This window comes from Sipha flava, unplaced genomic scaffold (assembly GCF_003268045.1).
Source record: "Sipha flava isolate LNK unplaced genomic scaffold, YSA_version1 233_pilon_pilon, whole genome shotgun sequence".
Classification (NCBI taxonomy): Eukaryota; Metazoa; Arthropoda; class Insecta; order Hemiptera; family Aphididae; genus Sipha; species Sipha flava.
In genome coordinates, this window is record NW_020272873.1 from 375 (window position 1) to 72,463 (window position 72,089).

The 72,089-nt window shown below is 27.4% G+C and overlaps 5 protein-coding genes and 1 pseudogene across 6 annotated transcripts in view; 2 read left to right on the forward strand and 4 right to left on the reverse strand.

Moving 5' to 3' along the window:
- Nucleotides 1–2,449: 2,449 nt before the first annotated feature.
- Nucleotides 2,450–17,505, reverse strand: LOC112683739 (peroxidase-like). The gene is made up of 14 exons (XM_025554896.1): nucleotides 17,421–17,505; nucleotides 14,823–14,891; nucleotides 13,201–13,351; nucleotides 12,666–12,861; nucleotides 12,289–12,477; nucleotides 12,008–12,186; nucleotides 6,424–6,622; nucleotides 5,684–5,884; nucleotides 5,461–5,593; nucleotides 5,227–5,383; nucleotides 4,209–4,388; nucleotides 3,922–4,120; nucleotides 3,734–3,836; nucleotides 2,450–2,568 (listed from the first exon to the last, which is right to left on the reverse strand). The coding sequence occupies exons 2-14, from the start codon at nucleotides 14,852–14,854 to the stop codon at nucleotides 2,478–2,480; spliced, it is 2,010 nt and encodes a 669-aa protein (XP_025410681.1). The 5' UTR covers nucleotides 14,855–14,891; nucleotides 17,421–17,505; the 3' UTR covers nucleotides 2,450–2,477.
- A 4,282-nt stretch (nucleotides 17,506–21,787) lies between these two features.
- LOC112683715 (beta-galactosidase-like) lies at nucleotides 21,788–31,012 on the forward strand (the record flags this gene model as incomplete). The annotated part of the gene is made up of 11 exons (XM_025554863.1): nucleotides 21,788–21,934; nucleotides 24,717–24,883; nucleotides 26,392–26,542; nucleotides 27,131–27,191; nucleotides 27,251–27,345; nucleotides 27,786–27,981; nucleotides 28,165–28,523; nucleotides 29,714–29,977; nucleotides 30,106–30,243; nucleotides 30,295–30,507; nucleotides 30,786–31,012. Coding segments are annotated over 11 exons (1,977 nt in total), but the record flags the coding sequence as incomplete, so codon positions are not given.
- A 2,372-nt stretch (nucleotides 31,013–33,384) lies between these two features.
- Nucleotides 33,385–41,212, reverse strand: LOC112683717 (annotated as a pseudogene).
- A 1,101-nt stretch (nucleotides 41,213–42,313) lies between these two features.
- Nucleotides 42,314–51,812, reverse strand: LOC112683716 (peroxidase-like). Of its 2 annotated transcripts, none has more exons than XM_025554865.1 (14): nucleotides 51,622–51,812; nucleotides 49,857–49,924; nucleotides 48,868–49,027; nucleotides 48,377–48,584; nucleotides 48,079–48,267; nucleotides 47,775–47,953; nucleotides 47,304–47,502; nucleotides 45,253–45,453; nucleotides 45,000–45,132; nucleotides 44,760–44,916; nucleotides 43,291–43,470; nucleotides 42,871–43,069; nucleotides 42,683–42,785; nucleotides 42,314–42,615 (listed from the first exon to the last, which is right to left on the reverse strand). In XM_025554865.1, exons 2-14 carry the CDS (start codon nucleotides 49,886–49,888, stop codon nucleotides 42,525–42,527), a joined length of 2,031 nt encoding a protein of 676 aa, XP_025410650.1. In that variant the 5' UTR covers nucleotides 49,889–49,924; nucleotides 51,622–51,812; the 3' UTR covers nucleotides 42,314–42,524. The 2 variants fall into 2 exon arrangements, with proteins under 2 accessions (XP_025410650.1, XP_025410649.1); XM_025554864.1 differs by having other exon boundaries at nucleotides 49,857–49,929.
- Nucleotides 51,813–59,871: 8,059 nt separating this feature from the next.
- LOC112683730 (peroxidase-like) lies at nucleotides 59,872–66,431 on the reverse strand. The gene is made up of 12 exons (XM_025554887.1): nucleotides 66,150–66,431; nucleotides 65,365–65,780; nucleotides 64,356–64,550; nucleotides 63,126–63,301; nucleotides 62,000–62,195; nucleotides 61,748–61,945; nucleotides 61,207–61,339; nucleotides 60,963–61,113; nucleotides 60,715–60,894; nucleotides 60,289–60,487; nucleotides 60,107–60,209; nucleotides 59,872–60,048 (listed from the first exon to the last, which is right to left on the reverse strand). The coding sequence occupies exons 1-12, from the start codon at nucleotides 66,197–66,199 to the stop codon at nucleotides 59,979–59,981; spliced, it is 2,067 nt and encodes a 688-aa protein (XP_025410672.1). The 5' UTR covers nucleotides 66,200–66,431; the 3' UTR covers nucleotides 59,872–59,978.
- Nucleotides 66,432–67,459: 1,028 nt separating this feature from the next.
- The window catches only part of LOC112683728 (beta-galactosidase-like), a gene marked incomplete in the record, with an annotated part of 44,229 nt that continues 39,599 nt past the window's right edge, over nucleotides 67,460–72,089 (forward strand). The window contains 2 exon segments of the mRNA XM_025554884.1: nucleotides 67,460–67,601; nucleotides 67,687–67,853. Of these exon segments, the coding sequence (XP_025410669.1) occupies nucleotides 67,530–67,601; nucleotides 67,687–67,853 (239 nt within the window).

Consider the following 72,089-nt stretch of genomic DNA (forward strand, 5'->3'; position numbering starts at 1 on the left):
ACTTAGAACTAGATCTCCAATCAAAGATACATTATATTTGAACAATCATATAACCAATTATGCAGAATTCTTCGCTGCGATTATTGATTAGCCATTGTCATAAAATGATTGAAGTATTATATGTCTATACTTAACCCCTTGTAGGTGCTAATTATTAAGTGTATAAAAACTGCACTCAACTATTCGTAAAAGTTCATCTGAGCTATTTATTTGTCTGAAAACATTAGACATTTATTTCAAAAGATTAATATTGTGTTTATGTTCTTCAACTAATATTTTTTCGTGTGGTATGTGGAATAGGTTTATTAGTTTTAAGTTTTAATTATTCTCGGCTCACGCACATCGCACGCGTTTTCATGATTTGTAAACCGCACAGCCTATCAATATAGTATTTTTTTATGTAATATTTTTTGGTGGTTCACGTGTTCCTGTGCACCATAGCACGATTCGACCCGCGTTTTACAATAGGTATCAGATTCGACATGTTACATTTACTTGAATTCTTCACGTCGAGAAAATATTCCTATTTTTAAATTTTTTTATTTACAGCTTCTATGTGTACGAATTTAAATATTAATACAACTATAAGAGTTGTAAGTAAATATTAAATTAATTAAAAAAGAAGAATGTTTATCATTATACCAAATCTTATTTCATCGAAACATTTAAATATGTTTATATAATATACAAAACAATTTTTTACCTTCAAAATTTTTGAATAATTAAATACTACAAATTAACAAACGTAACGCTACGCGATGAACAACACACATTCGATAAAGGCATGTAGGTAGTTGATTTCCTAATCTAAAAATTATATGCCTTAAACTAACACAACAACCGGCGATGGATATATGTCTTTACGTGCATTAAGGTATTTTATATAAAAACTTAGTCATTATAGAAATAAAATAAAATTTCAGAAGAGCGGTTGATTTTTTTTTAAAATCTTAAATCTCTAAGACTCGTTTGGAAAAACTAGTTACTGAGTGTTTCGGATCGACCAAGGCCAACTGGTAATATAGTCATGATATTTGTTACGTAATTTTACGCGGTTTATGCTTGAACCTATTTCCGTATCTGGTGATATAATTATGTAACAAATAATAAGTTTAAATCTTTTTGAGGAAACTTATTTTACTTTTACATACATAATACAAAATAAAAATGATGAAAATAACATATGAATTGGGTGTCTAATATCTATATTATATGAAAGACACAAGGAAGATACATTTTTATTTGAATTCAAATTAAGTTAACGGAATAACATAGTTCTATCAAATAGTCAAATAATAAAATAATATTAATGGTTAAGATTTGTTAATCATATTGCATAACAATATATTTATTTAAAATTAAATTTGAATGAACTTACTCGTTCAATATATAATGTAACTACAACTTAGTTATTAAATTATATCAATCGTTTAGATTTATTATTACAATCATTAAAACTTATTATATGGCGCTTTAAAGACTGAAAAAGCTCGATATCTTCGTAAATTGTATACTTATTAGTAATGAATATTAATAATAATAAGTTATTACTTATTACAACAAAATAAATCTAAATTAGCTTTTAATTTTTGTTATTTTTTTGAACATCGTGTAGTAATATGTGTACAATAAAATAATAATTAGCTTGTATTCAACTTAAAATGTTCCTCTGAATCAATTGAATAAAAATTAAATCAAAAATACCAATATACGATATTGGTACCATATCAAAACTCACTTGCTGATTTCTTCTACTATATAAAAAAATAAATAATTATTTTTATAAAATCCTATGTAGCTTATGATGAGCATTATTATAAAAATGATTCTTTAATATTATGATGATATAATTACATGTTATTGAATTATGATCATTAATTAAAAATTGTTGGCAACCTAGTTATGGTTTAAGTATTAAAAGTAAAATCCCGATAACTACCTATTATAAAGTTTATCATAATTTACATGTTTTTGTTATTATAACGTACGATTAACTACCTTATAAAAATAATGTAATTTATATTTCTATAAGGTATATACTCGTACTTTCTTATTTTTGATAAACTTGAAGAAATATACTTTTAAAATAATTAATTATTAAAAATTTTATATTAATATAAAACTATTGATAAGTATTTAGTAAGGTATAAGCTTTTTTGAATATAATTAATCCAGGTATCTGTGAATTAAATAGAAAATCATTAAAACTTGTCCGTCACGATTACCATAAACATATTTATTGACCAATACATTTTTATACATATCATTTTGATATATACAAGTAAGGTACAATATGAATATATATTAAACAAAATTATCCATATAAATAAAACAAATGAAAGTTAATGATAAAACGTTTCATATAAGTCTAATCAATATTTAAATTATTTCAATCGACTTAAATGAAATTATTATATTTGAATAATAAATATGTTATAGTTATGCTCAGTAAAATAATTGTAATGTTAATGAATAATTTAAAACTCTTGTCGATTATTTGATTCCGTCCATTCTTCGAAATCCAAAGTGAATTCATTATCACATTTCAATTTAATAGTCGAAAATAATCTGAAAATCCAATAACATTAAATGATATAGCGGTAACAAGGCAAATAATAGAAAGGGCGGGAATTCTTGGTTGGGTGAAATACTTAGATTGGTTGAGGTACAGAGAGAGGAATTGGCCATTACTTTGTTAGTATTTTAAATTTGAAACCAATGTACAATTGCTATTAAAAAAAAAAACTAAAAAATACCGGGTGTATCAGTTTATATTTCTTAAGATTATTGGTGTAATAAAAGATCCAAATACTTAAAACTCATAGGTTAAATTTCCACGAAAGTTTTTAAAAAAACTAATCTAAAATATGGAAAAATTGAAAATTTCAACTTTAAAAAGTTCAAACTTCATTGCCATTTTTCGAAATTATGAAATATCTTTAACTTAAAAACTATCGTATCATTTAATGGAAATTCGTCGAAATATCTGATTTCGTCAAAATTTCATTCTGAAACATTTATAAATCAATTTTGCAACTTTCCTGTGAATTATTTTTCTTAGATTACAAAGGATATGATATGAAAACTTTTATATTTAATTTTCTAATCTTAAGTATAAAATTGAAAATTGTATTGACTTGACTGACTTTAAAAATATAACAGATTTCCGTTATTTTTATTTCTAGTTATGTCAAAATGTAAATTAAAACGTTCATAGACTTTTTTTTATGAAGATCAATTTTTTTCTTCTACAATCGATTAAATATATATTTATGATGAATTATATATTTAATGTTTCAGAATTTTTATCAAACTAAAATTATTTTAATGATAGTTTCGAAAAATCTATGAAATCGTCAAAATTAAAATTATATTCTATCTTTATAGTAAACAGTGATATAAATATTCAGTCAATAGTTCATGTTTTAAAATACAATGAATATAAATGTAATTATTTCGAAAAATGGTGTGCTGTTTTTATAAGTTTTCGTCAATTTTTTGCAATCATCGAGAAAACTGTTGGGAAATTCGTAAATAAATCATCTCAAAATTAAATAAATAGACAAGATTTTTTATCAGAAATATCTTATGATTGTGATGATCGGAACTATCTTTCAAGTCAAAATCTTGTAGACAGACAAAAAAAACACCTATTATAACCAATATATTCCTGGATTCACTTAGAATCTAAAATTTGTTTATTTATAATTTTATAATAGTTAATTATAATTACTTATGATCAATTGACTTAAAAATAGCTTCTTGTACATGATCCACATTTGATATAGCACATATTACATGACCAAGGGTAATTTTTTTAATTACTTTTAGTTGCTCTAAAAAATGTAAACGTCATGAGTAAGTATATACATATGTAAATCAAATTTTGAAATTTATTAGTCTCATGCAAGTTCACCTTACCAGGAGTGAAACTTCCTGGCTGTCCCTGGACGTCGTAGAAAAATCGATCACCGGCTTTGTACCGATAGAAACCATCGGAAATTAAACATCGAGTAGTTGGACCAACAATGGCACCGTCGCTAATTTTTTCTAACAAAAGTCCTACTATTAAGTCAATATCATTGACCGAATGATACAGTTCTTTTAGTTTATTTATATCCTAAAATTAATGTCACATTAGTTACATTCATTAAAATTTTGTTAAAATTAGTCAATTTGACGTTTCTTTATAAATGTGTGTATTTTACTTTTATGTGAATCAAGTCGATCAAGTCTTCAAATTTTTTAGCCAATGGTAATCCGCATAAATGTTTAACTTTGGTGTAAGGTTGTAAGCCTACATCACGACCTCTTGCGATATCGAGTGATAACAAATCACGTCCAGTGTAAGGAGGCTGTTTAGGAAAACTAAATAAATAGTTGGATATCTATAAAAATAAAAAATAAATATTATTATTGTATTTTATGTTTTAGATTAGTTTGTGTTGTTATCGAATAAAATATATAAAATAAAACATCTTTAATACTTAAATTATATCACTTTAAATTCGATTTTGTTTTCACCTGTATATACGTATTATTACAAGACTAATGGAAATGTAATATTTATTTTTATATTGATCCTCTATTTATCAGATTAAAATTATGCCACGCTTTTATGTAGTTTTAGTCTCACAAATGAACAACATACAATTCTGTATTCATTAGAACTCATTTTGTGTTGTTAACTTTAATATTAGATCAAACTGTTCTATTTTTATACTTAAAGGGAAGAAATGAAGACGCGATGGACCGGAAAGGATGGAGAGACTTGGTGGAAGTATGCAAATGGCCTCAACGGTCTGTATAGTATTAATAAAAAAAGATTAAAAAAAAGGGAAGTAAATTATTTATAAAACGCATTCTGTGTTTACGGTGTTTTAATTTTCAAGCACGTTATAATTTTTTTTTTTTTAAACTATGGTATCTTACACGTTCTCGATTCGTTCACATCACATGCGGCTTGCTTCATTATAAGTGGTAGGCATGTGTAATTTACGCCAAAAATCACAAAACAATAATAATAAATGTAAAATGCACCACGACCGACAGTAAAAAAGTTTCCGAAACTGGTTCTTTTAGTCAATCAGTTATCTCGATTGATAATTAATTATAAAATTGTGTTACGTATGGTGAATACAAGGAGTAAAATATATATGTAACGTTTACTAAATGTAGATGGTGCAAATTATCATCGACCTAATTAGATATATCGGATAGAATTACATAGAAATTGTATGAGGGTTGAACCATACGACCGGGTGTCTCCAGAAAACCTTTTAACAGTTTATCGAAATTATCTTTAACGGGTAATAGTACTGGTCGTAACATCCAATCTGTAATGTTTTCTGACGATTCGATTTTGTAATCATTGTTCATAAAACTATAACGAGAAACGCAAAATTAATTATTCACACAATAATTGTAAACAATACACATCGATGATCGTAGTACACGTACTTCAGTTGAACCGGTATGATTGTATGTAAAACTCGTAAAGCAGCGCTTGTCAACTCCATGGCCATCGATGGATCCATCATGGGATCGTAAATATTTTTCCCATTTATCCCATATATTTCTTGATAATCTTCTCCTAATATGAAAAATGTATAATTATAATCATACTACATGTTATATTATCAAATTTAAAAAACTCTCCTACCATCATATTCTATATACATACCAATGATAATGGGTAAAAAATCTTGGTATGCTATTCGTTGAATAGTTCCAATGACAATTCTTCGTGATTCTTGATAGATCGTTTCGTCTGACCAATGAGAATTTATTGTTGATAGTTCAAAAGCGATATAATTGTGAAATCTTAAAAATGCAGTTTGCATCACTAATATTCCTAGGTTTTGATTCCCATTGTTGGGATCCCCTATAGACCGTATATTAAAAATAATGATTTCAAATAAATTATATTATAAATCAATTTACTTTTTATGTCATAAATGTTGGTAAAGGCATTGTGATTTTTAACTAAATAATGTTATAAGAGATTTCATTACATGTTAATTTACTTTTGTACATAGGTAAATAATACATATTTAAGTATTGATTTATTTTGATTTATCTTCTATATCTTAAGTAATCAAAGACATAAAATAAACTTAATTACATGTCGACATGCCGTTTCTAACACATCATAAAAAGTAATTTCTCCTTTTCTTTTTTATAAGTAAACCAAATCTTTTGAAATTGAAATATAATGTTCGTTTTAGAATTTCAAATGTGATATAGTTGACTGTGAATTAAAGTTTCTGTTAATAAAAAAAAAAACTTATAAAAACTCTAAATAGTATGTAATTACTAAAAAAAATTAATACAATTCAATAGAGCAAATATTCGTGGCAGAAAAGAATTGAAACTTTTTATTCCACAAATGTACAAAAATACTATGTACAATATAAATCTGACCTGTGTCGTATTGTAAAGAGGAATTTTGCCGCTCAATCTCTATAAATTTCTTTTTTTCTTGAAACGGACAGAACATCTGACCGTCATCGCTTAACGAAAAATTAAGTCTTCCGCCCTCCATAAGTCTGAGACGTCGGGCAACACTTTCACTCGAACCATACACGTTAGACGCGTCGATGAAATGGGTGTTCTCATTAAACTGAAAACTCAAGCACATAAAGATATTATTATACCGTCAACCTCGAATTGATTTTGACTTTCTTTTCTTTGTTCTAAGCTCAAAAAATACCAAACAGGTATATAAATAAACCTAAGTTGTCGCATGGATCTTATGTGGTATTTATGAAACATTAAAAAAAGGTTTTTTGATCTAAATGGTTGGGAAGAGAAAAATATTACTGTTTCAAAACAGCTATTTAAAACCATCTCGTTTTTAAATTCACATACTTTATTATGGACGGGTTTGAAACAAAATATTTTCTTTTAAGATAATCCGTTTATATTTTCCCTGTATGATACACGTACTACATAGAACATTTTCATCCAGTAGTTCCCAGGGTAAGTATTTTATACTACGGGTATAGCGAACCCGGGGCCCCGAGCTCCTACTGGCGGAAAGTCCCAGGCGGACGATTTCAGTAGGCAGGAGAATCTCAACTCCAACACGAAATCCCTTTAGATATAAAGGATAGGTATGAATAGCCAATAAATACCCGTGGACCAAATAGAGAGTGTGGTTGGGCAGCGACAACTTCACTAGAATGTCACGGCGTAAATCAAATATTGATAGTTTGGCGTGACGAGTCACTTTACTTCATATAAGTAATATCGCGATGTAAAAGGCAACGGGAAACCATTACATTATCATAATTTCCCTAGTTTAGATCATGTTAGCAAATAATCATATAATTAAAAATGTTACTAATCACGGACCTCGGAACTCCAGATTCGGTAGTGGAAGTAGAAGTAGGGCTTCCTCGGTCGTCATTTAGCGAAATCCCTACAAGACCAGCAACATTACAATAGTAGGCACATGGAATGTCAGAAGTATGCTCGAAGCAGGAAAAATTCACAATACAATTAACGAGATGATCAGACTTAACATTTATATTCTCACTATAAGTGAAATGAGATGGCCAAAGTCAGGTAAATATCAAATTAATGAACACACAGTATATTATAGTGGAGAAGAGGATGATAACAGACATAGAAACGGAGTAGGAATAATACTTAATAAAGATGTGAACCAATCAGTAAACGGATTTATACCAATATCGGAAAGAGTCTTATTAATCCAACTGGAAGCAATTACAAACAAGATGAATATCATAGCAACTTACGCTCCGACTGCTGATTGTGACGAAGACCTAATAAACAATTTTTACATAGACCTTAACAAAGCACTTAATTATACTAAAAGTAGAGACACTAATTTAATCATGGGAGACTTCAATGCTAAAATTGGAGAAGGTGAAATATCAAGAGTGGTCGGAAAGTTTGGATTAGGAACAAGAAATGACCGTGGAGAAAAATTAATTCAGTTTTGTATGGAGAATAAATTAACAGTAATGAATACATGTTTTAAACTCCCAAAAAGACGGTTATATACTTGGAAATCTCCTGCTGATACAAAAGAACACGTAATACGAAATCAAATAGACTACATTTTAATTAACAACAGATATAGAAACGCAATTCAATCAGTTAAAACATATCCAGGAGCCAACGTTCCTTCAGATTAGAACAACCTACTATTAGCAAAATTCAAAGTTAGACTTAAGAGAATAAAACAACCAACTCGGAAAAATAAATTAAATTTAGAAATCCTGACAGATGGGAAAGTACATGATGAACTAATAGCAGATATTGAAAGTAGAATAGAATTGACCCAAGATAAGATATTAAACGAAAAACCGGAAGTCAGCATCGAAAAAACATGGAAATCATTTAAAGAATCCATTACAGAAGTAGCCAAAAATAAACTAGGACAGATTACTAAAACCAAAAAAAAACCATGGATGACTGACAAGATTTTTAACTTAATGAATGAAAGAAGAACGCATAAAAATGTAAATGACCAACAATATAAACAAATCCACAGACAAATAAAAAGAGAAATAAGAACTGCAAAAGAACAACACTTCGCAAATGAATGTAAAGAAATTGAAAATTATATGAGGGTTGGTGATAGTTTCAATTTACATAAAAAAATTAAAGAAGCAGCTAGAATAGTATCAAAATCCGTAGAAAGCACTTTAACAGATAAAGATGGGAATTTAATAACAAATCTAGAGAATAAATTTGAGATATGGCAACAATATTTGGAAAAAGAATTTTTCCACGATATACGGCCAGAAGAACACAAAATAACGTTCGATGGTAGTGGTCTACCGATAATGGTAACCGAAGTGCAGAATGCCATAAATAAATCAAAAAACAGAAAAGCAGAAGGTCCTGATGAACTACCAACAGAATTACATAAGACTTTGACCAATTCCACTTGCATCACACGTTTAACAGAACTATTTAACACTATATACGACACTGGTCATATACCAAATGACTGGCTACAATCCACATTTGTAGCAATACCTAAAAAGCCAAACGCAAAGGAATGCAATAAATATAGAACAATCAGCCTTATGAGCCACACACTAAAAATATTCTTGAAAGTTATTCATGCCAGAATTTACAAAAAAGCGGAGAAACATATGAGTCAAGAACAATTTGGGTTCCGTAACGGACTTGGAACTAGAGAAGCTTTATTTAGCATACAAATATTTGTTCAACGATGCCGTGATATCAACCAAAAAGTATATTTGTGCTTTATCGATTTCGAGAAAGCATTTGACAAAGTGAGGCATGAAAAACTGATCGAAGTTCTACGAAAAATTGGTATAGATGGAAAAGACCTACAATTCATAACAAACTTGTATTGGCATCAACAAGCTAAAATCAGAATTAACAATACACTCTCTAATGACTTCAGAATTAGGAGAGGAGTTCGACATGGATGTATCACTTCGCCAATACTTTTCAATATATATTCAGAAGAAATTATGTCAGAAGCATTGGAAGATACGGAAGAAGGTATTAACATAAATGGGAAGGTTATTAACAACCTGAGATATGCAGATGACACTGTACTGATAGCTGGCAGCATAGAAGACCTACAAAAAATATTAAATAAAGTTACTACAGCTAGTGAAAACTTAGGCCTAAATTTAAATGCCCGAAAAACCAAATATATGGTAATTGATAAAGAACAAAATCCGACAAATGTCCTCAGACTCAAAAATGTCCCCTTAGAAAAAGTACAAAAACTAACTTATCTTGGACAGTCATTAATAGATAACTGGGATCATTCTCACGAAATAAGATGTCGTATAGAAAAGGCCAGAGCAGTCTTTGTGAAAATGAAAAATATTTTCTGTAGTCATCAACTAAGCATGAATCTCCGAATTAGAATGATTCGTTGCTATGTATTCACCGTACTTCTTTATGGAGTAGAGACTTGGACTCAATCAAAAGTTTCGATTAATCGAATTCCAGCATTTGAGATGTGGATATACCGCCGAATATTAAAAATTATTTGGTGCGATCACATAACAAATATCAATGTACTAGAAAGAATGAATAAAGAACTTGAAATAGTGAAAACAATAAAATCACGAAAACTTCAGTATCTAGGACATGTTATGCGACATCCAGAAAAATATAATTTACTACAATTAATAATTCAGGGTAAAATAGTAGGAAAAAGGAGCCGTGGAAGACCTCAAATTTCTTGGTTGGACAACCTCCGAAAATGGTTCAATACATCAACAATATCTTTATTCAGAACAGCCATTAATAAAGACAAAATTACTAACATGATTGCCAACGTTCGTTAACGAATATGGCACTCGAATAAGAAGAAGAAGTTCTAATGTAGTAGTGATGTTAATTATAATATTAGAGTAAGACGATCTATAATCAAACTTTGAGGGATGAATATAACCTGTGTTTTGTTGGTCGGTTTTTTCCAATATTTTAATTTTTAAGCATTTAACTAAAGTTCGATTATAGGTCAGTTTACACTAATATTGAAGTTAATATTACCATCCAATATCCCCGAACAGAACCGATAAGAGCAGTGCAGTTTTTTGCGTCTCACTATTTAGTAGGTATATATTTTGAATTCTTATAAGTGGCACCTACTATATCATGTTTGATCTATCTATATCCATTTTCACTATGGTTTATTTTGCATACATCTTAAATGCATATTGTACTAGGTGTTATAAATTTGAACAATTTAACAATACCAATGTAAGGACCTATTCATATTAATGGAAACGATTATGGTGGTAATAGATTTACTTGTTATATGTAATATATTAAAATATAATTATTTATATTTTCTAGATATTATCTTATGTACGTTTAGTTATTCTAATTAAACTAGTTGCTAGTTACTAGCATATCAAACATGTTTGGGCAAGAAATTTTTTTTTAGGCATATTGCTTTTCTTATTTACTCCTTGATTATTTTTAAAATCACCAGAAAAATTGATCGTTTTACTTAGGACATTTTATTTTAATAAAGCATTTAAATATTGAAAAATTGTCTGTTTTAACCAATTTATATAACAATTCATGACACTGACTGGAACGTCCATTATTCTATTATTCTATGAACTCTATTTTATTTTGAATATAAAGACTGAAGTACCTAATTAAAACAAAATTTTAGCTAAAATTGTGTGATTATGTCATGCAGTTGCACACTTATATGTCGACAAGGGACGACCACTTAATAATTAAAACGCGATACCCAAAAAAATAAATTAGATTTTAACGGAAATAGTATCACCGCATCTAGACAATACTAGTTTACAGATAACAAAACATCTATACGTCATTAGATATTTTGTGTACTATAAATTAAAATGATCTTCGATTTCCCATAGATCCATTTATAACAAATTCAATTTTAATTTGTAAATTATCGAATTTTTATTTGTTGAATAATTTATTTAATTCTATGTTTATATCGGATATTTATTTATTTTTTTAATATAAAAATAAGTAAATATTTATAATGATTTGTTTTACGAATCGAAAAGCACGGTGACTAGATATTTTGAGGTCTCATAGACGGTAACTGGATTACTATTATTAAATAAGGAATAACTTTAGGGTAATTTATAACGTAAACTTATCAATATTTTTTTAACCAACTACCAATATTTTGACCATCCAATACAAAACTAAATACACAATTATAATTATAACTAAGAGGTGTTTTATTATAAGTATGAATAAAAATTTAACCCAAATTAAGTCAACAAGAATATTTCCATGTAAATACATAATTTATACAATTTCAATACACATAATATGTTATATGAGGAATAATGTGCTATATGCAGAATAATGTAAATTTGGAGTTAGAGTAGGGTTCGTAAAAATCTTGGGACTAGGCATACAAATTTAAACAAATTGCATACTAAATGTATAGCAAAAAATACGAATTTCGTATAGAGGTTCTGGGGACATGTACTTTGAAATAACCAACAGTTTAGTAAATAAATTTGCTTACGAACGTCGTGGGATACAACGGACAGCTGTAATTCCTCGAAGTCAGCGAGCGTACTAATCCCATGCAAAATATATTGTGTTTACTGTAAACCGGATCATCGAGTGGATTTTCGACGACCAGCTGACACTGAGAGAACGTCTTTCTCGCGTTTTCGTCAGTACAACAATCCGTTACTATGCCTAAAAATTATATGACCGACTGAAGTATTTTAAACCTTAACTTTTATGTACAAACATCGAAACGAACCCTATGATTGGTGTTCGTCAAACACATGGACTTACTGAATTCATTCTCCGGAACGTCATTCGATAGACCCGATAGATCGTGGGCTAACAGTTGACCAAATGGAAGTAAAAGTACGTTGTTTTCATCCGTACGGTACTTTTCTCGGGTCAGAAACACGTTGATATTTACTACTCTGGGACTGGGTAATGCACTTCCATTTGTTTGTTTTCTTAATTCATAATAACCTTTTAAAATATTATTTTCATTACTTTAATTTTGTTATTTACCGGATTTAGGGTTATTTAATTATTAAAATATTTTAATACATAGAAATTGTTTTATAACCACCCATATGCGATTTATTATGAAGTAATAATTGAAATACTACATGTAGGTAGGTAGTTTATAACAAAATAAATATATTATTATTTACCGTCGCTGAAATTAGCATTAAGCATACGAAGAAAGGGTGTATTTGCTGCACCCCATGTGGGTGTTTTCAGATTATTACAAGATCCATTTACACTTCTATATTTCGCATATGGATCGCATTTCACTTGAGGAGCACACTGCTTTAAGTAATCATTATTTGTTGTTACAGCACTTGAAATGTGTAATGCATGTCTCGCCTGTAATTAAATAACACGTCAAATGTATTGATTAAAAATCGATGTGATCTAAAAATAAGTTTTATATGCATTATCTAAACACGTGTTGTATTTAGATTATTTGATATTTATTTCGCAAATGATTATTTTATGTACTAAAATACAATGAATGAAGTTAAAAACATTTTACAAATAAATACATATCAATTTTCTACGTTTATATATACGTATATATACATGATTATTCTGTATATTGAGTGTTACTGTGAATACCATTCAATATTTTTAATGTTCAACTATTTGAATACCAATGAATGGGTATAGCGATTACAGTTTTATTTTAAGTTTTTAAATTTGTACCTGAGGTTTTTTGGATACCGTTTGATATTCATAATCACTTATAACAAACCACAGGCTCGTGAAAAATATACCCAAACATATTACTATTAGAGTCCACTTTACTAATCTACACATGTTCCATTTTGTACCTCGTTTTCCTGATAATAATGGTCTGAAAAAAAAAATTATGAATTTCATGTTAATGTACAGTTAACTGAAAGTGGATATTAGTTAATTTTTAAAAAACATATTTTGCAATACGAGTAAAATTTTAATGGTAAAATATTTAACCTAATGTAAATATTTTACTATGTTATATAATAATAAGTTTTGATAAGTTGTAAAGAGTATTAGTGATTTGTTTTAATTTATTTAAAATTTTATTTGTATAATATATCTTAAAAATATTATAACTGCATAGCGTATATTAAGATATTCTTTCAGATACTGTCTAACCCTGCAACCATCACTAAAGCATTCATGCAACATTAGAAACACATCAGTCGTATATTTAATTGTTCAACAATTTGTTTTCTGCTAAATATCATGTCTTTTTAGTTTATTCTGTTTAACACTAAAAAGAATATTATAATAAAATGTTTAGACTCTTTTTAATTTTTTAATATTAGAACATTATAAAAATCTACACACAGGGTCGTCATTCCACAATAATATCGTTGAGAAGGGTTTTAATCGAAAAATAATTTGTATTCTAATTGTACTCAGTTGCATGCCCACGTGGGGAGATTAGGGTTTATATCCCCCCCCATTGACTTTTTTTCCCTGTGGGATTTACTAATTTGATTTGCATAATTTCGTAAAATGTAATATTATTATTCTCTTCTATTACGTATTATATTTACCATTTAGTATAAAGTACGTTTAGTATATCTATGGCCGTCGTTTCATGAAAATTTAGATAAGCAATCAAACATATATTATAATTGTACGATTATACTGCGTTTATACGAATAATAAATTAATTGAAGTAATATTGTTATTGTTAATCTATTGACTAACCACCAAAAACTTATTATCCAAAAGTTCATCAGTTTATCAATGTGTTATAAAATATCATCAGCGAGAGATTTGATACTTACTAATAGTAATAATAGGTTATAAATCAATTTATATATTAATTATATTAATTTAATAAGTTAATTCTATAAATTGTAGTCTGGTGAAATTATTAGGTATCTATTACCTACTACAAATTTGAATGCTTTACATTTGCTTATTCAATTAAAGTTTTTATTATATCAAAACATGACGGAACAATTGAATCATATTTTTCCAAAAAACTAAAATTGATCAAACAGTAAGTTGAATGGATGAGCCTTAATAAACATCAATCGAAATATACAGTTGAAGACTGATGATAATCTAAATGAACTGAGTACAAAATCTAGGGGTTTAAATTTCCGTCTGGAATAATTTAATGTTTAAATATTTGTTTTTATTAATTGTTTTGCATTTTAATTAAAAATTAATAAAACAATTTAATCTATAAAAAATTTGATAGGGTACCTATAAATAAGTAATTATACTATAGCTACTCTTGTAGCTTTAGGTGATATAATAAAGTCATATTAAATTATTAAAATATTAATTTGTAATAAATAAAAATGATGTAGTATACTTACTTAGTTTCATCATTTTTTGACGAGAAAAACATTTTATAAAACCGTCTGCGATCCGATTAACAATCTATTCTAAAAAGTAATCGAAAAGTCATTAATTTATAAAGATATTTGTATAAGCGAACCGCATAAAATTTTATATTGTATAAATTTATTGTTTGTTAAAATGAAGACTTGCATATTTTATCTAATTTAAAGTTACATTGATTGATGATTGAGAACCATTCAAAAACTGAATAAAATTACAACATTTTTACCGTTATAAAGTTCAGATCACACCATCGAACTAAACGATTCGTACTATTTCTCCAACAATGTTCATTCGAAGTATCAATACATTAAAATACATAACTAATGAACACGTAACAATCTGTGTCAGGAAAAATGTATTCTTATATATCATACCAATTTTAAAAAATATCATTTTTTTTTTTTTTAATACATTAAGTCAAGTAGGTAATTCATAACTCAGAACATAAACTGTGACCTTAAGTACCTAATATAAGACAACAGTAGAGCCATTACTTTTAAATAATTAAAATTTTTGTTAAATGTTCTAGTTGTCAAATTCAACACAAAAACAATATGCATTATATTATAATAACTTAAACAATTAGTTATCGGTTATCTCGAAAAAACGCTAAGTTTACAAAAATTAAATTAAAATAATTTTTATCTAGCGAGACACTACACGTACACAAAAAATATGTGAATATATTTTTTTTATGGTTGTTTTTTAAAAAAAAAAAAATGCTCTGAAATTTTAAATTAAAATATAAATAACACATTTAAAATTATGCGGATTCAAATAATTAATTTCAAATAATAATTATTTTTTTTTGTTTTTTGAAACAGCTATATAAATATTATTAATCGCTAATAATAAGATTATAGAATTTCACCAACCTTTTAAATTTATATTCAATTCAACAGATTGTTGATATGTAAATTATTATTTTTTAATCAAGTGAAACGTTAAGTAATATAATATAGAAACCTATTAAATTATTTTGTTAGTATTATGCATTCCAAAAGATCGCTGTAAGTTTAGAGTATATAAAAATAAATTAAAATTTGACAAAAAAATTATGTCCATATCGTGTCTTATGTGACTAAATATTTACAGGTTTAGTGTATATATCTTTCCTACACACGGTTTGATTTTATGTTAAAAAATTTCAGTAAAAAAATGTGCTTTATAAATAATATCAAATGTAATCAATGAAAACACCATAGTTAAATTTTTATCTAGTATTATAAAAATAAATAATAAGGTTATGAAAAAATATCGGGAATTTTAGAAGCGTTTTTTATTCTTCCGTGATTTGGAAATTTAAGAATGTATATCTTCAAAAATATTTAATATGGAATGGAAAAATATTTAACAAAAAAAAAAAATAATAATAATAATAACGAATAATAAATGTAATATCGTAAATTATTAAATAATTAATTTTAAATATTATCCCATAAATTTTATTCAGATTAATTTAATAGCTTATATCAAGATACTGGGATTATAATTAAATTGCAAGTACTCATTTAAACCCTAATTTAATTACATTTTATTAATAATAGTTAAATTAAGTAATTTTTATTGGAAAAGTGATTAAAATATATACAATAAATACTTATTTTTGTTTTAAATATTTAATTATATTATGTTGACTCATATAATATTATAAACTTCGAAATTATTACTTTTTCAAGTATTTTATATAAATTACCCAATTTATGTATTAATGATTTGCATTATGAAATAAATTATACAACAAATTATAAATTGGTTTTTGTCATTATTAGAGGAAAAATTAACTAAACAAAACAAAAAATACGTTAAAAATGTATTTATGATCAATACCTCAAAATACAAAGTTAAATTAATTTATTTGTATTAATTTAAATAAAAAAAATGAAGATCTATTATAATTTGAAAATGTATTAATAAAAAAAAACTTAATGGAAAATAAAAGTACAATTATTACAGGTATTAGACTTAAAAATAATTTGGAAAAATTAAAATATTTAATTAGAAATTAAAATACTGGGTATTGAAATCATAATTGTCGACTAGGATCGTGGTAAAAAATCCAAAAATATAAAAAATACATTAAAATTTAAGCTTTTGGAATTTGAATAATACATTATTTTTATTATTTTTAATCTATTTTAGTTATAACCATTTATGTATTTATATTGAAGTTTTTATGGAAATGTATTTAACTATTATCAAAACATTATACATTTATTTACGTCTAACTTCAATACTTACTAAACGAAAGAATAAATTATTGGCTTATGAAATAAAAATAGAGATTTTTTCCCCTTTTTTTCGATAAGAATTAATTCAAAATTATTATAATTATGTTGGAATGTAAATCCATAAAATTATAGAACAGTTTTTAGAATTGTATTAAAACATAAGTGAGGCTTACACATTTTATACTGCAATTTTGCCAAATTTTTGTCTACGTCGATAAATACTATAATAATATTAACTATTATTGATTGAGGTATAATTAATATATTTTATACTATATTATATTTACTGTAAAAATGAGTATTGAACCACAAAATGGATGATTGCATAATTGTACTTACATTGAAGCAATGAACGTAATGAGAAAAGTGTTCTGTTGCGTTCGAAAAATAATTTACCAGGATGGGAATTATTTATCGGATCTGAAACCGATGGGATATCGAAACGTAATGGATTTACGTGTACAATCGGATTAATATGTGAAGTGCATTTTAGAATTAGATATCGGATTAAAAACACTAACACATAATAAAAAAACATTAATCTGAAAAAAATGTATACGAAACCACTCCTGTGGTACAAACTAACTTTATACAATTCATATGCATATCTGATTACTAATTAAAGTGCACTGTAGAATGATACCGGTCGATCTGTTTGATAAATTATAAGAACATTTAATTTTCCCATTAAAATGGATTTTATTTATTTTTGGATACTATTCTGCTTGCATAAATTATATCAATATACTCGTAATTGTTAGGTAGTAACGTATCAGAAAGTAACACATTACATAATTTCATTACAATTTTTATTGTGCAACAAAAATGTAATGGAAATTATTTTTTATAAGTTATTTCTCTGAAATAACACTTTACAAATATATACCTACAATCCAACAAATTTTTCTACAAAAATATATTAGTTCTGTATTATATTTAAAAATATATAGGTGAAAAGTTATACTGATTAATGTATAAATACATTTTTATTTCAATTTTAACTTGAAAGTAAGGTAGTTACTTTGTTTTTTGAAAATTAAAGTAATTGTATTAATTGAGTGACGTGTAATTTCATTACATTTAAGTAATGGGTAACGAGTAAAGAAGCTTATTAACTTTTTAAACTACCCAACACCGATCAATGCATAAATATAAGTATGTTGACCGTGATCTCAATACAACCAAAAATAATTATTAATGCTTTTTCTATTCCAATAATAACGCTAAAATGCTCCTGTAAGGTTATTATACTAGGATTAAGTCAAAGGTGAAGATCTAATTAGTAGGGATTTATATGGAAATTTATATTAAATATAGAATAAGCTATTTGAAATCTGATTAGAAAAGTGCAACTATTCAAATAATCCATAATAATGTAACATCAATTTCATTTTACATAACATTTTAAATGTTTAACAATATTTCACATAATATTTAGTGCAATTATTTTTTAATTTATAAGTCGATGTATTATTATTTATGGTGCAATATTGTTACTCTTATTAAGAAAAATATATATATAATATTAATGATTTCTAGTAGTGGGCATGAAAGGGTTAAACATATAAATGGATAATTCTTATTATTTTAAAAGATGCTTATACATTTTTTTTGCGCATAGTTTAAAATTTTTAGCGCATATAAATACATATTTTTAATTTTTTAGTGCATATTTGAATGCATATTTTATCAAATGTTAGTGCAGGATTGCATGCGTTTTTTAGTTTATGAACTCACGAGTCCTGCTAATAAATGTTTACAAATTCAAAATGTTCATTATTTTAACCCGATAACCGTCTCATGCCGTTGAAACGTCCATTTTGGTTCTTGCGACTCCCAAATCATTGCGCTCACTACAGTCTACTCGAACCATAGAGTAATAGAACATAAAACGCATTCTCACTCGTGGACGTGGTCACAATCGCGCACACGAAACACCGGGTGGTGTTTTTACCATAATCGATGACAGAAACCAAAAAAATTAAGCAAGTTATGTTCAGTCTGTGTAACCGTGTTCTGACGCCGTAACACATTAATTTTGTTCCGTCCGGTTGTGCTCCAAGCGGTGCTGTAGATTATCGTTCGCTTCGGTGGCCTTCTCCTTTTCAATGTAACGAATGCCGTTTTATCTATGTATTTTAAAACTCATACCGTGGTCCGCGTCTGACTGAAAGTAAGAATATTATCAAAAAATGTAATAAATTGTTATATTATTGTTTTCACTTGCAAGTTATTTGTATTACCTTCCATATTATACACCCTTGTCATCCGGTTTCCAACCGTTGACTAATATTGACCATCATTCCGATGTCAAACTACGGCCATTCGTTTCGAATATTTTCAGCGGACTGCATACTGGTCAGTTATGGTTTTAGTTTGGTTTAATTTCTCATATCACTATTATTATTATTATTATTATTATTATTATTGTTATTATAATTTTTATATTTCTCAATTACTATGTTTTTATAATGCCAAATAAAATATATATATAAAGAACAAAATGATCTATTGGCAAAATGGCGACCAAAAACTTGTACATAAATGTATATAAAATTTGTGCCTACCAATTTTTGAGACTTTTACAAACGAGTAAGGAAAATGTATGAAAAACATTGTATAACAATTTTAAAAAAATTTGACCAATCAATATTTTATTAAATATTTTACGAACGCTTTCGATAAGCCTGTAACCTCAAAAAGAAGTAGAAGAAAATTTTACGATAAAGCCCGCCCTCGACTAATTGATAGGATAATTATTATTATTACTGTTATTGTTGTTGTTATTATTTTTATTGTTATTATTGATGCTGTTGTTATTATTATTATTATTATTATTATATTTATTATATAATCAAATTATTGTATGTGTTTTGTATTTATACTTGTATGGCAAAAGAAAAAAAAATTATTTGTAATTGGAATTTATTTCCGTAATAAAGAAAGAAATATAAGAAAATATAAGAAAACAATTATCATAATAAAAAATAAACAGAAATAAGATGTATATTTTCTTATAAATTTTAATATTTTTCGAGGCTACGTCTAACTAACATTGTTGTTGTCTTCCTCTCGGAATCATTATACAAATTTTAAAACTCGATATATGCAATGTCATTTTAGGACTTCCTTGTTAACATTAAGTTATCAGTGATTTCATTAAGCCACTCGCACAAAATACATGTTTTAACGAGCAGGAGCGCATATAGTTACGGTTACGGACCGAGACACACAGGACCGGACAGGAGATAATTTTTCTGATCACAAAATGTTTTATGTGCCGGGTGGTGCGTAGGTGGTTGTTATATCTTTCAGCATCGTGGCGCACGTCACCTCAGCAGATACTCCTGGAACTAGACGCCGTACTTACCGACGAAGTCGTTAAATATTAGTACCGTTAGTGTCCGCTGAGACGGCGCTAGTAAAGCTAAAAGGATATTAACCTCCTGCGCGCGGCTCGTCGTTCCGTACCATCGGCAAACGTTCCACATCCTCCGACCTGGTCGCATCTTGCCCCATGCACGTAGGCAACGTCTTTTACGACCGTTTGTGAAACGACAAAACTAGTTCCCACTCGGACGTTCGTCGGACCGGTTGTAATAATCGCACTGGGCGCGGATTTAAACACATGCACGCACCTCGTCACAACACCAAACAGTAGACCCATAGAACATTCTTTCGGTCGTTGTGTAAGTTTCACCATTCGGTGATATTATAACTCATACATTCTTGATACCATAAAACATATTCGTTTTGAATAGTAATTGTATACGTTCAATTATTTCGTAATCGTTAACGTTTAACGATTCTAATTAATTTGTAACTTTAAATTTTGCTCGCATTGTTCTATGTTAACACAACCCGATGATTTAGGAATATCAGTTGAACTCGGTCAGCCGTGATGTTACGACACGCATTCTGTTAGATAAACAAATATTGTAATTAAACCGAACCGCTATTTAACTCATTCTTATCAATAGCGTAAGCTAATAAAACAAATAAATATAGAGTTAAAAGAAGCATAAATTACCGCTTTACATAGTTAAAGAAACATACTAGGTATGTAAAATGTAATTTGACTGATGTTGTTACCACCATTACCGTAGTATCTTATTCTTTAACGCTCTACGTCTAATATATTCTAAATTCATATTATTAAAATTATAAAATGTAATATTTTATGTATTTCTGATTGCAGAATTCTTCGCAAAAGAACAATTTGCAGAGTCACCACTTTTGATCGATTCCGTATGGACAAAATCAAACAACAGTATTTTCTTTTAGAATGTTAAAATTACACTTAAGACAATGTAAATCAAGTTAATATTTGTTTTATAAATGTTTAACGTAATATTTACTTCGCGTATTAGTTGACTATTTTAATTTTTTTATTTTCACAAACCATTATTAACACGAGACTGTCATAAAATGATCTTTACGAGTCAAAATAACGAAAATGAGTAAGTAAAACCTTTTCACATTATAGTTTGCTCAATACGACTTATAACATTATTTTTTTTGACATAAAATTTAATAAATTAATAACAAAAAATGAAGTATTATTACATGCTATAACTATGTGAGATATCCATCATAGTTACTAGAATTCACAATTAATTATCTAAATTAAAATAGGATATGATTTTATAAAAGTGAAAAAGTGAAAAATGTGTTATCTGTTTTCAGTTCATTATTAAAAAAAAAAAAATGTGGATAAAAAGTGGAATATACATTTCTTCAAGAAGCACTATGGAGTAGTTATAGTTGGTATACTGGTAGTTGGTGCTATATTTTATCTTTTATGCACTTTGAACGAGAAAGAAAATCAAAAAGACAACGCTGAGACCATAAAGGTGTGTATTACTTACTTTTAAACTCCGTTAATTCATATAGCTTCTTATAACTTCATAGATCTTATTGATCAGATGTTGTGTTATTCAAATAATTACTACGGGTGTAATCTTCCGTAAATCGACAATGCTACAAACACACGTGTATACGCCAGTGGTTAACGTGCTGTGGTATTAAACTAAATATAATTTATAAATTATTTATATATATTAATAATTATTTCTCAACTATTTTTATTAAATTTTCATGCTTAGATTACGGGTATTTACAGTCTTATGGAGCATTCGAATAAAAGTTTTTTATTAATTATTTTGTATTCCATTAATATTCGAAACACATTCAAATACGTATTCTGAGTATGTTTTTTTAATATTTTTATTTTATACGAGTATTTCAATACTTAATTCGAAAAAAAAAAATTATCTGTTTTCATAAATAAATTATAACCCTGATAAATGGTTATTAGTAACATAAAATATAGTATCAACATGAAAAATTCGTTAAATGGTGATAATTTATGCTGTCATAACTCACCCTCTCTTTAAAACTGATTGGATAAAAAATTAGGAGACCTCGCTATTTATCAGTTTAATAAGGAGGTAATGGATTTTTCAAGTTTTCTGCCAAAGTGGAAGGTGATTGTACAACAGAAGTGAATTATAATAAAGAGCAATCTGATTATGTATTAAATAATTTTTTTTCTAATTTATCTAACAATAAAATAATCAATAACTCTGTAGAATATTAAATTTTGAATTATTTTTCTAATAGCCTAACAAAGAATTTAACTTTGCATGATAATTCTTTTATAAAAAATGTAATTTTTAATATAATACGCCTTTATTGAATAGTGTTCTAATGGAATGTATATTTAATGTATATTTAGTCTTCTTTACAAGACTGGGTATATACTAAATCCTATTAATGATCTATTATTTTGAGTAATATTTTACTAGCACAATATTCGTTTAAAATTACATAATTTAGCTTCAAATGAAATGTATTGATTCAGTTTAAATATGTTTGTTCCAAATTTTTGCAGAGTTACAATGTACTGTAATTAATGTTATAATTAAACTGTTAAGATTTTTTTCCCAATCATTTTATAATTAATTTTAACAAAAATATAATTATTAAAAAAAATATCAAATATTTTCCAACATTTTTTTCTTCTTTATTTATGCTTTAATTATGTAAATAATACTTTATTTCTTATTTAAATCATTCGTAGTATGTTTAAAGCATGGTAATTAACTAAAATATTGTTCAATAAAATTCTCATAACAACAATTACGTTTTTATACATTTTTGTCCAGTAAGTCGCTCTTCACCAACGGTTTTTCGTAAATACGTCTTTAAGCGTTTTAACCTATAAAGGAACGTTCCGCTCATGCAATAGACACAGGAAGAGTAGCAAACATTTTAAAAAGAGTATAAATGTGAGAAAAAAATAGTTAATCACATTTTTCCAATGTTTTGATTGCATTTAACTAATTTAAGTCATCACTTATTTCTTTCGACTTCTGAGTCCATAATTGATTGTCACTCAACAAATTTTCAAGTTTTTCATTTAGGAGATATATCTTATGGATTTCTGTCAATTTTTTTTTAGCATCATTCTTATTTTTCGTAAATGTTGGCAGTAAGATATGAAGCTTTCCAATCTTTTCTTGATGGTTATAAAATCTGGCTGCTAATTCGCTTATTACATAGTCAAGAAAAGGATAATAAACATTTATTTTATAATATATTTCGAATGTCTCTGCAGAATTATTGCTTTGTCCTTTTTGTTTGTTAATGGTTATATATTTTGTATACAAATATTTTTATATTGTTAACTAAAAAGTAATTTTTGTTTTTGTAGTACCTTCATAATAAATTATTATTATTATTTATTAATTGATTGGAATTTTTGAATAAGGGGAGGGGGGTCGAGAAGCCTCTAGAAGAAAAAAAAGGTTCAAAAAGTTCTAAATACCTCTTAATTTGTATTTATTATAATAAAATAATAATATAATAATTAAATCATACCTTGCATATACTTTTTATAGTTTTATAAAATCCTTTTCCCGGGATCCGTGGAACCTCAATTAATATTTAATACCGGTTAGAGTCTCATCTAAAAATTCTTCGAAATTTTTATTTTTATATTTTTTCAAATTCCATGAACTTGTTATCAAATGCGGTATTTTACAAAAATATATTTCTGGTCTTGAAAATCAAAATTAACTCAATAGGGATAAATGAAAAAATAATACGTTAATTTTACGTTAATTTGTAAGGAAATGAGTTAAATTAATAAGTTAAGTTAATTTATCAGTAATTAAATAAGTTAAGTTAATAAGTTGTATTAACTTAACTTTTAACTCATTAACTCGTTTATGCCCAAGCTTGTTTAAAATACGTTTAAAACCGTGAAATTTTGGGCGCCTACACAGATGTCACTTGTATTTGAATTTAATCATTTTATTAAAATATTTAATCGTGTTTTTTTTTTTCATAGTACCTATATTTGTTATTTATATAATATTATACTGCCAATTAGCCAAATATTCAGTAAATATATTCCGAAACAAATGATAGGATGCACACATTTTAGGAAAATCATATATAATTTAATATTATCACTCCTAAGAAAAGGATATAAATATTGTGATTTGAATTTTTTAATTACTTCACACATTGACATAAATTCAGTTAATTATGGATAAAAATGCTGTAGGTTTAAAATAATTTCAAATGTGTTTAAGAAAAAATAATTATTACCTATTCAAATTATTCTAGAGCGGTGAAAGAAGATTTTATATCGACTACGAAAACAATGAGTTCATCAAAGACGGCAAAGTATTTCAATACGTCTCAGGATCATTGCATTACTTCCGAGTGCCCAGATCATATTGGCGTGATAGAATTCGCAAAATGAAAGCTGCGGGTCTGAATACTGTTTCGACGTGAGTAAAATACTTATAATTATTGAACCACTTTTTCAATAACTAAAATGTTAATTTTAATAACTAAATTGTTCAATATATAAAAAAGGATATGTAATGAATTGTAAAAACTATAGGTCTATATCCTTACTTAACACATCATATTAAGTTCTCTCGAACATAATTTTAAATAGACTAAAACCGTATGTTAAAGAGATAGTAGGAGAATATCAAGCCGGTTTTACAGCTGGAAAATCTACCACTGACCAAACACACATTATCAAGCATATAACGGAAAAGATTCATGAATTTGACAACAATGTGTACTTACTATTTGTGGACTTTAAACAAGCCTACGACTCGACAGTAAGAGATACGTTATGGAATGAAATGATCCAACTAGGAATACCAGCTTAACTTTTTAGGATTGTTAAAGCATGTATGATAAACTCAAGGTGCAAAGTGAAGTTCAACTCAGTAATATCAGAGGAGTTTACAATAAATACAGGAGTAAGACAGGTTTATGCTCTGTCTCCGGGCTTATTTAATATTGCGTTGGAATCAGTAGTTAGAAGAATATTACAAAGCCAACCACAAAATATGGATATAGGATAAGGAAAACAGATAGCATTGGCCGCATATGCAGATGACATAGTTGTAATAGCAGAAACAGAGGACAGACTAAAGAGAACAACTGAAATTTTAAGTAAAGAAGTGAGAAAAATTGGACTTACCATTAATAAAAAAAAAAAACCAAATTCATGATTGTATCTAGGAGAGAACATCCACAAAACGTTATAACAGTAAAAGACATGTCATTTGAAAGAGTTTAGAACTTTAAATACCTAGGAGTAGATATAAATTCGCAAGCAGATAGCCACAAATAAATATATAGAATAATCACAGCAGGCAACAAATGCTATTATTCACAAATACAATTATTTAAATCTAAAAAATTATCAAGAAAAAAAATAAGATTGTTATAAAACCCTCGTAAAACCAATTGTACTGTATGTTTATGGAGTATGGGCGTCTACTAAATCTGACGAAAATAAATTAATGATTTTTGAAAGGAAAATCCTGCGCAGAATATTTGGACCAAAGAGAAATAAAGAAGACGGATGTGAAATAAGATCAAACAGAGAACTCAATAGTTTATTTAATGAGCCCAATATAGCGACCATACTCAGGATCCAGGAAATAAGATAGGCTGGACACGTCTGGAGAACAGTAGACCAACCGATACCATATAGGCCATCACAAAATAGAAACCAAACAAAATTCGGCTGAGGGGAAGGCCTAGACAACGGTGGAAGAACCGAGTCGAGGATGATCTCAGGATACTGGGAGTTACAAACGAAGAACTGGCAGAACATAGAGATGCATGAAGGGAGATAGCAAAAGTGGCAATGGACCTGAATGGCCTAGAATAAGCCTTAAAAAAAAAAAAAAAATTGTTTAATCAAAAATAGCTTAGGTCAAAAAGTCAACGACACTTCTCCGGGGTTAATTATTATTTATTTTTTTAGTTACATTGAATGGAGTTTTCACGAACCATATTCAGGTATTTACGATTTTGACGGGCAAGCTGACTTTGAGCATTTTTTAACGATATTGAAAGAAGAAGATATGTTAGTACTTATCAGACCCGGGCCGTTCATTGCATCCGAAAGAGATTTCGTGAGTACATTAAATATATTACATCAAATTATTAATTAATACATTATTACTGTTCATATACGATTATGTTTCTATTTTTATTTTTTATGTACACCTATTCTACTTATTTTACATTATAAGTTTATAATAGATTAATTTTTAAATAGTTTTTTTCGGTTGAATAACTGTAGTCTTTATTAAGCACTACCCTTATAAATGTATGTTGTGGCTTAAGAAACATTGCGTGTACTGATTATTATTTAAATAGTTTCATATTATTAAAGAAAACCTTTTTTAGAAATAATATAATGAAGTTGATAATTTTTACACGAAGAAACAAATTATTAATTAATTAAGCCTTTTTTATGATCAAGTCGCCATAGCAAAAATTTAATATCGGGGTATCGACTTCCGAACCATTTTATACATTATGGTAACAGCCAAATAAAATTAACTGTGATCATATACTATCAATTTCCTTAAAATAAACATAACAATTGTAAAAATGGCACAGACGCTAAATTATTTCAATAGCTATTTATTCGCGACCACTGCGACTTATGTTCAAACTATTTTTATAGTAATCTTTAAATATTTACATTATTGCAGGGTGGTCTTCCATATTGGTTATTAAAAGACCATAATATACACCTGAGATCTTCAGACTCAAGTAATACTACAGTAATAGTACTCATAAATATTCATAAATAGAAAAATCTATATTTTCAGACTATACAAAGTATGTAGAACGATGGTTTTCTGTATTAATGCCAAAAATAGTACCTTTTTTGTATGGAAATGGAGGTAACATTATCATGGTACAAGTGAGTAAGATAATATAACAAATTATGTTGTTATAATAATAATTATTAAAACTATTATTACCGAAATTATAACTTTAGTATAAAGTTTTACTCGGATATTAATAATTTAATGCACAAAATATTATTGCTTAAAATTGTTTTTGTTCTTATGGTTTAAAAATATTAAAAAAAAAAAAAGTCAAATAAAAATGAAATTGATTATATATATTTGAAAGCCATAGACGAGAACGTGATATATGAGTTAACTTACAATAGAGAGATATGGAGAGATCTGTTAAAGGCAGCAATGGTCCTAAATGGACCGGTAAGCTGAGAAAAGAAAGAAAAATATATTTATACGAGAATATTTACTATATATACTATATTTACTATATTTACTTTTCGTATATTTACTTGATCATGTCAACACAAAACGTATACAGCATAATATATTTCCTTAGATAGAAAACGAATATGGAGTCAATGATTTAGGATATTGCGATAAAAATTACATATTATGGCTTAAGAATTTGACAGAATATTATTTTGGCGATAACGCTGTCTTCTTCACCACTGATCAATGTGAACTGTCTGCAATGCAATGTGGCCATATACCAAATGTACTCTCTACAGTCGATTTCTTGCCAACGGCTAATGGTAAGTAAATTATAATTGATAATTTGTTATTTAAATAATTGCTAAAATCTGTTTACAGTTATTCTGTTACGATTATACAATAATGATTAAATAAGTTATGTTCATAAATCTAGTGTAAATATTTGGAAATATAATCTATTTCGTCCACAGATTTGACGTAATCATTAATCTATGTATTTATAGTTACCGAGTGTTTCAAGATTTTGAGACAGGTACAGAGGAATGGGCCTTTAGTCTGTTCTGAGTTTTACACGGGTTCGGTGGCATATTGGAATATATCACGATCACCTGTATATTCAACAGACATAATAAAAGGATTGAAATATTTTTTCTCAATTAATGCATCGTTCAACTTACTCATGTTCCACGGCGGAACCAATTTTGGATTAAAAACAGGAGCTAGTAGTACAAATAATATATTGGATTTAGAGAGAGCGGGTTACTTGCCTCAATTGACTTCGTATGATTTTACGGCTCCTCTTGACGAAGCAGGTGATCCGACTGAAAAATATTTACATATTAAACAGACTCTTAAAGAAGCGGTAATTAAATAATTTAAAATCAAATAAAATACACAAACTAACGTTATCAATTTGATAATATTATGTTCTATAACCACTTTTTAACTGGTCATAAATAATAACTTATCATTTTATAGTTATAAAATATTCTTTGCCAGTACCTAAAGTTGAAAAAAATATTAAAATTCTATAAATATACGGAACATAATCTATTATACAATGAAAGGTCCATTACTAATAAGAAAATTATAACTTAAATAAAAAAAAAAAAAAATAATAAACTAATTAATCATATGTCTTATAAGCAGTGTTGGGACTTATTTAGATAAATTATCTAGATAGATTTTTTGTCATCTTTTATCTTATCTAGATAAATAATGCTAAGTTATCTAATTACTTATCTAGATAATTGTCTGTATTCTTGCCAAGATTAGAGTTATTTTTATTCTTGTATGGAGACGATTCCAACAAATCAGAGATCATCAAAATTAGTCCAGCCGTTCTTTAATTATAAATTCTATAACTAATCTGACTTTCTTTTATACATATAGATTTTGTATTCATAATCATAATTCATGTATTATTAACAAATAATTATTATTTCTTGGTATGACATTTTGTTTGTATTTTCATGTCGGGAAAATATTTTTGGTATTTTTAAACAAAATTTCTTATTTTTCCACGGAAGTTCCAAATATAGTAGGTATTTGATTTTAATATACAAATGTTACTCATACGCTGAATAGTCATTACTTCACTCTTGGAACCCGTAAAGTCGTAACTACTTATAGAATAATGAAAATCATCAAATTAATATTATATGGAAAACAATATTGTCAACTTAAAATAATTTTTTATGTATTTTGTATTCATCCTGATACATACAGAGCAATTTTTTATTTATTTTTTTTTTATGTAACATTTTAGTGATTAATCAAATTGTAACTATATATCATATTGTACATTATATATAAATACTTTTTAATAATACAATAAATACTACATTACTGCAATAAACATTAAACACCTAGATACCTATTGATAGTAATGATTATAATTGAGTCTTCATAGATATTATTAGAATATGAAATATTGACCAAAAAATAACATTTTTTGAAAATATCATTTTTTTTTTTATCTACTATCTTTATCTAGATAAGTTTTGCATTATCTATTCCTAACACTGTTTATAAGTATGATTTTTTGTTTAGAATTACCCAACCACTTCGACGCCTAAACGGGCTCCAAAAGGAAATTATGGAACAGTGAATTTATCACCAGTGATAAGTCTATTAGATCAAACTTCAAGACGGCTAAAACCTATTAAAAACGAAATACCATTAAGCTTTGAAGATATGGATTTAAATTATGGGCTAGTGTTATACGAAACTAATTTGCCTCCAGTCGAACGATTAACCCACTTACCACTAGTCATCGAGGTTCTTCATGATCGAGCGATTATTTTTTTAAACTATGTGCGTGTTCATTGAAATAATATAAAACTACAAGTTACATATTTCTACGGCCTAACTAGGCTTTAAATAAAAATTAAAAATGTAATTGTAATAAAAACTCCGTTGATAAACTTTTGATACTCTTGCAGACGAAAATAGGAACTTTGAGCCGATCCAATGGAGATACTATGTTGGAAATGCCTACAACTAACTGTAGTCAGAAACTAAGCATTCTAGTTGAAAATCAAGGCAGAATTAATAACCTCAAGTTTTTAAAAGATAGAAAGGTAGGTTTAAACGATTTAAATGGAATGCATTTTTTAACGTATTGTTTTTAGGGAATTTTGTCGAATGTGACCCTTGGAAATCATACCCTAGGTCCATGGGTTATGTTTGGATATCCATTGAATGATACATCATGGTTGGAATCTCAAATATTGCAGCCTGGCGTGAGTGCACCTGCATTTTACAGAGGAGTTTTCACTATACCACAAAATAATAGTTACCCTGAACCTTTAGACACATATTTGGATACAACTGGATGGTCAAAAGTTTGTGTTATAATTGCATTTATTAAATATTCTAAGTTCCTTAGATATTTATATATTTACTTTTATTTTTATTTTATTTTTTACCATACATACGGTTTGTTTTCTCAGATAGTATATTCGCTATCTATAACGGTTTTAATGTAAATCACTTAAAATTTTCCAACTTGGTTTGAAATGATCTAATTTAAACTGTACACTTTATTACAAGCTATTAAATTAAAACCATTTGAAATTTTCAAATTACCTAGTTAAATTAAGTTGAATGTATTTTTTTTTAGGGCATTGCATTCATCAATGGCATACAAATTGGAAGATATTGGCCAGAAGTCGGCCCACAAATTACACTTTATGTGCCAGCACCATTTTTAGTTCCTGGATTAAACACCATTGTTATGTTGGAACTCGAAAAACCATCACAAGATTTTACAGTTAAATTAGTTAATAAGCCTCGCTTGGATTTTTAGTTTCAATTTATTAAAACTAATTTAATTTTACTACAAAGAAACAGCAGCTTTAATCAAATAATAGTGAAATTATTAATGTTGGTGTTATTATATTCGTATAATATTTTAGAGTATGAAGCAGAAAAACTACATCATTAAATATTGTATATTATGCAACCACCTTTATATCATACATATATACACGTATAAATAAATCCCTTAGCACTTGTAGGCTGCAAGCAGGGTGATACTGGGCTGTGAACAATATAATATTAATATTATTAACGTATATTTTTAAAATATTAAATATCAGCAACTGAAGAAGATTTGTTGATTGAATTATCATATATCAGACTCTAAAACCGTTTTTTTTTTAAATTACTCCATTATCACCATTTTGGTTAAATATTCGGCAAGACTATCCAGCAATCCCTAAAATTGCATTTGCTAGGCAATAAGTATTTAACAAGCAGAAACTTGTTGGGGTATATTTCGACAATCTGTGTGTCTGTGTGAACGCTATTTTTCTACTTTAAAAATAAATATAGGAATAAACTGAATTTTGAAAGTTATTTAAGGCTTAAACTTTTCAGTTTTAATTCTGACATTGATTCTCTCGTGGGGGTAAGCAATGTCAAAAATCACATTAAATCGTTGAACTCTTTAATAATATGATTCAATGATTTTTTTTCTTTTTTTGTTAAATTGATTTAATTTCATTATTTTATTGATTTAATTGATTTTTTCAAAGTTTATGAATATGTTATACATGATAACATATATGTTGATAAAAATAGATCTATATTAATGCCATGGCGTCTACAAAGTTTAATATACTAGTTTCTAGTTAATACACAAATCATATGGACATGTAATATTTTTAACCTATTTTTATTTCATTCCTGTTACACGTTATATTATTAATTATATTACATTTATATTACATTTTCCCATAGTTTTGACGGTTTTCCAAATGATTGAGAAATATTGTCGAACATTTTTCCCTAATTTTTCGCAACTGTAAAAATACGAATTGTATTCTAGTATTTGTATAGTCCTCAATATTTACTATATACCCATACATTTTTTCTTAAGATGACGTAATTTTCAATGAAATTTGATTAATTTTGTAAGGATATTTGAAATAACACATATTCTAATAAAACTCCGTTAAAAGAATGAGAGGTATTTAGATTATGTGGTATTTTTAAATCATTTTCACTCTACTAAATATTTAGAATTTAAACGCAACTGATATCCACTACTATCCACTACGTATCTTAAAAAAAAAATAAAAAAAGCAAAGAAGAGTGGGTTTAGGTTACCCAAAACTTTCCCTGGCTATATAAGAGTTCAAATATACAGTATTTAAATGTGATCAAATAAAAAAGGTTTAAAATTGTAATAGGCTTTATTTAGAAAATGTATTTTTATTTGTCAGATTAACAACGTAACTATCATCGCAGACGACTAGCAATTTACTAATCTAATAACGACCATGTCGTACTGATTATATCATGACAAAATAATAATTGCATTTATTTAAAAATAAAATTATATAAATAAACTATACACGAAGTTAATTTATAATATATCGAAAATTTTAAATTAGTACATCAAAAATATTAGCTGTTTGTTATACATAATTTGATTGATCTTGCTTTTCATATTCTTTTTAGATTACTAATAAATTTTCATATGCAGACCTTAAGCATTCTTACTGCATAGATAATAACTATTTATAGTGATATTGTTTTATCGTTTTGTTTTAATTATTCACCACGCACTCAAGTCAATTTTGTACGTTGTGCAGTTTGACTTGAGTTTCATCAATCGTCTAAAAATATATAATCACGTTTAATTAATATACAAATAAAAATTTAAAAATTGCGTATTTACTTACATATGATCGATTAAGCTAAATGTATCCATTTGAACGTGATCTACATTCGATGTCGCACAAATCAAATGACTAAGCGTTATTTTTTTCAACGAACTTATCTGATCTGAAAAACAAAATATTTAAAATTAGTAATAATTATAACGGAATTTGATGTTCAAATGGATCTTTGAAAACACTTGTTATTATGATATTATAACATAATACAATAGTAAAAAGTTCTAAAATTATCAATAATAAAAATAATAACTTCATAATTTCTAACTAAAACTTTATGTTATTAAATCTTGGTTAGTTCTTATAACAATTCAAAATCATTTAGAATAGTTACCGAAAATTTAAATATTGTTTTTTTTAATTCTTTGGTAGTAAGTGGAAAATAAAAAATAAGATTTACATCAAATTTCATCAAATTCTCTTCATTATGGTAATTTTATTTTATTTTACAGACCTGAAGTAAAACTTCCGGGTTGTCCTTGAACATCATAAAAAAACCTGTCACCATTTCTTATTCGACGAAAACTATCAGCGATTATACAACTACCCGTTGGACCGACCATAGAACCGTTAATTTTATTTTCCAATAAGACTCCAATGAAAAAATCGATATCATCAACTGCACAATTTTCTATGGAAAAATAAATTACATGTTATAATTCTTATATTGTAATGATAACAATAATAACTATGGAAAACGTTTAGGTACTAATGCGCTATACTTACATCTAATGGTATAAGATCTGATAAATCATCAAACGATTTTGATTCTGTTATCCCACAAATTGTTCTTAGTTTAGTATATGGAGGGAGACCGACATCCCGACCGCGTTGTATGTCGAAAGAAAGCAAGTCGAATCCGGTAGTATTGACTAATGGAGTTTTTATTACAATATTTGATATCTGCAAACAGAAAAAAAATTAATGTAATTTAATAGGAATATAAGTTTGAAAATTGACTAGTAATTACAAGATCATTGTAAACTGGTCGGGATTCACGTCCAGGAGTTTTCAATAAGCCTCTAAGGAACCCATCGACATTACCAATCATGGAATCTGGTCTCAAAAATGAATCGGAAGGTTTTTCGACTTCATAAACAGTGTAATTACTAGACATGTAACTAAAAAATATCAACAATAATCATCAAATATTAGTTTCGTAAAAAAAACAGTTTATCCAAAATCATCAATTATTACACTAGCCCCTTAACCTGAATCTAGTATTATATTTTTTCTAATTATATTCGAAAAAGTATAAATCATTATTTCTATGCATGTATTGTGTTTTGTGTAATAAAATTTTTTAGAACTAATATGTTGCGGTTGCAGGTTGAGTTATCTATTTTAAACTTACACATCTTATTAACATCACCAAATATTCATTAAGTTATTCAATTATTGCGGACCACGAACATTTAGTCAGTAGTATAAAATCGACCATCATACTAACCATAATAACTCATCATAATGATAAAATATCGAAAAACCTCCAAATTACGGATAAAAGCTTAAGAGCAGATCATGGTAGATCTTTTTCGAAATAATAAACTCATTTAGCTAGTATTTACAAAGCTATGCATTATAGAAATATATTATGAACAAAAAGCCCATCACCAGAGAATGACGCATTTATCTTTATTTGGATCGCACGTCAATTGCTTTGACAGAACACTTATGACGTGATACGCAACAACATAATTAAATATTATGATAAAAAGATATTTTGATTTTTTTCGTAAATAACCTTAAAAGTTGAAGTATTTTCATCGAATCGTTAATAAAATGACTATCAAGAAATCACCAACGATTACGATTATCACTACTAATAATAATATATTTTTGAAATCAAATGATATAAAAAAATTTTGATATTTTCAATAAAAACGGTGTAACGTTCAAGTTTATAAACATTACAACTGTTTTGAACGTACTTAAATCTAGCAGGAATCATGTTATGAATCAGGCGAAACGCACCATGAGTCATTTCTTGAGCCACAGCGACGGAAATCGTTGAATCATAGTTCGTTTTTCTATTCAATCCGTATTCTTTTATATACTGTTCACCTGAAATCGATACGAGTTCATATTATGAACCATCTATACAATGATACTACGCGATTTATTTAGCTTACCTAATATAATTGGCATAAAATGATCGTAGGTTATTATCTGAATAACAGCGCCGATGATTCTACGGGTTTCTTGATAGGCCGTCTCATCTGTCCACGAAGGATGATTATCTAGCAGCTTGTCAACAATATGGTTGTGGAATCTTAGAAATAAATTTTGAAACAACGCAATAGCTAGATTTTGGTTTACATTTACGTCTCCTGAATTAACAAAATGCATTTTAGGTTCATATTATAGTACTACATAATATGATATATGGATTGTAAATTAATGGTTTGTAATTTATTTATTCATATGTTTTAAAATGTAATGAGCAATAGCGCATTACTGACGTACTGACAATATTTTATAAAACTATTGATAAATAGGAAATAATAGGTATAATTATTATACTAATGATAATAATAGGTAAATAAATTATGGTAGACAATAATATAAATATAAGAAAATAATTAGGTTTTATATTTTACAAATAAAATAGATTAGTAAAATAACTTTAAAAACATAGTCGGACAAAAGTGAATAATTTAACATAGCAGAGATTTTTTTTTTTTGTAAAGAGCACTTGATAAAAATTAATATTTGCCTTATAATTTTTTAATATGTTTAAATGGCGTTAGATAAAGTAAATCCTGTTACAATGTGTTTACTTGAGTTTCAAAGTCACTAAATGTTTTATCGTTACAAAGACGAAGAGTTTATTAACTCATTAATTTTTTAATAAAGTAAATATGTTAAAATTTACCTGTCAAGTATTACGTTGCATACACATAGCCGTTTTAAACCGATTTGATTTTAGAAAAAAAAAAATATGTCTATATATTATCCAAACACAATAGTTGACAGTCAATATAATCAATAAAGTAATATTCTTCTTTCAAAACCCAGTAACAATAAAAATAATCTAATAATCTCACACCTTATTCTGCTATAATTTAAAGAAGATACTTCATTGCTGCCAAAATGTCTAAATAAAAAATTAATAAATTATGAAATTGTAAAATAAAATGGATTATTAATTATGAAAAATTACGCTTTAATCTTAAGAATTTCTTAGTAGCAACAAGTGATATAATACAATAATAAATGTTAATTGATTTATGCGAATTTGGTTACCTGCTAAAAACGCAATCGACATTTGGGTATGGTTTCCATTTTTAAAAATTTTACTCAGATCTTGTGGACAATACTCTTCTTTTCTTATCATTTGATTAAGCAATTTTCCTTTTTTAAAGAAACGCAAATATTTTGCCAATTTACTGTCAGAACCATATACATTTGATGCATCTATGTAATGCGTGTTTTGATTAAGCTATAACAAAAAAAAAGTAAGAAGACATGAAAATATCTAAAAGTGCATATTCTAGTGAAGAACTGATATAAAAATCATACTATAGTGTTAGGTATTAAGGGACAACTATAGTTAGCCGAAGTGACCAATCGCATGAATTTCAAAATGGTTAAGTTATATTTTCCGTAAACCGGGTCATCCGGGGATACTTTGATAGCCGCCTCACATTCGGTCGGTGAATTTTCGTCTTGACAATGATCGAGAGCAACTGTACGATAAACAAAGTAATATTAGTGAACTAATCATTTGTTCTTGGGTTAAAAGCAAAATCTGTCGTCTTATCGATGTCAACAAAAAAAAAAACCAATTTTGTACCAAACTATAGGTACTGATTTAGTAGCAGTGCCATGATGAAACTTAAGTTATCTTTAATACCGTTTAATATCTAATAATATTATTTAATTATAATTTTTTCCAATTTTTGCATTTTGATCGCATATGGTGATATACCTAGTAGTGATGGGAAAAATTCGGATTCGCTAAAGTTCGAAAATTCGGATTTTTAAAGTTCAAAATCCAAAATCCGTATTATACTGCAAACCCGGATTTCGGATTCTAAAATCCAGATTTTGCATTGAATATGGATTTCGAATTTGAAAACATTGAATTAGTATTCTTTCAAGAATTATTTATAGTAAATACAAAATAATTAAACATTCTCAAAATGAAATGATATTTTGACCTAACCTAATTAAGGATCTCATATACAAGTTTTTGTTTAATATTAAATATATGTCAGATATCATAAAATACATTTTAGTTATTATTAGTTGTATCTCCAAAAACAGTGGTACGTAAGATTTTTATTAAGATATCTTATTTAGATCAACTTCATTTTGTCCGAGAATTAAAATAACGACTAAAAAGTGGTGTAATGAGAGTTATATGATTAGAATACAGAAATTTGCAATAATAAACCTAAATCTCGGATGATGGTGGTCTTAATAAGATATCTTAATAATTGGTAAACACTTCAAGTCTTACGTACTATTATATTTAGAGGTACAACTAATAATAAATAAAATGTATTCTATGATATCCGAATTATATGTTTAATATTAAACGAAAACTTATATATGAGATTCTTAATTAGATTAAATCAAAATATCATTAAATTTTGAGAATTTTTAATTATTTTGTATTTACTATAAATAGTTCTTGAAAGAATATTAATTCAATGTTTTCAAATCCGAAATCCGGGTTTTCAAACTTAAGCGAATCCGGATTTTTCCCATCACTAATACCCATTAATCCAAGTTGTGTCCGTGATCTGAATTTATTCAAAATATGAAAAATAAAAATACCACAATTTTATCACGAAATAATTAGTGGAAAGTACTGACAAAATCATCAGCCAAGAGTTACAAAAAAAAAAAAAACATACCGTTTTTAATAAATCCTAATCCTAATTTTTTATAATATAACTAGAGATCAGATTAATATTCTCTTAAAATCCTTAAAATATTATGTTTTTATGACGTTTAAAAAAGGCAATATATTCTTTAAATATTTTTAAAAATACCAAATTTATAATGTTTTATGTCTTTAAATATACAAATATTATTCCAATATTCAGTAAAAAAAATTATTTTTTTTAATTACTTGGTTTAAATTTATCAATTAATAAATTTTATTATTAATTTAATTTACAGTAAAATTTTTGAAAAAAAAAAAAATCGATTTTAATTCAAATTTAACCGTACGTGGATTACCCCTAATATCTAGTGATTAATTTTTTTCACAATCTAGGATATAAAAATAACTAATACTGTGAATATTGTATCTGTTAATCGATATTATCGAAATGTTGATGTAGTTACGTAATACGTGCATGGATGTGCAAACAAATAGTAGATCATAAAAATTATTTTTATCGAAAAAAATATTTACAAAAATAAAAATGTTTATAAAATATTCTCTAACGTATTGAATATTCCCATATCCTAAAATATGCATTTTTATGTAAAATACATGTATTATATATTGTTTTTTTATTTTTCCGTCCTTATAAATGGTTTTGATCAAGTGACTATCAACTTTTTTTTATTTTCTAATAGGTATTCATTGTAATTTGTTTAGTGAAAGGCAATCGGTCATATAAGGAATTTATCTTCAATTTTCAAAACAATTAAGAGAAAATGAAAAAAATTGCAAAAGACGGTAATATATTCAAGATAATGGCTTTTGACAAAATTACGATATAACTTGACAATTGTTGCATTATTTATCATAGAAATTTGAAATTGTCATGTTTTCTCATATTTTTTTCAAAAGAAAATTGATAAAATTATAATCAAAAATATAGAATATTTAATAAACTTTTTTTAATATAAAGAGAAAAAAAATTCCGAAATTACTTTTCTTAATTTTTTTTTTATTAATATTTGAACTTTAAATGTAGAAAAATCTCAGCCAAAATCTGAATTTATAATATTTATTTTATAAAATGTACTAAACCTTCAAAAATTATACTTATGGCGTGAAAATTGAATACAAGATTATTCACCAGTTATTACTTATACTCAACAATAAAGGTTGACTAGAAAGTCAAAAAAATATTTAATAATCATATTTAATATTATAATATTAGTTTTGATATTTCAAAAAACTTTTTAAATTATCTCAATATTTTTACGGACTGCGATCAGACGTTATTAGTTATTACTTTTTTGTTGTTTACGAATATTAGTCGTATGGACTTGAAACATAAACCAAAAACATGTTTTTATTAAATTAGTTATAAATTAAAATCCAGTGATATAATTTATATTATTTTTTTTGTTAGAGTTGTTTTCACCTTTGTGATTGCTAAATAATAAACTGAATATGTATACGATTATATTTATACATTTTTTTTAGTCATTAAGAGGCTGAAGCTGTCATTCTCCTCCACTCAGAATAGTTTTTCTAAATTAATAGATTCAACGATATTTGTACTTGTATATCTTTCGATTCTTATTTTTTGTAATTTTTCACGTATCACACATATTTTTCGCATAAAATTCTATATCTTTTCTTTACACATTTTTTTATTCAGTTATTTGTGAATTATAGGTTCACCTGACTTACACCAATATAATTGTAGATACCTTTAAGTTAAGTTAAACTGAACCTCGTAAATTTGTGCTGAGTATTACTTTGATTGAATTTATGTGAAATAAACAACTTTTTTATATAAATAATTTATCATCTAATTATGTAATATTTAAAAATAAAAATAAAACGGAACCTAGAATAATATTTTTCTAAGCTATGTTATATTACATGAAATAATTACTTTTATTTCCCACATTAATTAGTTAATGATAACAAGGACCAATATAGTTTTATTTGTAACTTTTGACATGATGATCTCGAAGATTAACTTAACCTTAGCTGATAAAACTAATTTTTATTTCAAATATAGTTTTCAATATTATGAATTATTAATTTTAATATTATATTTAATTATCACTATTCTTAGTAAAACTATCAGTATCGTCATGACTCCGTCGAACATCATATTATCGATTTTAAGTTGTTTGGCAATTTTTCACAAATTACTACAAAGCAGTAACTTAATGTTTCCTTTTTGCTAAGATTAATTAATATTAATTTTATGAAATATTTTAATTTTATTTCAATACCTAATAATATTTTTTTTATGTATCTTAATAATTAATAAAGCTTATTCTTATATTTTTTAATTAATTTAAAAATATATATAGTTTAGTATTTAAATAATAATTTTACCAAAGTTTATTATTTTTCTGCCAACTGGAAATTATTAAATTGGCTGAATTATTCATAGTTTTATATTAAATTATGAAACTTATTTAAACAAGTAGGTATCAACATTTTTTTTTAAATTTATAGTTATATTTTAAATTTTCGTAGTTTCTTAGATTTATTTTCGTAAAGTGATTATTAAATAATTTTGAAGAGTTAAAATATTTTTAAATGTAATACAAAATATCATGGTATGTTGTTCTTATTTTCATAAAAAAAATATAAAAAATTCATGGTCACAAATATTGAATTTTATGTTTTTTCAAAATTCAACAAAATTACGATTACACATATGTATGATATTTTTTAGTTAGAAATGTATACAATTTAAAGTTTAATATTTAAACCAATGGTATATTAATTTAATGTGAACCCAACTATTATATATTTTGATTTTTGTTTTATAGCTCAAAAAACAATGTATACACATCGTATATATGTAGCTTACTATATTTTTAAAAAAATATAATCAATCCTTGCACGACGTTTATCATTAATTCTAGAATATTAATTTATTCAATTATGTCAGTATATTATTATATTCTCTTTGTAAGATTACGTTTGAATATTATATTTTAGACTCATCGTAATTATTTAAATTGGATGATATATGTAAATGATGTTATAAGTAAAATCATCCTTAAGTATATTCTTCTTTAATATCTTTATTTTTTCTCTATTCGAGTTATGCTCGGTTGATATTTTATTATACCAAACGAACCAAAACCAATTAATAGTTTAACTGACTAAATAATTATGTATTAAGATATTTTATTCAACATTAATCCTAACACAATTTTATTAAAATATACTCACTCATTTTCACCTCTTCCAGAATTAACTACCATTTTTTAATTGACTGTTTTTGACGTATACTGTTATAAAATATTAAGGTCTAAGAAAAATCTCCACCGTATAATCTGATTATATACTACTTTCGATATTACTTTTCAACTGTTGATCCGTTCTTTCTTTTGTTAACAATAACAAGTAATATTAGTCCGATAGGACAGTATAATGTTAATCGTCCGATGAAAATTATAATAACATTTGATTCAGAGCTGTTTTGGACCTTCATATATTAGATAAATTATTAATTGTATTTTAGTGTCTATTTAGGAACTGAAATAAATAAATAAATAATATTAATCTTAGATTAACTTAATGTATGACTGTTCTATGCTAATCTTTAATATAGGCTATATGCGGACACACTATACGATGCTCATAATCCAAGACAATTATTAATCATGAATGGTCGTATACTGGAAAATATTATTACTCACATCAACTATAATTTAGAAATACGAGTTTCTGTAAATAAGTCTTAAATTTATTTTTATCTAAATAAAAGTATATAAATATTTATAAATTATTATATTAAGAATTATTACATGGAAGGTTATAACGAAATATTATGTATTGTGGCATCATTATGATGGTTGAAATAAGTATTTATAAATCAGGAATTTTAATTCACGTATAAATATGAAAAGGAACACGGGACAACAAAAATAAAAACTCTCCTGGATCGGTCGCAAGCTCGCATAGAGGTTTTAGTATAACGTAAACTCTTGTTAAATATTTTTTTCGTAATACTTCGCTGATAAGAATAATTTAAGTAATTTGATTTGTTTCAAGTTGCGTAGAATAAAGTTCTCGTGAACCAAATTCGGGCATATACTACAGAGTATACTATAGCTTTGAAGAACGTAGAGAATTAACACACTTTTTGAGACCATAAAAAGAAGAAAATATGCTAATACTTATAAGAATAGGATCGTATGTGTTTGCTGAAAGAGATCATATACGTACGGTAAATGTGTATAATGATGTACCTACATCGTTTATGTATGCACGTAATGTGTTTGTTCAACGACCAACCGTATGATGCGATGTTGAGTGTCGCAAATACTTATCGTGACGTTTACAATCGTAATTCGATAAACGTTGCCGAGAAAATGTTTATCACGTTCGATATGAACCACTGACAAATTTTCGGTCGGTGCTTTATGTTTAATGTGCAACCAATGTGATCAGCGGACTCTACTGGTGCACAAAAAGCACAGTGCATACTTTCGAAACTTTCGCAAGACTGGAACGTGAGAACCGCAACAAATGGCCGTAAAGTAACAAGATACATACGAACGGCCCCGAATGGCTTTTCGATAATTTTCGATAAAATTACAATTACGGTCTATGTTGAATGATCTATGATTTGAAAACGGCGTATTACGTTATGTTTAATTAATTCAAATCAATATCGATTCAATATCTGATCATATATCATCAACTTCAACGAGCAATTCTTTTTTCTTTCAACTACCACCCTAATTGTTGGTATGTTTTTAGAAGGCTGATAATTTTTAATAAAAACTCAAAAAGCTTATTGTAATAATACATAGAAAATACATGCCGCATGCATAATTCACAGTTCTTGACGATCGTTTGATTCTGTCCATTCTTCAAAACTTAAATAGAACTCATCGTCACATTTCAGTTTGCTAGTTGAAAATAAACTGAAAATTCAATAATTATGTAAAATATGACATAGGTAAATAATAAAGTATATATAAGTTTAATTACTTATGATCAACTAATTTAAATATATCTTTTTGTACGTGATTCACATTTGAAATAGCGCATATTACATGACCAAGAGTAATTTTTTTAATTATTTTAAATTGCTCTAAAAAAAGCAAAAACACAATAAATGAGTATATATATGTTAATCAACTTTTGAAATTTATTAGTCTCGTGTAAGTTCAACTTACCAGGAGTGAAACTTCCTGGCTGTCCTTGGACATCGTAGAAAAATCGATCACCGGCTTTGTACCGATAGAAACCATCGGCAATTAAACACTGGGTGGTTGGACCGACAATGGCACCGTCACTAATTTTTTCTAATAGAAGTCCTACGATTAAGTCAATATCATCGACGGAATGGTATAGTTCTTTTAGTTTGTTTATGTCCTAAAATTTTATTATTTTATTAGTTATTACGTCATGGCCACTTATGTCGGGTACGGAACCAGAAAAGTAATATGGAATTGTATATTTGTGTTAGAAGTTAAAGGGTTTGTAAATATTTATATTATTAAAATGTTTACAAAACAATCATATTCTAGGGCGAAGAAATCAAAATATAATAAAACTAATTTTTATAATTTATTATTAAGTAATCCATTTCATACTCTAATGTGTATCAAGTCCTCCAAATCTGCAAAGCTCTTAGCGAGCGGAAGTCCACATAAATGTTTGACTTTGATGTAAGGTTGTAAGCCTACATCTCGACCTCTTGCGATATCTAGTGCTAGCAAATCACGTCCTGTATACCGAGGTTTTCCGGGGAAACTGAATAAATAGTTGGATATCTGAAAAAAAATATATATGTGTTATGAGTTAAATTAATTTCAATTACTTATGTTTTTAAACCTATAATTTATTAAAATGTTTTATACAATAAATTGTTGTAAATAATATAGTACCGTCTTCAATTATATTTTGTTACGACTTGTATACGTTTTATGTAAGAAGCAAATAAAAATCTGATTTATATTTTCTTATTTCAACCTGCCCCTCCCTCTATATATCCCAAGTAAATTGTGTAAAGGGATCGGAAACTCATATATTGTTTTGCCGTAGTTTCATAACATAGAAAAAACAACTAACTTTTTTCCAATCAATATAACTGATATACTGAAACAATAAGGACTCTGAAAACGAAATCAATATTCTCGTGAAGTCTATTCGAGATCGATCGGGCAATTTTTTTAATTTTATTTTCATTTTAAATATTGTATGCAATATTCGAAATTATTAATTATTTTGTTAAAATATAATTTATGAATTATATAGAGCCATAAAAGTGGCCTGATTGATTACAAGTAGGCTTCATGCTGATATAAGTTCTGTTTTCACAATTTTTAAAGCTTTAATACAACAATCATGCCGAAAGAATGGGAGGATAGCTGGGTACGCGTGAAAAACAAATGAAACTCGTATTAGTTTCGCATCCCCTTAATGAGGTTATACAATAAGACGTAGTGTAACACGTTTCCACCAAAAGTGTACATTTCCCTTTTCCACCAATATTCATTTCCACCAAATTATATTTTAATTGACATCCGTTTTCACGAATCTATCTATTTCTGTATCATTTGCAATTACATGAATTATTTTTTTATAAATATGGACAATACACTATACACAGTTTGAAATACTCATACAGTCATATGATATGAAGTTAATATACTGTCTTTGATTTATCTCATTCAATCGACATAAAAGTACACATGAGTAAATGAGGAAACTCATTTCTTAGTACTTTGTTTGGGCTTATGGCTTATAAATAACAAAAATAGATACATTGTATGAAGCTATAAAGACAAAATAATGCTTCACCTCTTCGGTACTGGTTGGGTATTCTTAAATTAATGTTATCGTATTTTATTTTAACGTTAAAATAAGCCAAAAAAAATTTATTGCAGAGTTCCATATGAACCATATCAATACTTAAGACACATAATTATGTAAAAAAATACGTTGAACTAGTGAATATTGTAATAGAAATTGATTTGGTCGAAACAGGTATTAGTTGATAACGGCAAGGTAAACTTTTGGTGGAAACGTGTTCCGCTCATAAAACGTGCGATGAAATTACATAGAAATTGTACGAGGGTTGAACCATACGACCTGGTGTCTCCAGGAAACCTTTTAATAGTTTATCGAAATTGTCTTTAATGGGTAATAAAACTGGCCGTAACATCCAATCCGTAATGTTTTCCGATGATGTAATTTCATACTCATTGTTCATGAAACTATAAAAATAAAAGTCATAATAATTATACGTTTCATGATTATTGTAAACAGTATAACAAATGGTTATGATCGCAGTGCATACTTGAATTGGACTGGTATGATTGCGTGTAGAACGCGTATAGCAGCGCTTGACAACTCTAAAGCCATTGATGGATTAACCGTCGGATCGTAAATATTTTCTTTGTTAATACCGTATATTTGTTGATAATCTTCTCCTAATTTCAAAAAAACATATACATATTATACTGTCAAATCGTGCTTCATAAATTTCAATAATCTTTTGGTGATATGAGATATTTCGGTATTATTAATTTATTGTCCTACTCAATACGTACCAATTATTATGGGTAAAAGATCATTGTAAACTATACGTTGAATAGTTGCAATGACAATTCTTCGTGATTCTTGATAAAGTGTTTCATCAGACCAGTAAGGATTTAATGCCATTAGTTTAAAAGCAATATAATTGTGAAATCTTAAAAATGCTGTTTGCATCACTCCTATTCCTAAGTTTTGATTTCCATTGGTTGGATCGCCTAGTTAAAGTATATTAAAAATAATATTACGATAATTCAATTATATTATGACTTATAAATAATTAATCAAATATAATTTATTTTTAATACTGGAATATAATGGCTTAATGATTTCATAACAAACTAGAAACTCTTATGGATATAAATTAATCACCCAAAAATAGAAATGATAAGTTCTTTGGAAAAATAATAGTTTTGGACCCATCCCTAACCTATAAAGTTAAAATTGTAATCGAAATGCTATACTCTCATACACAATTTACTTTTTATAGCACTTTAATTGAATGGAGAATATATCGATGACTAAGGGACCAAAAGTTGTAAGTCCATTTTTCCTCAAAATTGTTTTATAAGTCCATTAAGTAAATCTGAATCGTATTTTCCATTAAATCAAATACTATAAGTCAAATATCATTGTAAATAGGTTTTTATGTACTTAAAATGCTGTGTATTTATGACAAGATAGGCTTTTTCAGTGTACACGTGTAATAAGTCCTATATGACTTGGACTTACAATAAGTATTTTAACTTGACTTAAATATTAAGTGGACAAATATAATAAATCCGAATTCATTATTTTTCCCAAAAACAATTTAGTCAGTTTCGGACATGTAATGTTTATGAGAATCTATATTATTCGAATCTATTTATAAAACATGATACGTCCGGGCTTAATATCACTGAGAAAAATAATCTTATTCTGGTCTTATACATATTTTGTTGTTTTAAATACTTATAACATGGTTAGAATAATTTGTTTAGGTTTTGGTCGATTCATTGCCTAGTGTAAAATTAAATTAATTAAAATACGTCGTTTTATTGTTAACAAAATAAAAATAAAAAAAGAAAGTATAATTTTCATGAATGATACACATATTATATTATTTTATAAAATTTACATATACACATATAATATAATATAATAAGACATTTATTCATATTATTACTATAGATAATAGTTGAAAAAGGTTTTTATATTTTAACTAAGTCAAGAGTTAATTTATTTATATATTATTTGGGAACAAAATATACCAACAACTTAAAATTGTTTATAACATAAAATATTACAGATCTTATAAAGCAGTATTAACTACTTTCAATTAGTATTATTATTTTTTTATTTAAATTTTAAGAAAATTTAATTTTTATTATATGTCCATCAAAACATTGTGTACGTCTTTGGCAATAACAAATTACAACTGTCATTTATAATAAGTCCCACTTACATTAAATAAAATCATTCAAACTGCGTTTAAAACAATTAAATAATCCAAATGTAAAACGACTAGGTTCTAAAGAACATTTTATACTTAAATCAGTCATAACCCAGAAAAACGAAAAATTATTACGTGATTTATATTTTGAAAGATTAAAAACTTTTAAACTGCTCTCCTGAAAAATGTAGTCATTGTGACTTACAACTTTTGGCCTCTTAGCCATTAATATGAAAATATAATATTATTATTTAACGTAGTTCTTAAAATATTATAAATAATATCATATTGAGTCTTATAAATATATACTGAAAAATGTGTGTATTAATTAGTAAAAATATAACTAATTATTTTTATTATAATTACAATATTTATTTATCCCTATAAATATTGATTAATTTTACGAAATTTATATATATAATATTGAAGAAATACAAGTTACCAAATCATTTTTATATTAATACTGTGTTTGGTATTTTATATGGTGTGATTAACTGCATATTTTATAATTATTAAACTATTCATAAAATTTAATAAAAAAATAATGTGTTAGTTGTAGAAGGCAGTAAAAACGGTAAATTTAATACAACTGAAGGGCATGTGATTAAGAATAGAATATTTTTCTGTAAATCGAACCTGAATCGTATTGAAAAGAAGTATGTTGCAGCTCAACAGGTTCGTATTTCTTTTTTTGTTGGTATGGGCAGAACATCTGACCGTTGTCGCCTATCGAGAAATTAAGTCTTCCGCCCTCCATTAGTCTAAGACGTCGGGCATCGGTGTCGGTCGATCCATACACGTTTGATGCGTCGATGAAATGGGTGTTGTCATTCATCTGTAATATGGGGCTCATGCATATTATTATAATACGTGACACATCGCTACAACCATGGGCGCAGTTAAAGCCTAAATATTAACGGTGCTGAAATTGTTGAAAATTAAATTAAATGGTATTTAACTGTTATTACTATAGATTATTTAAATCTAAAAAAAAGACAAGAGTGCTACATTTGAACTCAGGGGTTCTAAAAACCTTATTGCACCCCCCTAGTTGCACTTATGGTTACAGTGGATAATTATGTCCATGGTTCGATAAATTCGACTTACAAACGTCGTAGGGTACAACGGACAGCTGTAATTTCTCGACGTCAACGAGCGTACTAATCCCATGCAAAATATATTGTGTTTACTGTAAACTGGGTCATCGGGTGGATTTTCGACGACCAGCTGACACTGACTGAACGTCTTTCTCGCGTTCTTGTCGGTACAGCAATCCGTCACCACATCTGAAAAACGTTTCCGTTCGAAAAAAGTGTTGAACGAAAGATGTGTTGTGTACAATCATGATATTACGATGAAGAATATTGAAACCAATCTCATAGTTGGTGATAGTTAAAGATTATCAACCTACTGAACTCGTTTTCCGGTACGTCGTTTGTCAAACCTGACAAATCGTGGGCCAACAGTTGTGAAAACGGCAGTAAGAGTACATTGTTTTCGTCCACGTGATACTTTTCTCGGGTCAGGAACACGTTGATGTCCACGACTCTGGCACTAGGCAATGCACTTCCATTTGTTTGGTTTCTTAACTCGTAATAACCTTGAAACAATTATTTTCGTTTTCTAATATTTTTTTCTAATCTACCATGGATGGGCTTTTAGGACGGTAATATATATTTTTTGAAACGAAATTATATTTTATCAATTACCATCAGCATAGTTAGCTTTAAGCATACGAAGAAAAGGTGTTTTCGATGCACCCAACGTAGGTTTAACCAAATTATTACAGGATCCATTAATTCTTCTATATTTTGCATTTGGATCACATTTTACTCGAGGAGCACATTGCATTAGGTAATCATTATACGTTGTATCGACACTCGAAATGTGTAGTTTGTGTTTTGTTGTCTGTGATTTCTTCAAGCACCAAACAAATCAATAAACAAAATGATTAAAATAATAATATTTTTGTTTTATATGAACAAAAAATGAATATGTTGATTTTTAATATTGTACGAATTATCAAGAAACCGCTCTCAATACTAGGCTTAAAAAAGCTTTTCAAATATTTTTACACTTGACTTTTTCAAAATATAATTCGCATTAGACTCTTACAATCTTATAATATTATAGTCACAAAAATAGAATAAAATGACGTGATAATTATATTTTAGTTATTAGTTTTATTTTATAATGATACCTCTGTAGTTGCACTGGGTACTTGTTGATTCACATTCTTGAGTATAACAAATATCACAACAAAGAATATTAAGCATAATACGAAAATTATGAGACCCCACTTAAAAAAAGGTTTAGAGTTCCATTTTGTATTTGAATTTATTTTTCTTTCTAACAATGGTCTGAAACGAGAAAACGAATTAATTCTAAGTTAAAATACTATTATTACTAAATAAAATACTTGGTGTACTAGTTATAAAGATCTTTCATCATCTTAAATACAGGTTTATTAAAACAGTGATAATTAATTATAAATATGCATTTGTTAATTTTCAATAATATGAAATTCAATAACAGTTAAAATACAAATGCAATTTACGATAAGATATGCTTATAAAAATGTTGATTAACCAAAGATTTATTCTATAACATTTGTATTTATTGAACACTTATAAATTCTGAAAATGATCAAACTTGATTTTATTTGATTATATGTGTATAATATGACCTGCATTATGTTTATTAAGACATTCATTCCGCCCTATAAGCATTAAAGCTATGATTTTAATTCCGGTAAATCCTTATTTATTTTAAATTGTAAAACACTGTAGACGGCAAAATCATAAAAAATGTAGTTTTTCTATTATTAATATATTTTAAACGTAGAATATATGATTTAATAATAAATAAATAATTTAGTATAATGTAGTAATGTAATTATTAATCATTACATAATTATTATATGATTATATAATTGGTTAAGTAACATGATGTTTCACACTTTAATCATTTATTAACAAGTGTTATCATTACTTTATCTTAAATATTATTATTATTAAATACGGGCTTAACCCAAAGTACAGTAGTGATAATTAAATATAAAAGAACAATAGATAGTTAATGAAGTATGAACGTCATACATTTTTTTTGAAATAAAAATTAATATAAAATAATTATTAAAATACTTTAGGAATATAAGTTAAAAAATTCATCGTTCGGTATTGTACTTACTTATTTTCATCGCTTTGGAACAATGAACCCATCTTATTAATATATCTGCGATTTAATTGAAAATGTACCTACACTGAAAATTAATGAAAAATTATTTAATTTAGAAAAAAAAATATGTGTGAGTAAATCGCATAGCAAAATATATCGTCTTAAAAAAAAATTTTATATTTATCAACGATATATAATAACACATTATAATAACAATTAAAAATTGTTTCGTGGTATGATATTTTTTACCATCAATTTGAAAAATTTCCCCTCTCAAGCCAATTATATAAAAATCGATTTAAATATAAAATTGAAATTGAAATTGATTAGAGGAGCTCCTATTTAAATATTTAAAACATTTATAGATTTTTTTTTCAAAGGCAATTATTTCAGAGGACAGGAAAATCTATGCAAATATTTTTTCCCGATAAGAATTTGAAAGAACTAAATTGCAGTTAATACGCAGATATCATCGCATAATGTAATCTTCAGGTCCTGACAGAGAGTGTAAAAAGAACGGACTTTATTGGTCCGGAACGAAATTAGTCTCAATTCTAGACTCAATCATATTAAATAAATTGCAATTTAACGTATTATAAATATTTAGATATTATTGTATAGAAAAATTGTAAATATTACGAGCAATATGGAATAGCGGACAATTTACATATTACAGTACAATTTGGTACCGCCTGGACAATTTAAGCTGTTATTAAAAAAAACAATATTTTTATATTTAATGTTTTATTAAAAAAAATTTTATTAATAATATGTTTTAAATATATTTTATTTATAGCTATAATTATTTATTTATTTATATAAGATAAACCAAAATGGTATATAGAATTACAAAATCTATCACATTTCTTACACTTTATTAAAACACAATAGGTTAATCGAAAATATAATTTATTCCATATAATTATACCATTCAATATAGATATTAGTTTTATCATTTGATTATGGTTTTATGGGAAACAATACTTATGAGAAAATATATATAAAAAATAATTTAAAGATAATTTGTTTAAAATTGTGGTTCAAATATTCCCGGGTAGACAAAACGCCTGGGCATAGTATACATTTTATTCCATATTATCTGTAAAATATATATTTATATATATATATATTAATTTCAATAAAAATAAACCAAAATTAACCCTTCATCTGTACACGGGTTCTTTTATAGCACAACCAAAATTTCGAAAATGCATTTTATTTTTTACAATTTCGTCACTTTTACAATGTTATAAAAAATGTAACTATTAATGAATTATAAAAAAAACCTCAGGATCTTAAAGAACTACCTTCAATTAGTAAATGTAAATTTTTTCGGATTTTTCCTAAATGTTTTTAGTATTAAAAAACACGTTTGTTCATTTATGATCCAGTGTAGAGACGACGCCCCAAAAAATAAGTTTACAGACGAAATATTAAAGCAATGGAATAACATCGATTGATACTTTGTAAATTAATAGAATTTCAATGAAGAATTATAAAATTCTGTTGAGCAGGAAACAGGTATTGCAGCATAACAAAACGGTTGGGTAAAGGAAAAATAAAAATAAAAAAGCGAGTTCGCAAAAAAAGAAAAATCCCAAGCGCGAAACGTGAATTTAGAAAACGGTTTTTTCAAATAGAGTGAAAAGCTATATTAATCGCGAAACACAATGTTCAAAAACATTGATATGATAAATCCATCGTGGAATAATTATTACGATCTAAAAACATGGTACCCGCGAAATTGTTTACAACATAATCGAAATAACAATATTACCCATTCACCAACTTGCTGGACGATACCGACAGAGATATTTTGGCTTCTGCTACTACGTTGTGTTTGATCGCATGAGTTTATTTAGATAGTAAAATAATACTATTAACCCAGGGAAATGGGTAACGAATGTTGCCGACATATTGGCTGATAAACGAAAAATCGTTAAGGTTTGAAGCCCGAATTGCATGTGTCTATTGATTGTCCGTGTAACGAGTGAATATTAAACCTTGATCCCATGATTGAGAAACACCTTTGCACTTATACTCCTTTTCTAACTGATCATAACATAATACAAATAATAATAATAATAATAATAATACAAGTATCAATACAATTAATATTTTTTACACAATAGGTGCAAATAAATGGTATACAACCCGTGCACCCAACATATAATCAAAAGGACGTAGTGGTCGGTTACGGAAAGTATAACTATATTATAAAAATTATTATCACAAGGGACAATTTTTTGGCCTTCTCATATATTTTTAATCATACGTAGAACATTAAATAATCGACTGTGTTGCATACATTACTATGTAGTTTTTAGAGAAAAATATATCAAAAAATCGGATGTAACTTACTAAAATATGATTTTTAAAAACCAGTTTTAACCAGTAACCGATTCCCAACAAATCTTAACATCGGTTTTTAAACGATTAACAGTTATTATAGTTTTTGAAATATCCTTAAAGAAACGATTACCGGTTATCAAAATTAAACGATAACCGGTTACCGGTTTTAAAAAATATTCGGCTCCTATCAGAGCCGATTACCAACTTTATTATGAACGGTTTTAAGCCCTGTTTAAAAAAAATATAAAAATGTTTATAATAATATAATATATCTAATGTATTTGTAAAATCTATTTTTATTTTATTTTAATTTTATATTTTAATATATTTCTTGTGGAGTGTATCACACTATGAAGAATTTGATGATTATTTTAAAATGAAACACATAATAAAAGTTCTTAAAATGTACCGTTTGATTGGTTCAGCAAGAACAAAAACAATTCCTTGAATATTTAATGATGGATTATCTTGTAATATATACATAGATAAATATAATCGAGACTTATAATGAAAATAATTACGTTTAATCTAGAAAAAAATCAAATTGGACAGACACAGATTTTGAGTGTGTTTATTTTGATTTTTTTTTTTTTTTGTAATGGTAGTAGTCACACGTTTCTGTTTCAAATTGAAAACCGTTATAAATCATTATTTTGTCGAATTATTATGAATGTATTTTGTAGTTATATACGAATAATAACTGACTATTATTACAATTGAAATGAATCTTATAATAAAAAATAATTGCCAATAACTGTGTACATAGTCAGTTATATCTCGACATACATTCGTTAATTTTAAAAACATTATCACAGACGACTTGTACTAATTATAAACACTTATTAGAAATGAAACACATGATAAGTATCGCATAGCATTTTCAATCAATTAAACAAAACTCAGTTATTAGTTATCAATATATTTATTTACTTATGTTGAACCATTAATTATTTAAAATCGATTAAATACTCCAAACGAATCTCAACATATTGCTTACTAAATGGATTTCATGTACGTGTTATATAATATATATTATATTTATATTTATAATCTTATATTATAAGAGTATTTAAATTCGACATTATTATTTTTTTTTAATGGATAATAGCGAACAATAATGCTATACGTAAATCAAAATTAAATGTTGATTTTTTGGTACTTGGTACACACTGCATGATTAACCTTTGCGATAATTCATTACTATCAGAATATCGTATTACATAACTGATGTGTGTAATAAATGTATTAAAATGTCGATTTACGGAAAATCGTTTTTGCAATAGATTTATATTCCACATGGTTTATAAAACAAAATTTTCCCATCGGTTGAAAAACCAAAACCTTGTTCACCGAATTTGGTAACAAATGATCGCGAACGCACTACTAATAGAATTTTTTCTTTAGGCATTTAAAAAAACAAATGTATGTAAAAACTCGAACATATAACACAAAAGGAAAGCACAACGTAAGCACTCGCGAAAATCGTGAATTAAGCTACGGACAACAATACACTATTGCAGTACTAATAAGTATTAAGCCTCTCGTACACTACGATAAAACACGTCAGATTTCATCGTCAAATGAAAACTGGACTAAAATAAAAGTGTCGTCAGGGTTTACCCATACACATCAGTTTTTATGGTTCCTGGCATGGGGGAGGGCTTAAGGGGTTCAAACCCCCTTTTACATCATAAAAAACCTCATTTTACACCACGTTGAAATATCCATCGTTTGAGCAGAACACAATCAAATTCATTTTTTTCAAAATTATTAAAAATTAGTAAATTACCGTTTAAAATTCATCAGTTTTAGATTCAAGCAGCGTGTCTAATGACTATTTTTCATCGACAGTAGCAACCGCAATTATACCTGTAGCACATGTATCGAACTTTGATTTCAAGATTTTCTAAAAAATGCTATTAACACTCTTTAAAAATGTAACATATCCATTTTCCCTTCTACTTTCAGACTTCTACAGATTTATTAACCCTCTCGACTAGCTATGAATATTTTTCAATATAAAAAAGGATAAAACATACAAACAAACGCGAAACACCATGTGTGAAAGTAGTCTAAATGGTTTGGCAATGATGAATATACACAGCAATATAATTTTACACCCAGATGAGATCCTAAGAAAACTTAAGATCAAAACAAGAAAACCATGATTATTGTAATCAGGAACGGCGCTAATGTAGGGTAAGCGGGAAATTTGTTCAGGGCTTCGGGCTTTGAGAATATTATCAAGGCCTTGCTTTTGTCCTCATTAAAGCCACTCAAAATTACAATCATAATACAAAAAACGAACTAAGAAGATCAATAAATTGTATTTTTCTAATGGTATTGGAATTGAATTTCAATGTGTTACATATTATGTTTTCCTGTAAAGTAAAATAATTTTATTAAGGTAGTATAATACATTTTGTAAATTATTATAATTTGTGTTATTCCGTAACCAATAAGAAAAACACACATCGATCAATCGGTCGTCGCCGCCTTCATTGTTTATACAAAATTATTATAGAGTTATTGTATGTATAAATTTTGTTCAAATTTCTTTTTTCACTTGATGAACAAACGATCACAAACTAGCAAATCACTTTTCACTGAAGAACAACCGGCAACAGCAGTCAGGCACTCAGACGTTAGCAACAATTTTTATTATTATTTGAATTTCGTAAGACGTAAGTAGTAGACACAATTTAGAATAGTCTTAGAGTTAGCCTATCGCACACCAAAAGAGCAGAATTGTGTTAGTTAACTAAAAACTAATTGTTTTATACATATCAGCTATTCAAGTGAAAGCAAGAAAATAAAACTATACACATTAGGGTGGTCCTTATATATGAAAGAAAAATGTTTGTCGGGATGCCCCTCAATATTTTTGAGAAACATAAATAAAAAATATTTTTATTTAAATATTATTATTTTATATTTTTTATCATAAAAATAATGTCTATGAACTTTAGCTATGATAAGTAAATTCTACTTGATGCAAGGTGGTTGAAAATTTTCATTTATAGTTTTTTTTTAAATTTATTTTAAAACTATGGTGCTAAAAATAAAAATTGATCCTTTATTGTAGATTATAATAAGACAAAAAAAAAATGATTAAATATTTTCTTGTAAATCTATTATTTTCCAAGAAAAACAATAAAATATACAAATAAATAATAGTGGAAATGTCAGTTGGATTTTGGACTTTGCCTTTATATTAAAAGTTACTTTTTATTAATTAATTAGTATGTAATCACTTCATAATCAGATTATTAATCAAATAATTAATAAGGTTAAATAAACTTCAAAATCAATATAAAAGTATAACCTATAGACTTAAATTGAATCCATTGAGTTATAATAGTAATTATAATTTGAAAAATTATATATTTCGTTTATAAAAGTACCTATACAGTACCTATTAATATTTATAGACCAAAAAATAATTAATATCATTTAATCAGAACTCCACAACAGTTATTTAAATAATTGAGAAAAATGGAGAAATTTCTAGAGACTGCATTTTATCCAAAATTTTAATCCTCACCACTGGCTATTATTTTATCATGCATTAATATAATTTTTTTTTTTTTATGTATTTCCGTTCATGACTTCAACCAAAATAATTGCTTCAATTAGATTTTCGCCAAACATTTTCTTTTCGGCTTTTCGCACGGGTGAATGGCCGCAGGGTTTCTTTCACGCTTTACCGATTCTCACGTGGAATTCTCAGTTGTGGAATCGGTGAACGTTATCGACACGTTGCTCTTCTGCGGCAATTCCGTGGCGATACGTTACTTGTTTGGGCCTAGAATAACAGCCGGTCTTTTTCGTGATTTGTTGATCTTGGCAGTGTACTTTGATATTTTCCATCGACGGTTGATCTCTTCTGGCGTGTGTTTGAAAGTTAAAAAAAAAAATATTGAATTAATAACGACATTTTGACATTTCTTGAATTGGAACATACTTAGGATATAGTTTTCATACGTTGTGATGCTGAAAACACATTCGTTAATGTACTCACGATTATCTTGTTCGTCTGAAATAATCAATTCGGAGTCATTATTTTCATCTTCCACCGCTAAAGACGCGAAACAATTTGCAAAGATATAAGTTTGTTTTATCTATGCTAGCGGATATTTTCAATTTGGTCGATTAAACTTTAAAGCCTTTATGCTTGAAGGCAGATACATTTTTTTCGGCTGACCGTTTCTCAAAAGTTTTCAATATGACTAAATTAAAAACAATAATTTCAAATAGGTATTCAATTTTCACTGTTTCATACATTTGTACAATTTTTAATAAAAATTACCTTTTGGTGAATTTTTCATAGATTTTATTCCCAATATTGGATTCTCCGCTATCTTCTCCTTCGAAACTATTGTACTTCTGCAGATGAGCTTAACACTGATGTCAAATGTTTTTTATCCGCCAAGTACTCTGATGGTATTTTCCATTTTTCTGTCGATGGGTTTCCGTATGTTTTTTATACTTGCTTGAGACGAGCACGCCGTCGACTTTTTACCTGCATTTTTCAATTCTTCATGCCGATTTATTGACTTACCTTGAGGTTTTTCATTGATTTTCTTATCGAACACTTTCTTCGTATTGATTATTTCGTCTGTTCGCTTGGGACACAACTCTTTTAGCTTATCCACTCCGGTGTTTTTGTCGTCGGGTAATCGTAAACGATCAGAAACTTTTGCTATTTTTGACGTTATCTTCCTATAAGTTATTTGTACGGATACAGCTTTTGGAAAATAATCATCCTCGATCTCGTCCTCGAACATAGAATACGTTTCGACGATGCGGAACTCCGTTGTGGTCCACGGGACGCATCTTATGTCAAACGTCTGAGTGAACTTGAACGGCGCATCGTTTCCGGGACGCATTAGTTCACAGACCGATAAAACCTTAAGCTCCGTTGGTTGCGGTCTGATGGCGGTGTCCACCAAGCGAACGGTAACCGAGCATTTATTGTATTCCATTCGCTTTATGAAATATCTGATCAAATATATCCCATACATCTTACGGTCAGGACGTCCGCGTTGTGCGAATACGTATACAAACTGTTCGTTGAACACCTGTCGCAAAACCAATGAATTTGGCTTGCCCATCAAAGCATCAAAATATTTCGTAATGAATCAATTGCCAATCAATTCATTCTCTACACCAACCATCACGTTGGTCTTGCCCAAGTTGCTTATCATCTTCATTTTTAACCAAAAATTTCTATTGAACTCACATTCGATTATGTTTGTACTTTACAAAAAAGTTTTCGGTAAAGATATGCGAAATAATAAACATCTATCTTCAACGAACGCTAATTGTCGAACGATATACCAAAACCAATTTGTTGATGGCCACGGGATTTGTTAAACATACGTTGCCATAGTTATATTGTATAATATGGATATCATAAAACTATACATAAATATAATAAAACCAATTAAAATAATATGTAATAAAGTGCATTATTTACTTTATTGAGTTAGACAAAAGCAAATTAGAAATTGGAACATAAAATGTACATTTAAATATACCAATTTAATAAGAAAAACAGTCAAACTGTACATACCTGAGTGAGTGTGACGTGAATAGTTTTATTGAAGAATAATAGTATTATTAAATTACAGTTAGAGAAGATATTTGCCTACGCATTTGCATTTTTTGCATTTGGTAGGTAGAGAAATTCTGTTGTATTATCGTTTTACACTATTATAGAATATTTTAAATATATTTGACATTTAATGTTAAAGGACTTGTAGCATTTCCATATTTTTTTTTTGCACATTCACAAAAATAACAGAGTGCAAAACAAATACGTTTCATGCTTCCACAAAGATAGTTTTTTACTATGTATATAAATAGATGGGTGCCAGTTAAGATAGCGAAAATAAAACGGCAAAAATAAAAATCACGAAATATTTTTACAGTGAAAACATTAAGAGCGAAAAGTAAGAAATTATTTTCGTTTGTGGATATACCTTTATAATATAATAAATTATAATAAACATTAAAATCAAAATACTATATAATTAAACGATTTCTTCGTTTTTTTTTAAATTAAGGCGTGATTTACATTATTTAAGATGAACAATTAATTTGCATTATGGCATCAAAAAACTTCTCGGGAGGGGGAGACAAATGCCCCTATTGCCCCTTCCTCACAGGTACGCTACTGATATACAACGTAACCCTCATAATTTTTTCATTATTTGTATTATTATAATTTTTTTTTATAACGGTGTGCACCGCACTCGCGACACGTACACACACCACCGTCACCGAGTGTGCCGCGTCACCCACTGACGAAAATAATTTCTTTCTTTTCGTTATTAATGTTTTTGCTGTTAAAATATTTCGCGATTTTGATTTTCGCTAATTTTACTTTCACGATTTTCACATGGATTCTAAATAAATATATTATAATATTATATATCATAGATAATTCAATCAATATTTTTTCGTCGACGTTTTTATTTATTTATCTATACAATAAAAATAACGTTGAATTTAAAATTATTTTAAATTTTGATCATAATATTAATATGGTTGTTGACTTTTCCCAGACGCATGATGTATGACGTATGACGTAAACAGATACAAAAATATGAATTATGATTTATGGATGTAGGTACCTAAATTATATTACATTCTTGTAGGTTATATTAACATTGATTTTATTACAACATAATGAATTACATTATAAATGTAAATAAAAATATAAGATCGGAATTATACATCAATAATGTTTGAAACACAATATAAATGTGAAATCGAAGAAAATTATTGTCCTAGCGAAGTCATGAACATTTTTTTCTCTTATTCTTACTTACTTATTTATCAATATGCATAAGGGCGCAAAATTATTTTGCCCCCTTCTTATATATTAACCTTTAATACGCCACTGTAGTTACCCACCGAGGCAACGGTGTCGGTTCTCCACGCAAGCAACCGTGGCTCGGGGTCTGACGTGCATACGTAATCATCCGACCATGTCGTATCTCACGTTGGACCCGGCTATACATGAAAATGGAAATCGGAATCACTGTTCACACAACCTCGATCGGGTAGTTGCAGTTTTATTTTGGTCGGTTGATCGGTCGTTAATTGTTATAGACATTTTGATGGTTAACAATATACATATTTTATGCTTGTATTTTACTCTTATCTTTTCTTTCTCGGTGAGTGCCAAACAATAGTATTATATGTATTTATAAAGTTTATTTAATATTTTTATCTATTTAATATTTTATATCCGGCACTTGTTGATATGTGGTCGCCCCGACCGAATTTTGAATCCAGCGCCTCACTCATACAATTTTACTTGTAATTTGCATTATTGTGTCGATCAGCAATATAAGAAAATAAATAATTAATTAAAAATATATCCTTATACGATACATATAATAATTATTAATAATACAATAAAAAATTCAGAAAGATTTAAAATTCAATACTTAGTATTACAAAATATAATTTTTATTAATGAAAAACTGACGAAAAATTGTAAAATAAAATTGCACCACTTATGTTATGCTAGTTATTAGCCCCTTGTAAAAATGAAAACGGTTTATGAATTATATTATGTATAATCGAGATAAACATTAAATCTAGTATCTATTCGATTAAAATAAGTTTGAAAATAAAAATATTGAAATCATTAAAATACAAATTAAATGTGGTTGAAAAAAATATATTTTAGGATTACAAAATTTTTAAATGCTTGGTCAAATAAAAAATTACATTAGTCTTTTATGTGACTTGTACCATTTCATGGTACTAGTTTTCTTTCCATGGGTATAAATCAAGTTTATATGATCTACAGCTGCGTTTTATATTCGACATCCACCTAAAAAGATTCAATGTAATTTAACATCATAATTTTTAAATATATTAGTTATACTTACTTATGGTCAACGTATCTAAAAGTTTCCTTTTGAATATGATCTAAATTAGACGACAAGCATAAAACGTGGCTGAGAGTGATCTTTTCGAGTGATTTAATTTGTTCTACGAAGGAAGAAAAATATTGAAATGGATTATCATAATAACTAGTCAATTTATCGATTGCGTTCGTAATTCTGTTTACCTGGGGTGAAACTTCCTGGTTGTCCTAGAATATTGTAAAAGAAACGATCGCCTGATTTAAACCTATAGAAACTGTCTCCAATGATACACGCTGTCGACGGACCAACCATTGATCCGTTTCTGGGCTTTTCTAAAAGAGCACCGATGAGATAGTCAATGTCGTGCACTGTGGAGTATAGCGTCTTTAATGTTGCGATGTCCTATGACGAAACAAATATTACTTACAGTACATTTCACACGAAAATAGAAAACGTGTATTATTGTTTATAAAAAATATATTTCCAAAATTTAACATATTTGAGATTTTTAATTTTAACCAAACAGCGGTTTATTTTCATGCGGTTAATTTAAAAAATCAATCTGCAAATAAAAATATTACTCTCGAGTTATTCCAAGCAGATAAAAAAATAATGCAACTTTTTCGTACCTCTAATGAAATTAAATCAGATAGATCATCGAATACAATCGCTTTTTTCAATCCGCAAATTTGTCTAATTTTATTGTACGGCGGAAGGCCATTGTCTCGTCCTCTTTGAATATCGTACGACATTAAATCAAAACCAGAATATCCGTCCAGATTTGGTATTTTGAACACAACGTTTGTTATCTAAGAATATATGGATTAATTTAAACGTGATAGTTTATAATTCGTATAGCAGTAGTAAGAATAGTTACCAAGTTATTATAAGATGGTTGTGGAGCTCGACCAGGCGTTTCCAAAAACCCTCGTAACATGTGGTCAAAGTTTCCTATAAGTAAATCTGGCTTGAGTAACACTCTAGAAGGTTCTACTTCATCAACGATTGAATAATTTGTGGCCATAAAACTAGAAACCAAGAGGAAAAAATTTAAAAAGAAAATAAATATAATTTTATTTTGTAGTCATTGCATAATTTTTTTAAACAAGTTTTCAACTAACTTAAATTTAGCAGGAATTATGTTGTGGACAGCTCGGAAAGCACCACTGGTCATCTCTTGTGCTAAAGCTGAATTTATCGAAGGATCATAGGTAGTCGGACCAGTCAATCCATATTCTTTCATGTAATCGTCACCTGGAATAAATAATAAAATTAATTTACCTGTTTGTTTCATATCCACTTTTAAATATATGTTTAAGCAAATAAAACATTTAAGTTTAAGTATAACATCCATATAAATATTTATTTGGTGAAAGGAAATCATAGCCCTAGTATTGTTAATGATATATTGCATGTGAATTTATATTTTAGTAAAATATGAGATAAATTATTAATATTTTCAAACAAATATTTAAATTTTTAGAATTTTAGTTAAATTTATTCGAATTATTTAATATTATTTCAGATTATGTTCGTATTAAGACATTAAACTATCTATATTATACTATTGATATTATATTTTTTCAAAGAATATAATTTAATTTGAATTGTATTAGTATAATACATTCATAAGTAAATAATGAAATATATTAATTTTCCTACCCAGAATTATCGGTAAGAATTGATTATAAGTGATAACTTGGATAATTGCTCCCATGATTCTACGAATTTCTTGGTACACTCTCTCATCTGACCAAGACGGGTTGACCTTTTGCATTTCATCGGCAAGATGGTTGTGATATCTTAAGAACAAATTTTGAAACAATGCGATGGCCAAATTTTGATTGACGTTAACATCACCTACACAAAGAATATTTTATATTTTCAATTTATATGATTTCACATTCGATTTACCAGCGGCAAATTGAACTTTAGATGGTCCTAATGGTCCATTTTTAAATTCCGAATTCGGATTTTGAGGGCAATATTCTTCATTCTTCAAAATCTGCGATTTAAGTCTTCCATTTTTAAATGTTCGAAGATTATCCGCTGTCTTTTTGTCGGACCCATATACATGTGACGCGTCTATGTATTGAGTGTTTCTATTTAACTACAAATAAATTTAATTAATTTAATGAATACCAAATAATTTTTTAGACGTTTTAACAAATTCATGGTAACTCATTTTTACTATTTCGGTGATTCGGCAAAGAACATTTTTTTATTTTATTTATTTTTATTGAATTAACGGCTGTATAAAATATATAAAACAATAAGTATAACATATGAGTAAGTTGGACATGTAACATAATAAATTTATGTAATGTACAATATAATAATTAACAATTTAAAAAATATATATAAATAATAAAAAAAAAAAAAAAAAACAATCAATAATCAGAGTAGAGATACTGATTAAGATCTGATAGACTATTAAAGGAAAAATCCAATTTTGATGAATTACCTTCGGCTAAGAGCCGATTTAAAGGATTATACTGACCAATGTTTGTGCAGTGGGTTTTATCATGGAATATTGAACATAATAATACTAAAAGTACGTGGAAGGAGATAAGTTATAACAGTGAAGGTAAGAACACTGCACCATTTAAACATTATATGAACCAAATTTAATAAAAAATTATAGTATATTCTTTACAGTAAAATTTGAATAGTTATATGATCAAACTAGTTTGCAGTTTTTTACGTTTCATCCATAAATTATTTTGTATTCGAAAACGAAACCACAAGTTCATTATTTATGTTACAGGATATGTTTATTTTTTTACTTTCATGATTTTATTAGAAACTGTTGTTTATCATTATTGCTTGACTATCATATTATTAACAATTATTGATTGAACTTATTTTAAGTTCATTTAAATTGAATTGATTCACTTCTCTAAAGTGGTACAACATGTTTTAAATATTTTTAAATTAAACATCTAATATATATTAAGCTTTCCTAAAAAATGTTTTCGGAAAAATAACTTATAATGTAGAGTTAACATATCTCTATTCAAATATACATTTTGTAACTTACAATAGTTCTAGGTGTTAACGGACAGCTAAAATTCACAGAAGTCGCCGACCGAACAAATTTGAACAGTGATACATTATATGGGCCATATACTGGATCATCTTTTGGTATTAATATAGCAGCCTTACATTCGGAGGGAATTTTGGATTTATCTTTTTCGAAACAATGATCCAAATGAGCTTAATTTACAAACATACAATTTAAGTTGGTAAGCAATAAGATTGTGTAAAACTAGTAGAAGTTTACATTATACAATTTATTTTTCAAATCGGCAGTTTTGTGCTGAGATATTAAAAATTAATATTAAATATAGAATATTTAAATTATTTAAAATTATCTCATTAAATAATAATAATTAGTATGATTTGAAATTAAAACAAAAACGTAAACATTTTTCATTATCATATGACTAGATAATATAATATCACCTTGTAAATCAAAAAAATGGAATATACTTTCATTTAATTCATTGATTAAATAGATTATGGATTATATAACACATTTTTATTAATTTTTAGAATATTTGTTTCGGTAAATCAACTATGATTAATAACTTATGAACATTGATATCTCAACTCAACAACTTACGGCCTATAATCTATTTATATTCTTTCCTAAAATTTTTTATAACGGATTTTTTTCACAAACCACATCACAATGTGGAAAAATAATTATTTCATTCGATTTTTTTTCATAAAAAATATCCAAGTCATAAATAATACCTCAAGATATAAATAAATAATTATTAGATACTTTAGACCTCACCTTATCTTGCCATGTTGATACACAACAATTTTCGAAATTGATTATTTTTTCGTATATTACAAAAACCATTTACATAACTACATTTAGGTATAATATGTTAATTCAAAAGTCAGTCATTAAAACTCTCGAACTAGAGAAAACATTCAAATATAGTTTTCTTTTATGTAATATTTAACCTATCTTTACAATGGTTTTCAACAAAAATATCACTACAAATATAAAAATTATTTTTTTTTTCAAATTTTCCAGACAGCCATTTTATATGGTTGCCTAATGATTATATTAAAAATAAAAATATTCAATGATTGAAAGTAGTTCTTAGTATACAGAGAACAAAAAATTTTAAATGTGAAAAAAAATAAAAAAGACTGAATTTTCAATTAACTAACATATTGTATGTAATTAATACATTTCATTGAAATTACCAAATGGAATTAATTTATTAATTGTAATTGATTTTGCGTGTACCTGGTGTAGTTGCATTTCTAATATCATCTGGATAATAAGAGATGTCGTGTGTCAAGAACTGTCCCCATGGGACCAACAACTCATTGTTATTGTGATCTGAGTACCGGACGTCTCTCATGTAAAACAATTTCAGGCCCACCAGCCGAGCACTAGGCAATGGTTTTCCGTCTAGTTGAACTCGTAGCGTATAATTACCTGAATAAATTACATATATGTAGCAGATATAAAAACTCCATTATTGCATAACTCAGTGGCGCTGAACTAACATTTCCATTCTACGGCAAGTTTCGATTTAATCAAATACACCCAATCCATCCCTGTTATACCGATTGAGGAGCGTTCGCTCAGTAGTCATTAATTCGATAGAGTAATTTTATACAACCTTGTACCGATTTTTATGGTATACAAGTACTTATAATGCGACCATACAGAACCAACCGAGACTGATATGAACACCTACCATTCACCACCCACCAGCTACAAAATTAGGTCTGGCTATTGGTAGACCTCAACCTTGTACTCGGGTACCATTGGACTAAGACCGATGTGGAACCGAATACGTACACGGTAGAACGTAAGATTGTACTCCAGTAACACCAGTGGATAAATTGAAAAATTATTTATATATATGTTTTTACTTGTTTCGCTAATTGTTCACGAGCTATATTATGTTGAGGTGTATTTCAAACGAATTATTTATATCAAACTTTGAAAGTGAAACTGATGTCTACTCGAGTCCAGTCTGTTGAAGTTACGATGAGTATTTAAACACTCTTTTATCCGGTAACTACAGTTGAACATAAATGTTTATCGTACCATATGGATGTTAAAAAACTATCTGATATGTCTCCGAATTTTTAAAATATCTATATTAATTAAATAATCGGTTTGATTTCCCGTTTGTAATAATTTGTTGGGCGACATCATCGGCGACCACGTACGATCTCGTGGTACGAGATTATCCGTAGACGATTTTTTATTTTTTTTTTTTTCGATAATAATATATTACCATCACTGAACTCAGCGTCCGCCAATCTGTAGAACGGTGTTAAAGCCGCGCCCCAGCTCGGGTTTTGTAAATTGTTGCACGACCCGTTGTACGATCTGTATTTGTCACCCGCATTACAAACGACAATGGGAGCACATTTTTTGAAATAGTCCCCGTTGGTCGTTGCAACACTCGTCAGTCTGATTTGCTGCTGTTTGGTGCCGATACTTACCGGACTTAACTTTGATCCCGACGCAACATTATTATACGTGTCTCGATCGGGACTGCCAGCGTTCGGAGGATTGTCCTTCGGTTGTAACGACGAGATCACAATAATTACAGCTGTAGCGACAATGATCACCAGTACCAATGTCGACAAAATGAACCACGTTTTCTTACAAAACGGTTGAACAATTTTTTTATTGTTGAGCAACGGTCTGAAACAAAATAATTTTTTTTCTTGTGTTTTTTAACCACTATCGTTGTTTTTTGTTCAAATCGACTAAACAAATGCTATTAATTATTTATTCTTACTCGAAAACATCAAATAAAAGTTTAAATGTTTAATATTTCGATGTATTCAATAAATACATTATTTTATTAAATTTATGTACGTGTATATAAGTTGCAAACGGCTAAACAAAAATATATTTTATGATAACATTTTATAAACATTTTTCAAAATATGAAAATGTTTTTCAAAAGGATTTAAGAAAGCATTCAAGAAGATCATCCGTAAACATTCCGTGTGTACAATTATTGTGTATTACTAGTTTTACGTGGACATAAAAATAATTGATACTTACTCTGTTTCGGATTTTGAAGAGTTATCAACTTTTTTGAAAATTTTAACCATCTTAAAACCAAGTGATGGCAACGAAATGTCAACAGTATTACATTTATAAGAAAACAATAATAATTTACCACTATATAAAAATATATGAATATATAATGAACGTTAGAGCGCTGTTCTTTACGCGATTCTTTCCTTTAATTCGTGTACTTATGTTTTCCGATATAAATATTACGTTAGTAACTAATTAGATTAAATCGATAAACTCGTCGGTAGATCAGTTTATTTTACATAAAATCGGGGTAAAAGTGTTGTGGAAGTAGTAGTGTTTTATCAATATTGTTCAATGTTCAATCTAAACGTTTAGCAAGCAATGACTTCTTCGATACGAATTAAATAGTTTTACTGATTGATAAAAAGTAACGAGTATTTTCTTACATAATTCGATTCAATTTTTTACAAAGTCAATTTCTGATTCAAAGGTGATCGAAAAATTTCACGTGGTTTCCTTTTACAATATACCTTTATCTAGTACATAAGAGCGTCCTATTTTTTGTTTTTAGCTGAAATTTGCTGCAGGTATAATAATATCAGCTAAATTATTTGAGAATTTCAATGAAATATTTATCTAAGCTAATAACTATACATGACCTTTAGCCGGTAACTTTATAATTTTGCAGTCCTATGGTTTTCAATTCGTTTCATCAACGTTTCTTTATATTTTTATGTTCCTTCTGAGTTTACAATATTTCCCATTATTATCTAAAAGTTCACAGTTCATAACATTATTTTTGTATTACACACTATGATCCGAGATAAAAATTAATGAAAATCCAATAAACCGTAAAACTAATTCTGGAACATTTGTCAATGAAGTAATTTGAGCTTTACTTGATGAGCTACGAAAAAATAAATAAAAAAATCATTTTATGGTCTAATTTATAGTGGCTGATTATACAAAAAAAAAATGTCTCTCTTGCACACAAATATAAATACATGAATGTTATTATGGGGTTATTTCAAGGAGTGAGATTTAAAAAAAAATAATAAAACGATCAATGATGTTAATTATAGTGATCACTGATGAAATTAACAAAATATAATTTTATTTATTCTTAATATACCATTGTAATTAAATATTATTCGTGTATATTTGGGCAATCCTCAATATAAGTTTTGAAAGTCAAATTTTATTTTGGAAATCAACGCAGATTTACCTAATAATATTTCCCCCTCTTTCACCCGTCTTTTGTAAACTACTTACGTATAACTATAATATTATTGATAGTCTTATCATAGTATTCATAGTATAATTAAATATAATATCAGTATTCGAAGTCTAAGATAACTGCAGTTAGTGCTGGACATATTATTTTGAATCGACGTCGGCAAAATGTATACGATTACCTCTTTTTTTATTTTGACGTTAGTTTTGAAGTTATTAATTATCAATTTCGACAGCGTAGTAAGTGTATTATTGTTCAAACAATAAAAAAATTAAAAAAATTAAAAAAAAAAATGTTACTCTTAATACCTGCACGGATTTCCAGTGTGGTGTCCAGAAATTTTACATAGACTATGAAAAAAACGAATTCATCAAAGACGATAAAGTATTTAGATACGCTTCGGGGTCACTTCATTATTTCCGAGTGCCAAGACCATATTGGCGAGACCGGATACGTAAGATGAAAGCTGCGGGCTTAAACGCCGTATCATCGTGAGTAACATATATTGATTATAAACATTTATTTACCAATCTTCCATTACACTTGTTGTACATTCATTACATATGCAACATTAATTTGATGGCATTCCAAAAAAAATTAATTCCAAACAGGGTGATTACATGTACAATTTGTATAAGTAATCGAATTAACAGAACAATTTTAACTGAGTAGAAACTAAAAGGCAACATAAGCACAACTCGGGGACTTAGCTCCCCAGACCAAAATTTATCCTCCCCATAAATATTACATATCATACATGGCATACTGTATACAGCATATAATGTCACAATAGTGTCACATACAAAAAAAGACATATTGCAGTAAATCCAATTTGGCTAAGAATCTAAAATATATTAACATGGTATATAAGAGTAGGAGTAATATACAGGTTATTTTAAGTTTTGGTTGGAGGGCTGTAGTCCCCTCCCCTAGATTTTTTACCCTTGTTGCGCCTATGAAAGGCAACCTAATGTAAAAAGATCAATCTTGTATATATTTACACGTTTTTATCATCGTGAGATCTTTATTGATATCGCCCTATACTTCTATTCAAATCGCCAAAAGTAATTTTCTTAAAACCGTCTTTTGAAAACATATTTATTTTTTAAATTTGTAAGAGTAACACCAAGGTAGTCTTCTCAAACGAATAAATATGTTGCATATTGTTATTTTTGGATTTCAATTCAAATATAAATTGCTCAAAATTATACAGATTAAATTTTTTTATTTCTCAAAAAAAAAAAAAACATACTTAAAATTGTACAAATTATATTTTTTTTAATTTTTAATTAAAATGAAATTTGCATGAAAAATGTTTTTACACAAAATAAAGCTTAAGTATAATGACAATCATAATTGAAAATTACATCACAGTCAAAGGTCTACAAATCTGATTTGGTAATATTTAGACTAAAACCGATTGAAAAAGCAATAGTTAAAACATGTAAGTAGTAGAGGTTTTGAAATTTATAAAATGTATTATACAAATATTAACTCGTATTTACGAATTATGATTGAGTGAAATATGGAATAACATTATGTTTTAGAAAGTTAGGAAGTGATACAATAAATAATTAATAAACGCAGAATATATTTTTATATAATTTTACTCTGCTCGTAAATTTATTTAATTTCATTCAAAGATGAAAAACATATAAATAAGTATAACATATAAAAACATCTAAGTTACTTCAATCGTAATTTTTTAATTTTAACTGTACAACAACCGGCGTTTTTCATGATGACGCAAGCAAAATAATATTATAATATCCGGTACATACCTAAAAACAAACTTCTTATAGAAAATGTATACATAAAAAGATGATTTATTAAAGAAAATAAATATGACAAAACCAAAATATATGGTAGGTATAAATAAAAACAAAATATTTAGACATTTTTCAAAAAAAAATATTCCTTGTTTACAAAATATATAATTATTAAATGCCCAAATTAAAAAAATTAAAATGATGGGTCAAAAACAAATACATATGAACCCAATCTAACCTCCGAAATTACGGCCGTATTAACCCTTTTCCGCATGATGGTTAGTGCTGTTGACCACCCAATATTTAGTTATAATGAATTTTCTAAAAATATATCAATCGAATGATTTTTGCACCTAAAGTATCGTTTTCATTTGCCGTCCAGTGTAGTAAAAGTAATCTATAGAAGATATGGCTAACAGGTAAATGGCGACATTAGTTAGAGTCGATCGCGACTTTTCATTTTTTTTTTTTTTCATTTTTCAGAAAAATAATATGTTTATTTAATTTTATATAAATTTTTGTATCTTTGTTCAATCCATGAATATACAAATTACATTAATAACAATTAATAAAGGCAATATATAGTTATAAGCAGGGTCAGGATTTTATAGCATTTGCATTTTTTTTATGAGATGCTTAAAAAATAGCAGAGTAAGCTATAAATGTGTTTAATGATACAGAGAACACAAATAATAAATTTTATTTTGCTTTTTTTGCATATTTTGCGTTTTTTAGTTTATAGTGTTTTTTTTGGATTTTTTGAGACTTTTTTGCCTTTTACCTGTGTTTTAATCAAAATCGGACATATTTTATGAAATTTTATTTTGGTAAACGTGTTTTTTGATTTTTGTTAATCGAATTTTCAAAATTCAAAATTTTAATTTTAATTTTAAATAAAATTATAAATGTATAGATTAAGTAAATAGACCGATTACGCTGATGCAACTCTGTACAATTACAGCGATAATATATAGATAGATATAGTATAATACAATAATTTCATTTTAGTTATTTGGTTCTAATTTTTTTTATCGGCTGATTTTGTTGGTTTTTTTTGTCGATTTCTATTAAATCTATTAATAGCCGATTATCAACGAACGAGTGTAGAATTCGCTTTATACAGTCCACATTCATCTCGTGTGCTCGTATAAAATTATTAAATAATAAATTTCCTTTTTTTTTTGTTGTTTTTATTGCATATTTTTAGAGCTTATTTAGCGATTTTTAAGGTAATATTATAGCGCATATTTATGCAATTTTAAGTGCTATAAAATCCCAACTCTGGTTATAAGTAACTGTGAAAAACGAATTCTATACACTGAGATCGAGTAGCTATGTAGTGTCATATACGTCAAACCAAATCATACGTATAGATACGTGCAAACACAATTAAGGTAACACTAGAGGTAATTGATATGTTTCTTAAAGTGGCCGAGTCCACGATTACCACAGAAAACCCTTTATTTATAAGTCTTCTCCCTTTTATAAATTCGTTCAACCTGGCTAAACATAATTATTGTTTACATGCTAGTTAACAGTATTGATTATTTTACAATTGTTTTCTTGTATTCTAAAATGTTATACTGAACTAACCTATTGTAACATGAATATACAGTACTTTTTGATGTATCTTATGTTTCCTGTGACCAGCATTTTATTGTTACTATGTTGATATTATTTAATGCTATAGTTCTCATTATTAAAAAAAATAAAAATAAAGTATGTCCTCATATTTTATTTGGTTTTTTTAAAATTTGTTATCTTATGTGATTTTGTTAAGGTAAAATTGAATGGTTTTTGTCTGAGTAGATGTATGTTAGCATCAGGTTACATGTGGAGTGATTTCTTGAATCATAGTATGTTTATGTTACTGTTCTGATTTTAATATTTGTTATGTTATTCATGCGTTTAACCTCTTCTATGAGTTGGTTTATTTTTAACAATAATAATTATTATTCAGTGTGTTTTTCGTTATTTTTTTTTTATTTCGTCCATTTCTTTATTTTTTAATTTACTTACTTGTAAATTCAATAAGTCTATGTATTCGTTAGTTATTAGGCCTCTGTTGTTAATTCTGTATTGCATTTGTTCATATTTTTTTTATATTCTTTTTTAATTTTTTAAAAGTCTTGTAATCCTACATTGAAATTTTATCTAAAATATTGATTATATTTTTACATTTATGATCATTTTCAACATTAAGATTTGTCATGAATTATTTAATTACTACGATTTCCAAAAAAAAAAACTCAATAATATTTCAATTTTAAATATTGAAAGAGAGCACATTGAACAATTTAACATTGACCAAATATATAAAAATGTTGCAAACCAAAAAGCAAGAAAAATATGTTGTAGGCATATTAACAGCCAGTCTAACCCACCACATAAGATGTTTTGCATTAAAAACAATAGAAGGTAGTGTCAGGGCACCCTCCCTAGCCATAAAAATATTCAAGTACATAGTTTCAATAGCGTATAATACAAGGGCGTATTTGAGGGAGGGCGAAGGGGGCATTCGCCTCCCCCCCATGGCTCGTATTTTTTTAAATATAATACATTGATTTATTTAAAAAAATATAATGTATAAATAATTAAGAATATAAATTACTAGTCTATCATTATAATATGTTATCATTATAATAGAAACATGAGCTGTAGGTTATTAACTGTAAATTATTTTTAAATTTGTATTGAAGAAAAATTAGTTTCACCCCCTCCCCCCTCATGACCACAACTCAAATACGCCCTTGGTATAACATATAGCGTTTCAATACGATCGAATAAAAAAAAGCTTTAAGATTAGAGTAAACCTTATTATTAAGCCTTTATTTATAAATAAAACATTTCTTTATTTGTTGAATAAACAAAATATTGGCATATTCTTGCCATTGTATACGGATAGACATATATTATTCTAATAATGACGATACATACGGATTAGGCCATGAGATAACT

What these genes read in the sequence shown, in the direction of transcription:
- LOC112683716 (XM_025554865.1), bottom strand. Translation starts at nt 49,888, where the DNA reads ATGGGTTCATTGTTCCAAAGCGATGAAAATAA. An exon ending in TTCCAAAGCGATGAAAATAA is followed by an intron (nt 49,028 to 49,856) that starts GTAAGTACAATA and finishes TTCTCGTTTCAG; the next exon opens with ACCATTGTTAGAAAGAAAAA. An exon ending in TCTTTTACCCATAATAATTG is followed by an intron (nt 45,133 to 45,252) that starts GTACGTATTGAG and finishes TTTTGAAATTAG; the next exon opens with GAGAAGATTATCAACAAATA.
- LOC112683730 (XM_025554887.1), bottom strand. Translation starts at nt 66,199, where the DNA reads ATGGTTAAAATTTTCAAAAAAGTTGATAACTCTTCAAAATCCGAAACA. An exon ending in TCTTCAAAATCCGAAACAGA is followed by an intron (nt 65,781 to 66,149) that starts GTAAGTATCAAT and finishes ATTTTGTTTCAG; the next exon opens with ACCGTTGCTCAACAATAAAA. An exon ending in AACCATCTTATAATAACTTG is followed by an intron (nt 60,895 to 60,962) that starts GTAACTATTCTT and finishes ATATATTCTTAG; the next exon opens with ATAACAAACGTTGTGTTCAA.
- LOC112683739 (XM_025554896.1), bottom strand. Translation starts at nt 14,854, where the DNA reads ATGTTTTTCTCGTCAAAAAATGATGAAACTAA. An exon ending in TAATGCTAATTTCAGCGACG is followed by an intron (nt 12,478 to 12,665) that starts GTAAATAATAAT and finishes ATATTTTAAAAG; the next exon opens with GTTATTATGAATTAAGAAAA. An exon ending in CGTTGTATCCCACGACGTTC is followed by an intron (nt 6,623 to 12,007) that starts GTAAGCAAATTT and finishes TTGAGTTTTCAG; the next exon opens with TTTAATGAGAACACCCATTT.